Here is a 72,089-nt window from a genome sequence, read left to right as displayed (position 1 = left end):
TTTTAATTTTGGCTGCGCTGGGTGGGCTAGAGTGTGCATGCTCAGTAGTTGCAGCACACAGGCTTTCTAGTTGTGGCTTGCAGGCTCCAGAGTGCACAAACTCTCTAGTTATGGCTCACAGGCTTAGTCGCCCCAAGGCATGTGGGATCTTAGTTCCCCGACCAGGGATCGAACCCACAACCCCTGCATTGGAAGGCAGATTCTTAACCACTGGACCACGAGGGAAGTCCCTTCAGCTTTTTAATTATTGTTTTTTTCTTCATACTTTCCCAAGTCCTGCAGTCTGGCTTAGAAACCTTTCTAACTACTCCCAGTGCATTCTTCCTCTCTGTTGTCATAGTATTTAACATACTGCTTTGCAGTTTCCTGCTTAATAACATCACAGCATGTTCCATAGGACTTTTTATTATAGAAGGGTATCAGATAAATTCCTAGCACTGAAGAAGATCAGTACACCTGCGTTCTAAAAATGCCAGGTATCTGCTTCCAAGACTATCATGCTTTTCAGACTTTCCTGTAACCCTCACTATCAACCCTGCTAACCTTTAACCAACTTACATAAACAGGAGTCTAGACATCCAGAGGAATTGGTTGGAAAAAGAAAATCAATGAGAGATAATGTGACATAGACCCAGAGGAAGTACTTTGGGTTTTTTTTTCTTATTTGGGAGAGAGGTAGAAGGGCAGTCTTTCTCTTTTTAGGCCAATTAAGAAAGTGTGATGGTTGCATTTATGTGTCAACTTGGTTGGCCACAGTGCCCACATATGGTCAAACATTATTCTGAATATTTTGTGAGGGTTTTTTTGGGGATGAGATTAAGACTTAAATGGGTGGATTTGGAGTAAAGCAGACGGTCCTCTGTGATGTGGGTGGGTCTCATTAAATAAGCTGAAGGGCTGAATGGAAGGATAGACTGACCTTCCCCAAGCAAGAGGGAATTCTGCCATCAGACAGCCTTCAGTCATGAACTTCAGCATTGGCTCTTCTGGTCTCTAGCCTGTTGACCTTTGGACCAGAACTGCAGCATCAGCAATCCTGGGTCTTCAGTCTACCAGCCCACCCTGCAGGTTTTGGACTTGCCAGCCTCCTTAATCACATGAGGTAATTACTTAAAAAAGTTATATATATCTTAATCACCTATTGATTCTGTTTCTGTGGAGAACCCTGATTAATACTGAGGCTTACTGAGCGCTTCTGTAAGCATGGAAGACATATTTCATTCATTGTCTACATATTTGCTATGTTTCACTTGTAAGCTCACCCTGAAAGTAACAGAGTGGAGCGCAGTGAGAGAGTCGTTGCCTAACGATGTCCCAATGATTCATGGAGATTAGGGCCATCGATGAACACAAGACCAAAGCCAACTGCTTTCCTGGAACATTCTGAAGGCAGTTATTTGTTGAGTGGAGCAGCCTGCTATGGCAAGAAGAGCAGACAGGGCAGTAGTGTTGCAGTGTGAAGTCTCTCCATTTGGTGTGGCAAGTATTCTTGGGGCTCCTATGACCACGTAGACAGTGTGGAAAAGAACCAGCCTCAAGAGCTGCTTGAAGGCATGCTTCTCAGGGCATTATAGTGATAGAATAAGAAGATCCAAACAGTAAGAAGTGATGCAGTATACTGTCAGGGCACAGATCCTCTCGTGGTCACTGAGCCTATACTTGTGCAACTCAAAATGCCTGTCGTACAGGATCCCTGGGGTGGATTATAACAGTGTCACGTAAAACATTTGTTTTCTTTCCTTTTTTTATTCTTACAAACTGAATGAACCAGAAGTACCATGATGAGAAGGAGGAAGAAAACACCCTCAACCCTAGCCAAGGTCAGGCTTGTCCCAGTGGTATGATGGTAGAACAACTGCTTTGTATTGGATGCCATGAGGTTAGCCAACTGTGAAGTTATGGGGCATGGTACACACAAGACTTCTCACCTGTGGTACCAATTTTAAATTTAAGGGTTTATCCAAACCACTCTTAGTTTCAGTAATTTGGTAGGACTCAGAACTCACTGAAAGATGTTATAGTCACAGTTATAGTTTTTTCCAACTAAAGAATACTGATTAGAAACAGCCAAGAGAGCAAGTGCATAGGGAAAAGTACCAAAAGTGGAAATTCTGTTGTCCTCTCCCCATGGAGTCACGACAATATTACTTGCTTGGCATTGATGTGTGGCAGTATGTGCGGAGTACTGCCAACCAGGGAAGCTCACCCCTGCCTTGTTCAGAATTTTAATTGAGGCTCCATGGTTGACTATCCAATGGCTGACTGTAATCCCCATTCCCTCTGGAGGTGGAGTAGGTACTGTGTGGCCCAAAGCCCCCATCATAAATCATTAGTTAGACAGTCTGGTGACCAAGGCCTCCAGGTAAACAAAAGATATTCTTCTGAGAGATCACCTCGCAGATGAGATAAAAGCAAGACCTCTCTTTGGGTAAGGTTATATTCTTTGGTGCACAGATATTAATTTTGATTTAAGAATTTCTAATCACCTGAAAGGGACATGTAGATAGAACATGTCTAAATAAAGGCATTCCTTGAAAGCAATTTTTACATCTGTTGAGTTTAGAATTAAGACATACATGCATAACTGGATTATTCTCAACTAGAAGTGAGCTCTGTGAAATAGGGATGACATCTTCCTTGTTTTCACAGCCCAGCACAGATACTATTAGTATAGGCCCTAAAGAAATATTTGTCTAATGAATGAATAAAGACCTATCACAAAACACTAAGTAGATTATCACTGCAGAGCTGTTCTGGTATGATACAGGTACTCCTAGTGATCATGATAGAGTCATAAAAGGTCAGAACCTCAGTGATAAAGTCACCACCTTCAGTCTAAATAGAATAAAGAGAAAGAAGACTATGGAATTCCACTCATTACCTTATTAGCCTTATAGAGGTAGCAAAAATATCTAGGAGTTACTGTAGAGAGACTACAACTGCTTGTAAGTTTCAAATGCAGCCTTTGTCTCTTCCTTTTGTTTAAAATAATTTGTAACCAGAGCCAAGCAGTGAATAACATAGGATTTATGTCCTGGAAGCTACAAAAGACAGGTGATGCTGCTCTGGAAGGATTCTTTCAGGATGGCTTTAAGCCAGTATATGTGTGGTGTGGCATGACAAATACTTTCCAAAGGATATAGAGCTCACCATTAGTTTTAATACTGACAGATGGGAACAGATTGTAAAGTTTTAACAAAAATGATATTTTGTGACTAAGATTCATGACTAATGCCTTTTCTTTTAAGTAAACTTTTGATTTTAGAATGGTTTTACATTTATGGAAAAGTCGTGAAGATTGTACAAAGAATTCCCATATACTCTGTACCAAGCTTCCCTTGTTATTAAGATCTTAGATTAATATGGCACACTCGTCACAATTAATGAACCAACATTGATTGATATTACTATTAATCAACGTTTATACTTTATTCAGATTTTCTTAGTTTTTACCTAATGTTCTTTTTTAGTTTCAGGATCCCACATTACATTTAATCATCATGTCTCTTGAGGCTCCTCTTGGCTGTGACAGTTTCTCAGACTTTCTTTTCTTTTTTTTTTAAATAGCCTTGACAGTGTGGTCCAGCTATTTTGTAGAATGTCTCTCAGTTGGCATTTGCGTGATGTTTTCTCATGATTAAACTGGGAATATGCATTTTGGGGAGGAAGACCACAGAGCTAAAGTGCCACCTTCATCACATTATGAAAAGGATGCATGCTATCTGCATAATGTATCACTGCTGATCTTTGTGACCTTGAACGTTTATTTTCAATGAGGATGGAAAGAAACTCACTATGTGCAGTACACACTCAAGGAGTGGAGAGTTATGCTTTACCTGGGTTATCCACATAAATTACTTGGGATTCTTCTAGGTGAGATATTTATCTTCCTTCATGTATTTATTCAATTATTTATTAATATCAGTATAGACTCCTGGATAGTTATATTACATATTAAGTTGTAATCCAGTCTTGCTTTATTTTGTTGCTCTAATTGTTTTCTCTTTGGAAATTGGGACCTCATTCAGTTGCCTTCCACGTCCATTTGACATATCTCTCACATGGTGCTTTTTGTTGAGCACTTCCTTAATTTTTGGCACTACAAGAAGATCCAGGCTTGTCTTATATATTTCTTGCCCCAGCTTTGGAGCTTCAAAGAACCCTTGTTCCTTTTATTGGAGAGTAGTAGTAGAAACCAAGAACTTTGTGATAGGTGTGCTAGCTGTTGCTGGGATGTCATTTTTTTCTGATTTGTCAGTGCAAGGAAATATATGTATATATATACCAACCTCTTTGTATATACATATCTATAAACATTTCTATGTGTATCCATCTTCTATTCATATTAGGCTAAGCATGAGTTTGTAATATATCCAGCCCTAATCAATCCATTACATGTTTCATTCAAGCCTTCTCTCCTTGCTTATCATAATCTTCCTCTCCAACCTGAGAAGCATGACTTACCTTATGCCATCTGTTTACTTAATTATTCAATTCCAGTACAGTGGTTTCAGAACTGCTAACCCAAACCCCCATGGAAACAATTTTATTAATTAGATTACAGTGCTTGTATATACTCCTTCTGCCTTTTTTTTCTTATAATCTCTACACTTCTACAAAGTTACAAAGGTCAGCATGTTCCCCCACCCCCACCCCGCCCAACCTCTTTTGTGAGATTATTTCATACAGGTGTGATAGGATTAGATCCTTTTGTTATATTTCATCCTGGAATACCAGAAGCTCCTAAATGAGTATGCCTATGTTGTGTACATTACATTTTATTCTTTGTGCTGTAGATGTCTATGGATTTTTACAAATGCAGAGTATTGTATAACCAGTATTACAGTATCATACAGAATAGTTTTACTGCCCCCACCAATCCCATGTGCTTCACTTATTCAAGCCTCCTCTTCCCTTAACTCCTGTTCCATTTGCCATTCCTATGCTTTGTTTTTCCCATAATGTCATATAAGTGGGGTCATACAGTATATAGTCTTTTCAAACTGGCTTTTTCTACCTAGCAATGTATGTTTAAGAGTACTCCCTTTTTATATATTTTACGCCACACAAATAAAGTCTCTAGATTTTTTCCATCTGTATTTAGAAAGAAATTTTATCTTGGGGGACATGAAGTAGCTCAAAGAAATGTAAAACACTGTGAAATTCAGCCTATGCTGAATATCTTCTGTTTGCCCTTGCAAATCTACTTTTTACATTTCTCATCTGTTTTCTACTCCTGGAAGGCTGACTTGTGTGAAGTTCATCGATGGGCTCCTCTGTCCTCTGATCTTCAATAGATTAAGCCTATGGGTAGTCCTGTAGAAGACAAAAGGCAGGTGAAGAGCAAGGCTACGGTTTTCCTATCCTTGCTCCCTCTTTGCCTAGCATCCTGATTACCTGCCTTAGAGATCACTGTTCTATTCAAGATGGACCTCACCACAAAATCTCTCATTCTGATTTCTAGTAATCATCTCATACCCTTTTCTCCTTGGACCTAATGGTGGTAAGGGGATAATGGTATTGCATTATCTCTTCTGGTTTCACTAAACCATGCCCACCCCTTTATAAATAAATCCTTTATTAAATCCTTTTTGAATTGTGCTATTTTGAGTGTACCATATCTTTACTGTTGGGATCCTAACTGATACATAACCTGATCCAGGCTTTGCTTCATGAATACCGAGACTTGACTTCATGAAACATACCTCCTGAAAAAATATAGGAGGTTACCTTGTTTTACCCCATATATCTATGCATGCACTTCACTCCCTCCTTCCTGTACTCAGAGATCCAGGATCATAGCCAACTCCTCTTCAGGGTGTTAATTGAGAGGGCAGCTAGAATACTAGTCCCATCTCAGGCTTTGTCCTTGTAGCACCTTGGTTAAGGTTAGTCACTAGTTATTCTGTCATTGTTTTACTCTGGCTTTTAATGAGAGGAATTCCTTTGTGCATGAGGCATTCAATCCTCAGGACTGAATGTTGTGAATGGCTGAGGTTCTTGTCTAGTTAATAGCTTGAATTATAATTTTTTGTTTGTTTCTTATAGGTAAAAGGTAGGGTAGGGCATCTGGCTTCATATCCTCTACCTTGAGATTTGGAATGCCTGTCTCTGTGGGCAGGGAATGTAAACCCATACTCAAAGTTTGTACTGATCTTAATAAAGTCAAATCACTGTCTTCTCCAGAGTAGGTGTCCGATGAAATAGACCTGCCAAGAGGTGATTCACTAATCTTTCCCTCAAGTGGTGTCATATCAAGGACTCAGTTTAATTTTTTCCTGTTAGAATGTTGGGCAATAGCAATATTTAGACAAGGCTTTCTGAGGAGGAGCAATGCTGTTAGACCCATGCCCAGCTTCTGTCTTTGCCATCATGGTCCTGCTATTCATTGGTCATTATTCAAACACTACAGTGGCTGAAGAGTTTGCCAAATGAGAGAGCATCCTGTTGACTTTGGTAGAGAGAGCTTCCATTGTGGCAGATATTTTTCTTTATAACATTAACACAAGACACATGAACCTTCATTTTTTGTGCTCATTTCTATCATACGCCTTTCCCTAAAACTTTTCCCCATGATTTTCAGCCTTTTTTTTTTTTTAATCAAATTCCTGATTAACTGGCCAAACCATTCACCTCTGCCCAGATTAAGTGCACATTTATACCTCTGGCTCTCTTCCTCTCTGCATTTGAAATGACTATCTGAGTGTCTGACTTGGAGCTCTGTCCACAGAGAAGATTATTATTTACCCCATAGACTCACCACATAACAACCTTACATATTAAGAATACTTCTAGTATCACTGGGTTCCTGAATCAAGGCAGTTTGCTCAGGCTGCAGACTCCTTTGCTATTGTGGACAATTCTTTAATTTTTAGCCTTCAAATTCACCATATAAATGGGTAGAGCAATAGTTCCTCAAAATGCAAAGTAATGCTGCCTCCAAACCCCAACATGCTTACTTTTTGCTATATCTTTTTTTGAGTTGTAGAAAGTTTGAAGTATATTAACTTACCTTTTACTTTATTTATAATATCTTATGCTCCAGGCCATTGTAATTCTAAAAACTTAACTGATATGGTAGGCTCCTGAAGGTTTGGCACATTGATTTTTTACCCTTCTGTATGCGTGTCTTATTAGGACAGTACTGTTGGCATGATGTTGATATCATGGGCATAGTGTGTGAAATGAAAAGAAAACATTCCTGCAGGCTATATTATTATTATTATTTTTAATCTTTATTGGAGTATAATTGCTTCACAGTGTTGTGCTAGTTTCTGCTGTACAACAAAGTGAACCAGCCATATGTACACACACATCCCTGAGTTAACAAAGCTCTGGGGCATTTCTGTGAATGTGTATTGCTATCCTTGTCATGTCAATGTAAATTTATTCCAGTCCTCCTTGATGCTGTCCATCAGGAAAAAGAAACTGGCCATGTTAATATCAGTATATGTGTGTCAGATGTCCTGTGGATGTGCTCCATTAAAAATCCACAATGGTGCTGATGAACTCAGTGACAAGAACAAGGATGTAGATACAGAGAATGGACTGGAGAACTCGAGGTATGGGAGGGGGCGGGGGGTGAAGGGGAAACTGAGACGAAGCGAGAGAGTAGCACAGACATATATATACTACCAACTGTAAAATAGTCAGTGGGAAGTAGTTGTATAACAAAGGGAGCCCAACTCGAGGATGGAAGATGCCTTAGAGGACTGGGGCAGGGAGGGTGGGGGGGACTCGAGGGGGGGGAGTCAAGGAAGGGAGGGAATTCGGGAATATATGTATAAAAACAGATGATTGAACTTGGTGTACCCCCAAAAAAAAAAAAATTAAAAATTAAAAAAAAAAAATCCACATCTGGCAAAGCAGTTATTATTGAGGCCATCAATTAAGTAAGCATGTAATAAATAGTCCACCATTATTTACCATCCATTAGTTAAGCATATAATAAATAGTCCACCATTATTATTCATCCTTTATGTTTGTAGCAATCTAGGAGATTAACTGCCATCACCCTTTATCCTCAAGCTTTTGATGATGGCACTGAATTCTGTAATTATTTTCTACTTGAGATATCATTTCTAAGTTACTGCCTTGACTGTTGGGGGGTTGAGTTTCAGGGATTTCTATTTAATTCTTCCTAATATAATGAACCCTGCTCTACAAATATGAATACAAAGCCAATGTGGGTTCAGCCTGCTTCTAAGTATATCTATCTCAAATGCATATTCAGTGACTGGAAAATAATTTCAAGACGTGTTTATGTGTCCATCTTGTTCTGTGAGAGTTAGATTTGGACCAAAACTCTGTTTTTCACCTGGCCTCCATAAGCTCCCATTCTAAGCCAAAGACAATTTTGGCGGTTTGGATATTCTGGTGTTGGTGTCACCTCAGACCTTGGAAGGTATTTTAATGTATTCATAACTTTTGGATATACTCTCTTCTGCAGTTCATTGTTGTGAAATGGAAGAATTATATACTTGCAATCACATTGTATGGGTGTTCCTCAGAGGGAATGGACCTTCCTTTAATCAATGAATTCTGAATTTGTAAACTGACGTAGATCTAGAACTGGCTGATGGACTGAAATTTTCGATTGTGGTAGTTGTTGCAAGTCTTCTGATGACCAACTCTTGATTTTTATGCCCATATATATTAAGTAGCTCCATTAAGCTTTCAAGCTACTTTCCCCCGGAGCAACAAAATATATTAACTGTTTCTACAGATAACTTAGGTCAAGATATCCTGATTGCTACTCTAGCCTTAGTGCCAGTTTGATACTTATCTTCACATTGCCTCAAGTGGTTAAGTTCTGCCAGCACTGACACTTAGGAATCTTAACATTATCACTAATTTTAGGGAGCTCATTTTAATGTCAGTGTTTCCCACTTAACACCAGCCTGCATAGAACAGCTACTACCAGAAGATGCCAGTCCTTCCTTGTGAATTCCTTATTGCCTTAATAAAAGAAGTGTGTTTCTGGGTCTTTTTGGAGAATATAGTCTAGTGGTTGATTTCAGATCTTACATAATATATCCATTCTAACAATCGCACTTCCCTGTGCTTTCTGATCCTTTCTTCACATTTATGTTAAAGACAATTCCAGAATTCCCAACTTATTAAGTAAGATATTTTCAAGTGCAGGCATGAGGAAACCATCTCAGAGAACTGTTATGATTAACTCCAAGGGTCCAGACAAGGGAGGCACTTTTCCTCCAATAAGTGGAAATGAGCTACTTCTGTTGGCCAGGAGAGTGAGATTTAAGGGTCAAGATTTTCAGAATTCTCCACCCAAAGGTTCCCATCCCAGGTAATAGGCTCCCATTATTTTCCTTCAGAGCCCATAATTTGACATAGGAGATCCTTAAGAATATACTTTTAGTCTCCTTTGCAGCTCTGTCACTTTTATAATTAGATCCCAAGCCTGATTTCCTGCACATTGCACCCTGAAGCTATAGAAGATAAGGATTATTCTGAAGCTTCATAGAAACTTACTGGCTTTGTAATATTCGTTTAGCTGGCAATTAGCTATCCTGAACCTGTCATTTTCTTTTAGCAAGACCTCCAAGCCATAAAGAGCAGCTGCCCATACCACAGTTCTCTCAATTATTATTGCTCCCATATCAATCACATGCAACTTTATTAATTGATACCACTCATTTGAGTGGAATTACTTATCACCAGCAATGGGGTCTCTAAGATTCTCTTAAGACAGTGTGATTATCTATTCCAAAAATCCACCTTGAAGATGAGCTTTTTAAGGCCACTCTTGGTACCAATTGTCTTAGCCTGAATTTTCTAGTAAAATAGCCTGAGGCAAAGCACTCAGAGTTAAACATTAATTAATTAATTATCTAGTTAATTAGACTTTTTAATCCCAGAGCAGTAAGAGTGAGGGGAAAAAAGAAGTAAGAAAAAGAAAAAGAAAAATCAAATACAAGCTAGTGTGTGACAGCTTCTGTATTGTTTTACAGGAAAATACTACACAGCCAGTTGCTTGGTCACACATAATGTCTCTGGAAAGGTAGTATGATACTAGTGTAATTTGCATAAATTCCTTGTGGGGGAGGGAGGCTGAAGACTTTATTTGCTGGCTCCTCCCTGCCTTTGTCTCTCACCTTATAGGGCATTAATTCCTTATGCTTGCGAATCAAGTTTCCCATCCTCTTCGGGAAATCAGAGAGATTTCATTCCATGTGTATGGTTCTTCAACTGAGCATAGAAATGGTGCTAGTAAATAAATCCTCCTTGGATTTATTCAGATAAGACTTGGGCACTGCAGCTGCCCTGCTTCCTACCAAGGCAGGGGCATGACGCAGGCCAGGCTGTAACCCAGCTCTAGTTACTCCAGTTTCCATCTCCTTATGTGGTGGCAGCTAGGGCTCTTCATTGAGCAAGAATCGGGGGGTACTGATTGCAGGTGGGAATGAGGAAATCTGTGGAGACACATATATTGGATCTCATAAAATGCTGAAGTAGAAGACTTAAGAAAATTAATCAATGCGAAAACTACAGTAACAACAAATTCTTTTTCCTTTCCATTTCTTTCAATACTGTCTTTCCTAAATTTAGCTAATAAATTAGCTATTTATTGCATATTTATTGTGTACCAGGTATTCTGGTAAACCTTTAATATATATTATCTCATTTCATTTTTTTCAACAGTGTAAGAAAGTCCCTACTATTGCCCCCTTTCTAAATATAATGAAATTAAGATTTACAGGAATGAAGGAACATGCCCAAGTTTATATAGCTAGGAAGCAATGGAGCTGGAGGAAATTCCAACCTAGCTAGTGGGCCTCTGGGATAGCCTTTTTGGCAGAGATGTGAGCAGTGCATAGTGGTTCTTATAGATTTTGTTCACCTTTTGCAGTTTTCATCTTTATCCTGGTATAAAGCCTAGGGGGAAAAAAAACCTAGAAAGCCTTAAGATAATAAGGTATATAGTAGTATAGTAAGGTAAAATTAAGATAACAACATTACTGACATCATAGTTGTGATAAATAAAGTTGTGATGAACAAATTAATCCAAGAGAAAAGCCTAGTTTATTTCTGATAAATAGTAAGAGCTAACTACCGGTTAGCTATTACTACTCTTATCATTTCCATTATTATTACTGTAAAAGTTGGCTATTTCTCTTACAAAAATCTAAGCACGATATATTAGATGGAAGATAAATAAAGGTCATTCAGAAAGACTGATGCTTCTTACACTTAATGATTGGACAAGCAAATTACAGATATTGCAGTCCTAAGAGAGGACATCATCTTGAAGTGCCTGTTCTCATCCTGGTTACTCTTACCTTGTCTCATTTTTTTTCCCCTGAATCCTAAACTTTCTTGCCTCCATTTCACAGAGTCTTGTCCTCTGGCCTTGAGCTTTGTCTCTGTCCTCATCTCAAGACCTGCTTTCTGGGCTCTTACTGCTTGAGTGAAATTAGGGACTCAACCCTGACCTGTTTGGCCCATCATAACGTAGCGCTGGTTTGTACTAGCTCTCGGTGTGGCCTCCTTGCCTGAGGTTTTCCTCTGTGCATTCCATGCACTAGTGTGTTGTTTTTTTCCTCTGTGACCCTGGTATCAGCAGAGAGAGGCTCACTCAGTCATTCCTCAGACACTGACTATACACCTACACTTTGACCAGCAGCTCCTAGACTCTGAGCCTTGCGCTAAGCACTTCGGAGGGGCGCTCCCATTTTGCGAAGTGATTAAACAACTTTTAGAAAAAATTGTACTTACTGCATGGAATTGTCAGTTTAGAACTACACAGGCCCTTCTTGGTAAACGCCGCATGCCCAGAAAGTTATCTAGGAACACGGACCTCGGACCCTCAATAGGGTTGTCAAACTCAGCAAGTAAAAATACGGGACTCACAATTAAATGTGAGTTTCAGATAAATGAAAAATTTTCAAAGGATAAACTAGGTTCCAACCATTGCTTGAGACATACTTATACTAAGAAATTATTCTTTGATTATCTGAAATTCCAGTTTAAATAGAGTCCGTATTGTAATATCTGGCAACCTTATCACAGAATGGCACCTTCTGTCACATTATCACTAGAGAGAATCATTTAGGTCCCTGTTACCTGACAGCGATTGAGAAATAGTCATTCCTCCTATAACTTATTTTTATCTTGATCTTGACTTTCTATCTCCTTAGGGTGAAACTATCCTAGGGTGACCTTACATCTTGTTTTGTGTGGAAAGTCTCACTTTGTTTCTATTGTCTTGACAAAATTGCTAACCAACCTCTTTCCCTTTCAGAAGCGTCTTGGTTTGGATGATAAATTATATGGTCATGGACGCCTCATTCCAGTCTTGAATTCTTGCTGGCCCTATATTGGTAAGTAAATTTTCAGCTTCTTTCACTCAAAGCCACACTCTAACCTCCAGAAGGTGCCACCATTCTGATGAACGCTTACTTCACTTCCACAAAGCACCAGGTTACACCATGCTGCTTAAGCTAACACAGACAAGTAAATGACTCCTGAACAACCATGATTACAGTGTAACTTTCTGTACTCGTTACTCTGTATACAGAGAACAGCAGAATGGAGCAAATGTTTGATGAATTCAGTAAATATGAGTGATTAACACAGATGTCAGGTGAAAAATATGCAAATGCCATTTGTTTGAAGGTAGTTAGGCAGTTGCACTTCCGTTTGTAAATACGTGATGAAGGTGATGTCTGTGTATGGTACATAGCGACGGTTGATTAGCCTACATTTTAGAGTGATTGTGCAGAAGTAAAATAATTTTCTTTATATTGCCTTAGGTCACTATTTCCATTTCACAGTGTCGACTAAACACAGTTCTTGTATCAAACAGTAAAATATTCAGTCAAAGAATAAAGTTGCAATTTTATTCCTATGAAATGTCAAATAACTTGAATGATTGATTTCTCCCCTTGATTTATCCATTTATATTTTACATTCAGGTGTACATGTGTTTGAGAAAAGTCTTATAGACATAGACTTTTATGCATACCCATAACAATATGCTGCTGAGTCAGAATCATCCTTTTATAAGCATCACGTAAATAGAGTCAGGTCCCATCCGAAGCCAAAATAACTGTCTATCTTTTAACAAAATAATGAGGGAAAAATGCTGCTTTTAGTTAATGTGATTTCTTTACATGTATTGATTTCATGTAAGCCAAAATATAGTGTTCAGAACAGAAGGTAAAAGAGTATCTCTCAGTAAGAATTCATATTGTAAAAATATTTATTTCTAAATGTCTTTCACTTAAATATTAAAAAGTTATTTAGAATTACTAGAGGAAAACAAACGTCATTATATTTCCTTTATGTTAACTCATCCAATATAAATAAATGAAATGTATTATTATATCTTAGCAACCATGATTGGATTTTATTTTTAGATAGTAAAATAATAGTTGTCTTATTAAATCTAAATCAAAGACTCCTTAGAAAAGCTTAATTTGAAACACTGCTGCTAATTTCACCAGTATTTTAATGACCTCCAAGGAAAACTGTGAATATTTTATGAATATTTGGATGCAGATATTTCAAGAAGAAAAATGGAAATAAAAGGAAAAATGTGTAATGTCTTGTTACTTCATTAGTGTGGAGAAAGCATCAGTAAGAAAATTCCAGGTGAATTTAAAGTGATCTTCTGAGGAGTGAACATTAAGATGACCCCAACTGTAGTGTGGAGAATGGATAGGAGAGGTTCAAAGGCAGGAGCAGAGAGATCAAATTAAAAACAGTAAATATACCCAGTCTTTTTGTATAAAAGTTTTTTAAATATCAGTTATACTCAATAAAGCTTTTTTAAAAAACATAAAAAAAGAAGACTATTGCAGGAATTCTAGTGAAACATGGTTTTGTTTTGTAGCAGAATGATTGTGGAACTGAAGATAGAGAATGATTAGATTAGGGAAATATTTTAGAGGTAGAATTTGTAGGTGTGGTTGAATGATTGAGTAAAGAGGGGGAAGTGTAGGGGATGCTGAAGAACCAAGAATGACTTCTAGATTTCTGAAATGAGTAGCAGGATGGTGCTGGTACCAGGTGTAGAAGGGGACGCCTAGAGGAGGAACACATTCTGGGGGGAGGAATCAAGCATTCACTTTCAGACAAGGTAGATTTGCCTGTATCACTCATCTTGCCAGCAGAGGTGTTGGTTGACCTCAACATATAGGTGGTCTTTTATATCACGGGGGCTGATGAGGTCGCCTGGGGAAAGAACACTGAGAGTAGAGAAGACAGCCAAAGCCAGATGCTGAGGAGGGCAGTATTTAGATGTCGTTAGGAAAGAGGAATGGATGCAGGAGAGAGAAGTCAGGATGGTTTGGGGAAACCCTAGCGAGTGTGTTGAGAAGAGAGAAGTCAAGAGGTTGGAAGGCTTCAAAATCCAGAAATCCATCTGGGAAATCTTGTAAGATAAGAATGGGATATGTGATTCTTTGGATTCTGGAATTTGAAGATATTGGTGAACATACCAGTACCAGAGTTGGTGGACAGGTTTGACTAGAAACCAGATTGGAAAGGGTGGACTGTGGGTTTGAGGAGAGGAGGAGGAGGCTGTGCACTTATAAAGCATGGTAAGTTCTGTCGTAGCTCTGCAGCAGGAGCACGGAGAAGGTCTGACAGTTCACAGAAGACTGCACAACCAAGGAGATGACAGAAATGTTGTGTCGGTACAACGGTCTAGCTTACTGTTTTATATTCTGAAATATATTCACTTAAAACATGTTTATGTGGAGTTCTGAAGTGTGTTACACCTCCCCTGCCTTCTTCCACTGAGGATACAGAGCATAATATAACTTTTGGTCCCAGTGACTTTGTCTTTCTTTCCTTTGACATACTTCGGGTCTTCAGAGTTAATGAAGGACACCTAACTTGTATTCTAAATGGTTTCAGATGTCTATGCTTTAGCTTTCCTGGGTGTATACTCATGTATGTACGCATGTGTGTGTGTGTGTTTGTGTATGAAAGATAGAGAGAGGTAGGAAAATACAAACTAGGACTCAAATCCAGGTTGTCAGCCTCCCAAACCAATGCCCTTTTACTATTTCAGTCCATTTCTCTAACAGTAGTAAGACTTATTCATTCAATAAATATTTTTGATTACTTCCTAAAATAACAAAACAATCATGACAGCTAACCTATATAAAAGCTTACTTATGTGGGCAGGTAATGTTTTAAGTACTTTATACCTATTATCTCATTTAATCCTCACAACAGTCATGTAAGGTTCCATTTTACAGGTGGAGCAATTGAGACTTGGAATGATTATATAAATGTTTAGAGGTTCCACATCTAGGGAGTGGTGAAATCAAGTTTGCAACCAGGCTGTTTTGCTCCAGGGTTCTTTACTCTACTCTAATATACTACTAAAATAGAAATTTTGACAGGCAGAGGGAAAAGGAAACACAGAAAGAAAGTCGTTATTTCTTGAGTTTAGTAAGAGGTAAGCAAAGAAGCTGCAGAGGGAGGCAATTGGCATTTCATCATTGGCCTTTTTAGCCCCGTTCAAGAGTTTGGATTTTAATCCAAGCAATGGCAGCCTTGATAAATTCTGAGCAGTCAGTGATGAGATTTGCTTCTAATCTGTGGTTGGCATTGAGCATAAAAAGTGAGCAGGTTCTGCACGACTGTAACTCACATAAGCTTTGTAACAACTGTTGTAGACATGGTGGCTTTCTTGTCCTCGTCTTATTTCTTAGACTCTCTCACTGTGTGCTGTCATGGCTAAAACAATAATTATGATTCCAACAATACTAAATAAAGCTACAAACGCAACAGCAGTTAATAATGATAATCAGAAACTTAAAGGGAGAAAAGCAAAAGAAATTCCCACACAAAGTCTGCTGAAGTCATATTTTACAGAGTGTTTTTTTTTTTTTTTTAAACTCCTCTTAGGTTCTAAGTGTTTCATGAATGTGTTCAAATGCAACTTCTTTGGTGAGAATCTTAACTCCCCATTCAGCTTCAGTTGGTACATTATATGTTTTCTCATAATAATCTATTTGACTCCTATTTAAACAGTTATTATCCAGTACTATCATTTGTTTATGTGTATATCACAGTTTGTTTCAGTTTGGTTCAGCAAAGATTTGTGTAGCACTTTCAGTGAAGTAGTCACTATGCTAAGATCTCCACATCATATACTAAGTGACTTAGAGGCCTATAATCAACACTGAGTTATTGCAAATGGGATATGCAAATCTTTTAAATTTGTTATCTAGCAAACCCCAACTGTAATATATATGAGAAAATGGAATTCTTTATTATCCTCACTTGATGCACACTTTTTAGAAATATTTAATTCAGTATTTTAACTTTTTATTGGTCAAATCTTGAATAATTTCAGAGCCAAGATTCATAAAAACAATATACTTTACAAATAAATGAATATTTAAAAGGGCATATATGTCTTGACCTTTAAAAAAACAAATCCCTGAATTTTGAAAAAGAAGACAAGTTTTAACATTGTATTTTATCAGATAGATAGAGCCTGTCAGTAAACTGATTGTTAAATAAGCCCCTCTACCGGTGCAAAATTGGCAAGAAAGAAAAATGTGTCTGTAGTGTTGACTGTCTTCTACCGGAAAGTATAATTATATCTCTGAATAGGCTAAGTGGAATGTGTGACTGCCCGATTATAATACTCAGGAAGAAGGAGCTTGTCTACTTACAAAGTTAAATTGAAGCCTACTGAGTCTTCAGTTACAAGTGTTGACATTTCTTTTCAAATGCAGGCCTAGAAAATGTTTATGGTATAAGTAATCTGAGAATGAGAATATCTTAATAAAGGGTAAATCATTAAAGAATAAATTAGAGAAAAATGGATTATTGACCAGTCTTCCAGTGAGTCTCAAGAGTGATACATCTGAAGTGAAAAAGCTAATTCTGAAGACACAGAATCAACTCGAGATGTTGTAGAGCAGTTATGCCATTGTGACATTTATTCAGAAACAGTTCTGCAGAGACAAAAGAAACTGTGTTCAAAATTCTGATTTTAAAATTTCAGTTGTATTCAGTTGCTTCATAAAGGTATAATATGTGTGTAAAGTACATAAGAACCATCTTCTATAGAGTGGAACTTTGTCTCAGATTATAGATCAGGGAGTTTTTAAATTTTAGGCAGAATCCTTAAGATTGGAATTTTGGACTCTAATTCAATCTACATGTTTTAAAATTATAGATGATATAATGTAGATTATTTTACATAGTTATTACATTATAGAAATAATTTTTAAAATTACAGTAAACCCTTAGTGCCAGCTTTTCATATAAATGACTAAATTTTACTGGTAACTGGAGCTTAATGTTTAAATTCCTCAAGTTTATGCATTTTAAACAATATTGATGAAAAAAAATTTAAGTTTAAATAATTTGGTTTTTTCCTTTTTAAAATAAGGGCTTCTAAATACAACAGCTTTTAGAAATGATTCAGGAATGTTGTTAGGGGCATTCACTGTTAGGTTATGATACCCAGCAAAATTTATGATACGTATTGCAGCTTTTCAGTCTCCCCAGTTGCTAGCATAACACGGGTTGTCCATATTCCCTTCTGTTATTATGTTTCCCTCTGGGAGAATCTCATTTCCTTTTTATTGTAATCTGATAAGTCCACTTAAGTCTAGATATCAGAGAATCAACAGTTTGAGAATTTTGTCTTAAGAGGAAAACAACTGAGTGGGAGAAGGTCGGGATTCCACTGTTGGATACCAGTGAATAGAGGACTCTTTTATGGCCCTAGGACTGGTGACGTTGTCTTTAGTGCTTTTAGTTTCTTTTCCCCCTTGTATTCCAGAGGTTTGAGATCTAGAAGGCAGTTTTCTGGGTAACCAGGGCATTGCTAAATAGTTAATAATAATTAGTCAAAATTACTCTGAGAAATATCCTACACCTCTGCTAATTTAAAAGGTAAGTTATACATTCAGCTGTAAGAGACTTTAAAGGTTTACTTTAGCATTTCTAAGATATTGATTAGATGCTTGAAAAAGACTAGGAAAAATAGTACAGGTTTGGCAAATTGCTATGTGCTGTTTCACAAGCAATGAACAAAAAACATAGACATTTTCACCCATCTTTGGGCAGATGGTGAATGGCAACAGCAGAGATTTCAAATATAGATGTAGCACATATATATTGCAAACAGCTGTAATAGCTAAAATACATGCCAGAAGACTTAATCATTCTGGAATTTTTTCCAATACATGCTAGCATTCAAAAATAGACTTCTCTTCCCTACAATTGCTATAGAATTCTTTGAAATAGGCAAGTGCATCTATGATATAGGAACTTTGCTGTGTGCTGATTAGGCTGTATTTTCAAGGCTCCTTGACAACTAGTTGATTAGCAAAATTCTCATTACTTATGATTTGGTATGCATAACTCATGACCAATGTGACTTCTTGTTTTTGCTACTGAGTTGGCTGAATCAAGTCTTTTGTAATATGTAGACCTTGCCAGTACAAAATATCTGGATGAAAACTAAAAAGCTGAATAAACTGCAGATTTTATGTTTGTCTCTCTGTCATCATGTAGAAAGGACAGCTAATATAGTAAAATACACAAATATATATATTAACAGTTGGTGTTCTTACATTATAATTTGGAATTAAAAAAAATCTGAGTCGTGTCTCTTAGTTGAAAGAATTCTTATTTTGTTTGGAATGAAAGAAGTAATAGAGTTTCTCAGAAGAGATAAGGAAATGTAATCTATATATATCACTTAAAAATTCTGGAAAGAAATTATCAACAAAGTCATCACTAAAGTTCTTAGACTACAGATATTATTAGCATTCCTGGAGTCTTCGCTGTAACTTAATTATAAGAGAAGAGTGTTCCTAGATCAGCTGATACCCATTTGGCAGCAAAGTGTGGGAGAAGGTGTATGGGTTGGAGTCCCTGGATCTGGGTTAGTCCTGTCCGACATGTGTGACCCTGTATGAATTTCACCAAGTATCCTCATCGGTGAATTGGGGATGATGAAAATATTATCTTAGGAAGGATTAAAGGAATCGATGGGTGTTAAATGAACTTCGTAAACTCCAAAGTGATATTCAAATGCTAGCTTGTATGTTACTTAGAGCAGGGGTCCCCAACCCCCCGGGATCTAATGCCAGATGATGTGAGGTGGAGCTGATGTAATAATAATAATAGAAATAAAATACACAATACATGTAATGTGCTTGAATCATCCCGAAACCATCCCCACCTCCCCTGGTCCGTGGAAAAATTGTCTTCCACGAAGACCAGTCCCTGGTACCAAAAAGGTTGGGGACCTTTGATAGAGCATGTGAGTCAATATTATTCCTCATTTCTCAGAGTTTGCTGACACTTCAAGTAAACAAGAACTCTGGCTAGATATTGTTGATATCCCCTTTTCTTCCTGTTGCAGATAATTTCTTCGTGTTCTGTTCACTCCATGATTATTGCTTTTCTGTACACATTCTTCTTTCCTATTTTACATCCCCTGACCACACTCCAGGCATATCGTGATTACCATCTTTATCATCTCAACAACCTCAAGATTTTAGGAAAACATAAAGTCTGTAGCTCTTAATCACCAAGAAGTTAGGGACTCATTTCAGAATGGATATAAAGGGTCAAACATTAGTAAGAATAGATTATGGATGTTCTACACCCAGCATTTCGAGGCTATGGATACAAATTAAATTATGTGAGGTAATTATTATTTAAATAACACAGCTTTACCCTGTAGTATTGCTTTAGACCAGCAAATGAGTTAATGATTCAATAAGACAGACCTAAAGGGAATAGTGCTGAAAAAAGGAAATCGTTCAGTATGTTGGAATTTTAAATATAGAGCCATTTCTTCCATAATGTGGTACATGTATTCTTAAAAATAGATATATTATGGAATTTCATGAAATAAAGATAGAATTGGAGTAGAACTCAAATCCTATGCAATTTTATAAGGAAACAGACTTAATAAAAACATAAAATACTACAATATATTTCTTGAAGAATCTTACTTATATTCCAAATAAACAGAGAAACATTACAGTAGGTATAGATAAGCATTGCAATTTATTTTTAATTTTTTTTTCAAAGTTTGCTTGTTTATTTCAAACAACATCGACAGTTTGTTCAAGACTGAGTCTCAATTAAATTTTAATTCCTCTATATCAGTTTTCCCCAGACTTCGGTATTGTATGATCACCTGCAAAAGGGAAAATTCTGATAATGAATTTATCTTTGCCATCCGTCCGTTATTGATAAAATTCAACAGTGAATCCCAAAATGGAATAATGTAAAAAAATAAACATCACTGAGTTTCTGAAATATTTTTCTTATATTTGCTTCTGCATTTACCGCTATTGAACGTTTACAAGTTGCCTCATCATACAGAGACCAGAAAGATCCACACCTAACATTTGCTCCCAGACTGAATATAGTGAGTGTGGTGCTAACTGCTTCCTCTCAGGGCAATTTATTTTCAAAAAAAAAAAAAAAAGCATTAAGTTTGGTTGGTATGAATAAGTGTAGTGGAATGTGGCATTTGTGGTATCTTTAAGAAATGGAAGGAAGAACATCATTGTTATGAAGGCAAAAATTGTGTCTCTGGAGTTGACACAGATGGTTGTTGCTCCTGCAGTTGAGACTGGATGCTGGGTAGTACCTTTCTGTGGCAGCCTTGTGTGTGTACCCCCAGTCTTCCATAAGCACAGTGCAGTCCCCCTTAGAACAGATGATGACTATGGTGTATCCATCTCTTGTTTCAGTTATTCTCCCACTCTGTCTTTGATGGTGCACATCATGGATTTCCTTAGGTCTGTTCCTTTGGAGCTGACACATGCTCTCTCATTTCTTTCAAAAGGTTTTTATTACTTTAACTTCTCCTCAATAACTAAGGCTCTCTGATCTTTATCATATTTAGCTTGTGTTATTTAATACTTCTAACAGGAGAAGTACATAAACCCAGGAGTATAGGATGATATACACTTATAGGGCAGTACATATGGGTAAACAGATTAAAGAAGAATATAAGGTATGTGAATATTTTGTATATTCCTCTGCAGATCACGTGTTCAGCTGGGTAGTGTGTTTCTCTTTCTTTGGAATAGAAAGTATAGCCCCTTGTGAAAAATCAGTATGGGTTAACATCATTTTCTGTTTTACTGGTTTTATTCCCCTATTTATCCTCAGCATATTAACAAATTCAACCAATGCAGATAAGTATTAAAACAGAAAGAAAAGCAGTACCATTTTCTAAAGCATAAGATTCCCCAAGCTGAATGTGATTGATTGTAAAGGAAATCCATGCATCATTTAAGTTGGACTAAAATATTTCATTTGACAATTTATCAACAATTCCCCCACTGTCCCTGCAGAAGATGAGATAGAATCCTCTCTGGGTAAGATGGGGAGGCAAGAATTGTCTTACAATGTGCCAGTTTCCGCTGTACAACAAAGTGAATCAGCTGTATTTATACATATATCCCCATATCCCCTCCCACTTGAGCCTCTCTCCCACCCTCCCTATCCCACACCTCTAGGTCATCACCAAGCATCAAGTTGACCTCCCTGTGCTATGCAGCAGCTTCCCACTAGCCATCCATTTTATATTTGATAGTGTATATACATCAATGCTACTCTCTCACTTCATCCCAGTTTCCCCTCCTCCCCCATGTCCTCAGGTCTGTTCTCTGCATCTGCATCTTCATTCTTGCCCTGCCACTGGGTTCATCAGTACCATTTTTTTTTTTTAAGATTCTATATATATGTGTGTTAGCATACGGTATTTGTTTTTCTCTTTCTAACTTACTTCACTCTGTATGACAGACTCTAGGTCCATCCACATCTCTAGAAATAACTCAGTTTTGTTCCTTTTTATGGCTAACATTCCACTGTATATATGTGCCACCTCTTCTTTATCCATGTCATTTATTCATTGAAAAAACCAAACATTTATTGAGTACCTAGTATGTTCTAGGCACTGTGAGAAAGAAACTGGATCTACATAAGCCTTTAGATGTCATCCTAGAGAAAAAGAATTAACTTTCTGTCATGCAATGTACCATATATTACAGATATTTATTTTGTGTTGTCTGTGTCCCTTCCACTAGAATATGTGCTCCAAGAGAGGAGGAATTTTCTTAAATTTATTTATTTATTTATTGGCTGCGTTGTGTCTTCGTTGCTGCACACAGGCTTTCTCTAGTTGCTTTGAGCGGGGCTACTCTTTGTTGTGGTGCGCAGTCTTCTTATTGCGGTGGCTTCTCTTGCTGCGGAGCACGGGCTCTAGGCATGCGAGCTTCAGTAGTTGTGGCATGCGGTTCAATAGTTGTGGCTCGCAGGCTCTAGAACGCAGGCTCAGCAGTTGTGGCTCACGGGCTTAGCTGCTCCGCAGCATGTGGGATCTTCCTGGATTAAGGATCGAACCTGTGTCCCCTGCATTGGCAGGTGGATTCTTAACCACTGCGCCACCAGGGAAGTCCCAAGAGCAGGAATTTTTAAGCATTCCTATTGCTTATTACAAAATCTAGCACATAGCAGGTGACCAATAATTACTGATTTAAACAAACTAATGACTCAGGAATGATGAAACTATACAAACAGATATGAATTATAGACAAATAAAAACTTTTCTTGTATATCTGAGTTGATGGCCGGAAGATTACTATTTTCTATAGGGTCAAATAATATCATTAAGTCAGAAACCTGTCTTTATGTATCTAAAGTAAGTGGCCAGTGAATGAAGGCAGAAAACTTTTCTGTATGTGTGTCCACCTAGTGTTGGGGAACAATGTGCCTCATGTGAAGAGGTGATAATAATGATAAAGATAATATTACAACAACTATCTTAACTGTCTTTCCAGGGTCAACTAAATATCTTATATATTCATAAATCTGTGGAATGATATCTTTGCTTGGTGTTAGAGGTGGGAAGATACGGTGCATGTGTGTGTGTAGTTCAATGAGGAGGACTTAATTAGTGTGGGTGTTCTTGACTGTTATCTAGACCTCTGCCACCCATTGTAACCATTGCCAGCCTCATGTAGCTATGAAGTACTTTACAGGTATCTAATCCAGATAGAAATATGCTCCAAATGTAAAACATACACTGGATTTCAAAGACAGTACAAAAATATAACATCTAAATAATTTTAAAAATATTGATTACATGTTGAGATAATATTATGCATGTATCAATATTTGTTTAAATAAATATATTCCTAAATTAACTTCAACTGCTTCTACTCTTGACTACCAGAAATTTTAAAATTATGTATGTGGCTTGCTTTATGTTTCTACTGGGCACTGAACAGAATGGTGTAGACCATTTTGCTCAGACACATTCACTATTCTCACCCTCAAACCTTGGACAAGAATATATTCCTGTCACTTGGTCTGACACTGCTGCTCCAGTGACTACCTACCTCCAGTTTGACCTCCTTTTGCACTGGGGAATAAAGAGCGTACGTGGACATATCATCTAATTATTCCAGATAAGCTCTAATTACTTCAGGAGTTCACCATTTCTGAATCACAGTTGGAAAAAGAAATTAATTGAATGACTAAGTTTCCATTTGATATCTAGGAATTATATATGGTTCTTTATTCTTTAAATTACTTATTTTCACTGGTAGACGTGCATTTTCTGTCAGTTTAAACATAAAATTAGCAATGCACACACCAAAAGACAGGTGCTTGCTTTTTCCTTGGGCATTTTTTTTTCTCAAATGAAACTTTAATTTCAGAAAGAATCATACGTGGGTTGAGTATATTATTATTAACGTAGAGAGTATTCGCTTCCACATGGTTTCAATGGCAAAAGTAAGCAAATGGCAGGGGGTGTAAAGATAGGACTGTAGATACCACAGGAAGTATAATTCATTCAGGCATTTATAAAAGAAATATATTTCTAACCATTGCAGGCAGGGCAGAAGTTTAACCTCTTGAGTGGCTGAACTGCTTGCTCTGTGTCCCATGCTTTCTACCCAGAGTTAGTTGAAAGGATAATTTCAAGAATTACATGACTAACGCGCATTTAAAAATTCTACTTAGGAAAAGAGTTCTGTTCACGTAGGTCAGCTAGACAAGCAGACTATACTAATCAAATCACTTGGATAATTACTGTAATTTCCACATCTTTGAATTTGTATAGTAAAAGTTGCAAAACAAGTAAAGTGTATTTAGAGCGAGTTATCTGGTGTAATGTTCATTTTAGCAAAGGTGAAAACTTAAAAAAGGGAGGTTCAGTGCTGTACAATGACCAAATGGGACCTAGATTAAAACTAAGGTTTTCCGATCCTTAGGTTTTTCCTCAGTAGAATCTGAAGGCAGGAAAAAAGTTCCAAATGTCTTCTAATAAGCTCCACTGTTCCAAGGACCAAGTTATGTTAGAAAGATTAATTTCTTGTTAATTCTTATTTTTCTATTTGGTCACAAATATGATGGTTTCTAAAATTAGAAACATACCGAAAAATGAAAAAAAAATTTTTTTTCAGGCAGCAATGTCTCTATTCATTTTACATACTATTAGGTAATACCTCCATTGCAAAAATTATCAGAACCAAATTTGTGTCACATAGATGTTACGATGTCGGTTTTTTCAATGCCTGTGAATTTTAAATTTTATTAGCAATATTTACTTGGTTGACTCTGGTTTTTTTCTTCTTAATCAGTGAACACTTTCTCTGTAATAGAGATTATTTTTATATTGCTTCATTAATAATTTCTCATTTTCCTTTAATACATACTGTAACCTCACAATTTTCTCAAATGATTAAGATGACTGATAATGGCTCTTGTTATTCTATTTACCCATCTGTGAACTTTTTAAGTTTTAATTCTTATGATTCTAACTATTAATATTTTCTCATGGCACCTTCCTTCTGATTTAGTTTTCTATATGGCTTCATAGTTTTCCTTTCTCTTTCCTTCCCTGCTCCTAGGAGTCGATGTATTTGTTTTCATTGTCATTGGAATTAGAAGAGGAAAGGAATATAATTGCCTGAATTTGCCTTATTGTTTGCTCTGAGAATCAGATAGTTTATATTTATTTCATTTACCACATATACTAGCTGTGTAAGACGCTGTGTTTAATTATGAGATGGTATAAATGTGAATTATGCTATCAAAAGTTACAGATTTATGATGGAAAAACAGAATCTGTATTTTCTTTGCAGAGGCTGGAAAACCATAACTTGTGTTTTTATTTCTTTTTACAGATATTCAAACAATTCTCTTAGAATGCAAAGTGAATAGAATTTTTACTTTAGAGATATTTTTGTGCATTAATACATAACGTTTTCCCCAGTTTTACTGAGAAATAATTGACATACATCACTGTGTAAGTTTAAGGCATACGGCATAACGATTTGATTTACATTTGTGAAGTGATTATCACGACAGGTTCAGCTAACATCTATCATCTCATATAGATACAATATAAAGAAAAGAAAGATGAACATTTAAAAAAAATCTCTTTGTGATGAGAACTCAGGATTTACACTCTTAATTTTTCTGTATAGCATATAGCAATATTAACTATAGCCATCATGTTGTACATTACATCCCTAGTACTTATTTATACTTATTTATACTTACTTATCTTGTAATTGGAATCTTGTATGTCTTGACCATCTTCCTCCAATTTTCCTTGTCCCCATCCTTCTTGTTTGGTGACCACATATCAGATTTCTTTTTTCTTTAAGTTTGTTTTTGTTTTGTCACATGTAAGTGAGATCATATAGTGTTTGTCTTTCTGACTTATTTCACTTAGCATAATGCCTTCACAGTTCATCCATGTTGTTGCAAATGGTAGGATTTCCTCATTTGTTTATGGCTGAGTAATATCCCATTGTGTGTGTGTGTGTGTGTGTGTATGTGTGTGTATAATAACTTCTTTATCCATTCATCCATCAACAGACAGGTAGTTTCCATGTCTTGGCTACTATAAATAATGCTGCTTTGAAAGTGGGGGTGCAGATATCTTTTAGAGTTAGTGTTTCTGTTTTCTTTGAATAAATCAACTAAAGTGGAATTCCTGGGTTATGTGGTAGTTCTGTTTTTTAATTTTTTGAGGATCCTCCACACTGTTTTCCATAGTGGCTGCACTAACTTACATTCCAACATCAATATACAAGGGTTTCCTTTCTCCACATCCATGCCGGCATTTGTTATCTCTCCTTTTTGATGAGGGCCTTTCTAATAGGCATGAGGTGATATATCTCATTGTGGTTTAAATTTGCGTTTCCCTGATGACCATATTTTCGTGTACCTGTTGCCCTTTAATCTATCTTCTTGGAAAAACGTCTCTTCAGGTCCTTTCCCATTTTAGAATTCGGTTATTTGGGGTTTTTGCTCATGAATTGCATGCGTTCTTTATATATTTTGGATATCAACTCATCAGATATATGGTTTATAAATACTTTTTACCATTTTGTAGGACTGCTTTTCATTTTGTTGATGGTTTCTTTTGCTGTACAGAAGCTTTTAAGTTTCATGTAGTCCCACTTATTTATTTTGATTTTGTTGTTTGTGCACTGTGTTCAGTTATTGTGTTGTAAAATTTCTGTTTTTATTTTTTGTTGGTCTCTATTGCTTTGTCAGTCTTCTCATTTTGTTCATGTAATTTTTTTCCTTAATTTCATTTAGTTGTCTATCAATGTGTTCTTGTAGGCCATTAAACTTCTTTATGAGGATTATTCTCAATTCATTGTCTGACAGTTCATAGATTTTCATTTCTTTAAGATCAGTTATTAGAGCTTAATTAGTTTCCTTTGGTGGTGTCGTATTTACCAAGTTTTTCACAATCCTTGATTCCTTACATTGATATCTGCACAGTTGAGTAATGGGGTTCCTTTTCCAGACTTTACAGGTTTGCTTTGGCAGAAATGCATCTTCAACAGTCAGTTCAGTTTGGGTTTCTGGGAGCACCTGTTAGCATTGTCGTTGGGCAGGTGGGGCCTACTATTATGGTTTATATTTTGGTGAAGCAGTGGATCAAAGTCAGAGCTTGGGGGTTGGGAGTGTGTCACTGGCTGAGAAGAGTTGGATAGAACTGCTGGCTTGGTTCCCTACCAAGTGAGGCTGTAGTATGGGCTTTGCAGTTGCTTGGATTCTCTGGACAGTCTTACTAGATGGTTGAGACTAGGTACTATATTCAGTTGTAGAAGGAGCTATGAGTTAGATTCCCTGCCCTGGCAGGGCAGCAGGGTGAGACCCTTGCCTGTATAGCTCATTGCTTGAGGACCCAAATCAGGCAAGAGTGTACACTGAATTCTTTGGTCAGGTGAGGCCACTGGTTTTGCTCTGCAGATGGGGAAAGCCATGGACTATAGTCTGTTCAAGTGCCACTGTAAGCAGGGCTGTTGAATGGACTTTGCAGTTTCCCATGTGTTCTAGTTAGGTTCCCTGGTCAGGCATGCTGGAGGCCATATTCAGTAATGAGTGGGGCTACAAATTAGTTTCTCTGTGCAGGCACAATAGAAGAAGCAGCTTAAAGCCAGTAAAGCTCCTTGTTGCTTTGACTCAAGCTGACCTGTGCCCCAGGTTCCCTGGCTGAACAAATCCACTGGTTTTGTTCTGCTAACTATCAGCTCTGGCTGCTCTATTTTGGCGTGAGTGCTACTGGGCTGCACAGATTCCACATGTTCTTGCCAGCCCTTCTGGTCAAATTGGGCCAGGAGCCAAGAGGGTAGTTGGAGCTGTGTCTCAGCTTCCTTGCCTGGATGGGAAGGAGAGGGGCCGTCTAGGAAACTCTCAATTTCTCAAGTAAGTTCTCTGGATGAGAGGTTCCAGGAGCTACCCTCAGCCTTGGCTACAAATTAATCCCCCTGCCTGTGCACAGCATGAAAATTCTCCACACCCAGTATGAGCTTTGCCCTGGTGGCGATCAGCTTGGCCCGTCTGCCACCGTGCTTGAGCACCACTGTGCTGCATGCTTTCCAGTGTTCTCACCAGCCCCTCTGGCCAGACAGGGTGTGACTTAGTGCCTTGTCTGGACGTGGGCTCTAGGGATGGCAAAACTCCTTGTTTGAGGATCTGAGTCAAGCCGATCTGCACCCTGCTGAGTTCCCTGGTCAGAATGCACCACCAGTTTAGTTCTGCCGATGAGGCAAGTTGTAGACTGGGATTACTACTTGGACCTGCAGGTAGGAACTCAGTCTGTGAGCTCCCTGTGCTGGTTGTTGCAAGCCCCTCCCCGCTTCTCTGTCACAGTCAGATTCCCAGTGGTTGAGCCCCACAGATTCCCCTGCAGTTCCTATGGGATAAGATCAGAGTTGTGGCTCCCACAAAGCCAGGGGCGGGCTGATTTTTCCCCTGGAGTCTCTTTTCCCGCTGGAGGAGCCAGAGGCTCTGGGGAGACCTCTCTGTGCAGTGCTGCACTGAGCTGGGGGGAGGGGCAAGGCAGTTAACTTTTAGCTACTTCTCTTACCTTCTAATGCAGTCTGGTGTCCTGTTCTTGAATAGCTGTTAGTTGTTCCTCTTGTGAGGGGGAGTGAAGTCAGGAACAATTTATGTTACCATCTTGGTGACATCACTCAAAATTTCTTTAACACACACACACATGCATTCCCCCACTCCACTTTTCAGCTTTCAGTTTGTGAATAACACTGATCATTCCAATAACTTGCACTAAGAAAACCATTGCAGCTAAATGTTTGTCTTATACTTTATAAAACGAGCATGAATGAATTAAAGAAAGCATGGAAATTTAACGTAACACTTTTATGTTAAATAGTCACCACAAAGACCAAACATGCTATTCAGGAATTATTCAGTGCTTTCACCCCAGATGTAATTTGCTCTTTTTAAGTCTGATAAGACATTTTAATTTGCAGCCAGGTCTGAACATGTTTTGTTTTGTTTTTTAAATCATCACCATTCCCTGCAGCTAAGAGATACATGATCAAAGATGGGAATAATAATTTTTATGACTTCCTTTTTAATCGAAGATTGCATTGAGGCAGCTTAGTAAGCAGCTGTACTTAAATGTGGAGTGGAATTTTCCATATCCATCCTAAATTTCTCTTGGTAAATAAAACCATAGTGGTACAAAGTTGTTGATAACCAAAAACTAAGAGTTTCTAGTTTTGCTTCCCAAAGATAGATATATATGTATATATATGTATATATATGTGTGTGTGTATATTCAAATACACACATATATGTATATATATGGTACTTATCTAATATATGTTTTACTGAAATGTTAGCTTTTAGATGAAATACTACATACACGATATGTGAATTAAGTTTTGGCTATGGTTATACCTGTTCACATAGAATGAAATGGATAATTTAAGTGAACAATTATAAATAGCTAAATAGTAATAGCCACAGTATCTTTTTATAGATCATAGCTAATGCTGTTTTATTCTTTTATACAGCAAGTATAGCAGAGTCTATGGTTCATCTCTCTGGGGAATATGTTGTAGCTCAGACTTCAATTAGGCAGTTCTGTTCTGGACCCAGAATATAATATTTCCCTTCTTGACCTCCAGGGCAAAATAAGTAACAAGCATTTTATTCAGTAAAGTAGGCAGGAAATGCAAAGTGCCTAATCTAGGCTTGGAAAGCTGTAAGATCACTCACTGATAATAAGTAACCAGTGACAGTCATTTTTGAGAGCAGAAAGAAGGAAACCAGTCTCCGTATAAGTACAGTTGGTAAATACTCAGAACCTAAAGTGAAATATACACAATTATCTTTAGAAGAAATGATTTTTTCAAGTAATAAGGTTACTGATATACTAGTGAAATGACATACTAAGGCAGATAAAGGTGGGACAAATGCTATTGAGAAATAAAATGAAAATTAAAATGTGTAAATAGAACCAAAAATTTTTAGCTAAATTCTTTAGCTGAATTAAGGAGTTTCATTAGGTCTTTATGGATAGAGATAGGGTATTTATTTTATAACCCCATCTTCATTATATTGAGTTTTATGTGATTATGCTAAAGCCAAGTGGTTAAATGTATAGTAAACTGTACGTGGTTTTCATTTCATAAAAGGATTTCAATCATTCCTGTACCTCCATAAAATCCTGAATCAAACAGCACTCTAGAGATGGAGTGGGGCCAAATAAGTATAGCAATTTCCAACAGATGGCCAGTTAGGTCTGAGTTACTGAGATAACTTATAGCTTTTAGCACTGAATCCCATTTATTATTTCCTCTTAACCTTTATGGAGCCAATCAAATTAAATATTTGACACAGAAGACTTTAAAGCAAAAACCATTTATTGGATGGCAGTAATCAAAACAGGAAAGGGAAGATAGCCCTTCTGGGGTCCAGAGATATGGTACCTCTTAGAGCAGAGGTGTCTCTAGGTTTGATACAAGGAAACAGCAAATAAATTGGAACGAATTCATCTTTGACTAGTTGTGGTTGCCTGATCAGCCTGGGTTTCCATGGTGATTTTCCAGGAGAAAATATGTGAGAGTGGAAACGGGTCTCATTTTAGTATCAATGGAACCCCCACCTTTTTGGTTTTCTGTGATTAGCCGCAAACTGCTCAGTAACTCACCTGGGCCCTGTATATAGAATGGAGTAAAGTGTCAGATTGGCCACTTTATCTGTTTACCCTAATATGAAACCCTCTGACTGTATCCTTTTGGATTTTGCTTTTGCTTTATGTTTGTTGGATGAAATTACTTGACCTTTTTCATGGTGACTTAATGTGGACCCTTGCACACACACACAACTCCCTAACACACAATTTTACCCAAACAGGATTCCTTGACCTTTATTATATCCAGGGAAGACCTCTGCGTTGTCTTTGTCTTCTTCTAATCTGGGGCAGGCCAAAGCATGGAATGTTTGCCTGATATTTGACCAACAAAATTATTTAATTCATCTTTCCTGATTCAATAATTCATGCACAGTGTAGACATTTCAAAAGGCATAAAAAAGTGTACACTGAAAAGCACACCTTTCTCTCATTCCCATAACCCAATTTCCCACATTCCCCCTATAAGAGCAGGTTCTGTCATAGACTGATGTGTCATTGACATCAACTTCATCCGTAACTTTCTAGAGACTCTGTCAACTTCCCTCCCTCCCCTCCCCTCCCCTTCCTTCCTTCCTTTCTTCTTTTCTTCCATAGCATTTTCTACATGCTGCTCTGCAACTTGCTTTTTGTTTAACTTACCATTATGTCTTGGAAATTATTCCTTATCAGTTTGTAACATGGCCTAATTCTTTTCACGGACACAGTATCTTCTTGTATAGATATGCTTTAAAGTATTTCTCCAGTTTCTTACTGATGCTCATTTGTGTTGCTGCCAGTATTTTGTATTACAAATAATGCAACACTGAATATTTCTGTACATGTGTCTTGTAGCTTTTGTACCTCTAGAGGTAAGATGAAGTCAGTATACTTATATTAATACTACCTTCTACCTTCTTTTCTCTTCTCCCAGCTTTTAAAATTTCTAACACTTCCCATTACTGGATTTATAGTATTTACATTTGCTTCTGTAATAATAACCTGTCCATTTGTTCTAGTCGTAGTCTTACACTTTAATGGACTTGGTGCTCACCACCAGTTCTTTTGACACTGTTTCTTCACTCCTTATTTGGCTGAAGTTGGTCCTTTAATAGTTTCATCGAGAAGGCATCTTGAGAACTATATTCCCTGAGGTCTTGTGCATTTAGTGTTGTTTATTCCTTTTATATTGGAATAACAGTGTGAATGCTAATTAAATTCTTGGCTCACACTCTGCCTATCTCCTCAAAGACTTAATTGCTCTACTAGAGTTTAGCATTAGATTTTTCCATGCAGAAGGAAATCTGATACCAGTTTTACTTATTTCTGATTTAAATGACTTGATCTTTTATTCTGGATGTCTAAGGAATTCTTTATTTATCTTTGATGTCTAAGAAATCTATAAGTCTTTGTAGTATTCTTTATTATCTATGTATTTGTTTGTTATTGGTAGGATATGGTGCACTCTTCAAACCTGTAAATTTAAGTCTCCTTTTCTTTTAGGAAGTTTTGTTGAATTTCACTTTTTGTATATTTATTCTGTTTATCATTTAACATTTTTTTCTTTGGGGACTCCAACTAGTCAAATGTGCACTGGAAAACATACCTTTCTCTCATCCCCATGACCCAATTTCCCACATTCCCCCTACAAGAGCAGGTTCTGTCATAGACTGATATATTTTTTCACTTTTTGTTTTTTCTCCATGTGTATCATTTTTTTATTACCCCTTTTATCATTTTCTTAATCCTTTGGCTTTCATGGCTTTTACTGTGTATTCACAATTGTCTGATATCCTTCTTGCTGCTCCCAACATGGCCTTCATTTCCATGATAAGCTTAGTTTTTATTACACCCCTTTCCTAAATTGTGCCAGCTTATTTCTTTTCTCTTAAGTTGTCTTGACATTCATGTTTTCAATCAGATATGTGCCAGGCACTATTCTAGGGGCTAGTGACAGAGCAGTGTAAAAAGGAGACAAAAATTTATCCTCTCACAGAGCTTACACTGTAGTTGGTTACTGTATCTCTGCTATGACTCTGCTTTATGTATGTGATTACCTTATTGAATTCCTGTAAATTCAATCCAATATTTTTATCCAATCCATGAAAAATGATTCTTTTGAGTACAGTTTTTCTACCATCTATTTTTCCTTTTTCTTTTTAACTTTTTGGCAGCTTGGTCCTATACGGATGTCTGTTATGGGTCCTTTTATTGCTCATCTTTGACTGACATCATTAATTCCTTCTAAATCAGTTATTTACATAATTTTTTGAGGGGTGAGAGAGGTATCAGATCCATGTTTTAGTCCAGGGTTCAGCAAGTTACAGCTTTGTAGTTTTAACATGGCCCGTATCTTTGTTTTGCACAGCCTGTGAACTATGAATGGGTTTTATATTTTTAATGGATTGGAAGGAAGAGAAGAGGAGGAGGCGGAGGTTGAGACTGTTTGTGGACCACAGAGCTTAAAATAGTCATTGTTTCATCCCTTATAGAAAAAGTTTGCCAATTCCTATTTCATGCTAACAGCAGTTCTCATTATGAAACAAAATGTTTGTTGGCCTCCATTTATTCCAGGAAATTGAGATTAGCTGTGCAAAGAAGCTCTCACAAATCTCTGTCCTCTAGGTTGCCTCAGAAACAGCCTGCTTCCTTCAAGTATGGCTCTGTGTGTGTGTGTGTGTGTGTTTGTGTGTGTGTGTGTGACTTATCAGCTCTCTATTCTGTTCCTTGTTGTTAGAGACAGTGCCAAACTTGGTCAAGAAAATATTTTGCTACCAGCACATATATCATATACAAATTTCATTTATGCAAATGAAAGGTTATTGATATTGCTTACAAGTATATGTCACTTGCTTTGGAAAATAGTTCTGATGCTTTTCTCTGAGACCTGCAGCCATGGATATATTCTCAGGAATTGTTTCTACACTTCTTTTGTATTTTTTCTACATTTTGCAGCTTTCACTTATGTATTATGATTTGACTTACAATGTTAAATCAAAGGTAGGCAATGGGTTTCTCTTTCGTATTCTCTTAGTTGTATTTTTATGATTATTCAAAGGAAAAGAGGAAAACATCTACCTTAGTCCCACATTTTAAAATAAAATGTCTATATTTTTATAAACCTAAAATATCTTTACTTTGGAATATGTTGTCAGAAAACTTTTAGGAATAAAAATAATAAAGAAAAATGGAAAAGATGATAGAAATGCAAGTATAAGTTGATATTACTGTGAATGAACAATGAATTCTTATCAGACTGCCTCATAAATATCTAACAAGCACACAGTGCTCTTGTGATTGCACACCATGGAAAATCCTTCAGAGCCCTAGGTGGTTGGTTAATTAAATTCCACATAATGATTTAAGTGACGAGAAGGATAATTTAAAAAATAGGTGAATGACTTGGCTACTCTAAAGATCAGAGTTAGAGAGACTTGTCCTGTAAATCAGTAAGTCATCAGTGCCTACACTGTTTAAGACACTGTGCTAGGGACCAGTTTATTCTATACTTGGCATCAAGCAGATCATTACACTCCACCAAAGGCAAGAGGAAATGGTTTCAAGTAGAGGTGCAATTGATATGAATCACTTAAAGTGAGAAGTTAAAAAAAAAAAAAGAATGTATACAGGGGAAACTGCAATAGTCATCCTCTTTAGTCTGTAATTGTATTTTCTGTGGTTTCAGTTCGCCACAATCATCTGTGGTCTGAAAATATTAAAAGGAAAATTCCAGAAATAAAAAATTCATAAATTTTAGATTGTGTGGCATTCTGAGTAATGTGATCAAGTCTTGTGCTGTCCTGCCTGGGATGTGCATCATCCCTTTGTCCAGCATATCCTACCCATTAGTCAATAGGTATCTCAGTTACCAGATTGACTGTGGTATTGCAGTGCATGTGTTCAGGTAACTCTTACTTCACTTAATAGCCCCAAAGTGAAACAGTGGTGATGCTGACTACCTGTTGATAATTACTTGAAATATGAATGGATTAAATTCTCCAATCAAAGTGCTTCCTTTAAGTGAAAAGGTAAAAGTTCTCAACTTAATAAGGAAAGAAAAAAAAATACCACATGCTGAGATTGCTAAGATCTATGGTAAGAATGAATCTTCTATCCATCAAATTGTAAAGAAGGGAAAAAAATCCATGCTAGTTTTGCTGTTGTACCACAAACTACAAAAGTTAAGGCCACAGTAAATACGTGCTTAGTTAAGATGGAAAGGGCATTATATTTATACAATAAGATATTTTGAGAGAGAGAGAGACCATATTCACATTACTTTTATTACAGTATGTTCCTATACTTGTTCTATTTTATTAGTAGTTATTGTTTTTAATCTCTTACTGTGCCTAATTTATAAATTAAACTTTATTATAGTTATATATGTATAGGAGAAACCATAGCATATATAAGATGCGGTACTCTCCATGGTTTCAGGCATCTACTAGGGGTCTTGGAACATATCCTCTGCAGATAAGGCAGAGGGGAGGGGACTACTGTATTTGGAGTAATAAGGACCCTGGGAGTAAATAAGATAGTGAAACTATCATGACCGTTAACTTTTCTTCTAAGGCTCTTGACACATAGGGAGAAAAATTAAGGTAGCTAGATGAGGCCATTTGAAAGTGTAAATAAAAAAAAAAGAATGAGATTAAGTTCATATTGGAAGTTTGTTTTACTTGTTCTTTATACATGTTAACCTACACAGTGAAGTTAAAATCCTTTAAATTTCAGATTGTGGATCTTATTTGAAATCAACTGGACTTAGGTTAATTTTCAACACTTTGCACTTGCAACGTGTCTCCAATAGAATTAAAAAGTAAGTTTCTTCTGTGTTCTCTCTCCCACCCTCATTTTCATGGAGACATGAATTCTTAAAAAATTTGCGTAGTAACATTTAATTCTTTTCTGCTCCATGAAGGAATATAATTAAAACGGTGAAAAGCATTGAGCTGATGGTTCACAATGCACTAATTCATGATAGTGTATTAGCATTCTGATTAAAATAAAATACCTAATGAAACTAGAGAAAGATTTCATTCTCACCCTTTCTCATTATATGTATGGTGAGTTCTGCGATTCAGGCGATGTTGCAGCAGAGAGGCTATCGTAAGTGAATGCTGCTTAGGAAGCTATTCAACGGGAGTTTTTAAACAGCTGTTCTCAAGCTTCATTAAGACTCATTATGAGTTGTCATGTAATGGAGAACTTATATTTTTTGATGATCTCTGCATACCAGTAAAGATGAAAGTGTGTCTTAAGGCAGAACTAAAAAGAACAGAAGTTGGTACATATTAAAAATAGATTACTAAAATGCCCTAGTTAGCTGGCACAGACCTTAAAAGCTCTGTACAATCATTCAGATTTAAAGGGAAAGATAAAAAGTGACTAAACTTACTGAGCTTTTAATACATCAACTGTTATATTTTGGGGAAAAACTCTATTCTTTTATATGAAAGGTACCTGGGGGCCCCAAAGATTGATCTGCACCTCTCATGATGGGAATTCAGAGAGCTGACATGGTCACAGCTGAGAAAGGCATCCTGATGGCTTTTCTAATTGTTACCTTGGATTCAAGTGCAGTTAAGAGTCACATCTTCCCTCCATACGTCACACCCCAGATACCTTTCTCACGCCACACAAAGTGAAAGGTGATCTCAATTCTTGGTCAAGGCATGAAGATCATTGATACATCTAGTTCTGTATCCATAGGGATTTCCAGAATGAATACATACATAGAATGAACTTGGCAAGATGTGTTTGCAGGGGCAGAAGAATGGGGGTATTGGTTTGAAATTTCAGAGCTGTTTTTACAGAGTAAAAGAACATTATTATTATTTTTTTTTACTAACATTGTCAATAAAAGTAGCAAAGATTTTAAAGGGGTGTCTTTATAGTTTGTGAAAGGTAAGAAAACATCAAATATCTGTGTCAAATGTTAAAATTGCTATTAATTTGAGTAAGATGGTAGGAATAATGAAAATTAATGATGGTCGTTTTAGCAGCCCAAACCATTGCCTAGAACTGCCATTCTCCCTTCAAATGTAGCACTTTCTTACAGCAAGCACAGTCACCAGGAGCAGTCCTTTCAGTGCTACCTGTGTATCCAGGTCTTCGTGGCTCAGTGTCACCTGCAGCCCTCATTCTCATACCCAGTCACACTTATCCAGAACTCAGTATCCCTTAGAAAAATCAAGAAAATGCCAAGCTAATATTTTCTTTTGTGAAGAGGAGACAATGTTTAGCAAGCACATTGCACGCTTGCAGGTAGCAAACAGGAGAGCAGGTTGTCATGAAGTTCAAGGCAACTTTCTCTGAGCTGCTCAGAGAAAACATTTCTTCAAGACAGAGAGCTAGACATGAATATGGTTTGAGGAAGAGTGCTTTGGGAGCTAACGAATGCAAGTTTATGTAGCCACAAATGCTGCAGAAAGCTGAGGATGAGGGTACTGTCTAAGAAAGCTTGCAGAAGCAGAGTAAGAAAAAACTATAACTGTGTGCACAGCAATGTAGGAAAAGTGTAATGTCTCTTTTACTCAAGATTAGTATAAAAGGGAGAGAGTTGGTGTTAGGTGGAGAAGAGGCTGGTTCCCCACTAAAAGGCAGGTGAATAAAGGGAGAGTGGATAAGGAGAAAAGAATATTTCTCTCTGTTCTTGAAATATGCTCATATTGTAACCATTTTGTTTCTGAAAATCTTTCCAGGGTAACTAGTTATGTTTTTCAATTGTTGCAAACCAGATTACTGAACAGCTTCATATTTGATAGTTTTTAAACCAACATCTTGATATCACCAGTAGGTGCGTTAAGACTTTGGGGACACAGGAGAATTTAAGGAGCATTTATTAGCATTTGCCTATTTAATGTACTGAGGAGTTATCCAGGAAGTATAGGAGCTTCTTGTTGCAAAGTTTTAATGGCTGTTGAGACAGCTCACAGATTAATTTGAAGTGGCAAATGGTGATATTATTGTTTATACCTAATCCCAGTACAGCAAATCTAATGTTCCTCACAACAGGCTTTCTCTTCTTTCTCTTCTCTTATCACCACAAAACTTTGAATAGTATCTGCAGTTTCAAACCATGCTTTCATACCTATTATTTCACAACCTGGTGAAGGAGGTAGGATAGATGAGGATACAGTTCATGGAGGCTACAGGAACTGGGCAGGTCATACAGCTAGCTAGCAGCAGACCTGGAACTTCAGCACAGGTGTCCTGAATCTAATCTTGAAAGCATCTCCTTTCCAGGAGAACACACTGCCACTCACCCAATTATAGAAGAAGAGATTCGTGAGCAAGAGACGATCTGTTTTTGGTCGGTCTGTTTGTTAGGATTCTTGGGAAGATTTTTGAGATCAAGCCTAAAATGATAATAATTCTTGCCAACCGAGCAGATGTTTTGAAAGTTCCCGAAACTATTGTTGTAGTTGTATTTTATTTTTTTCAATTATTCCTATTATAAAGAAATTGTTAAATATACAGTACTTTTAATAGTAATGTCATGTCTGTATGACTAGCTCAATATGTGAAAAGATGACAGGCAATTTAACTTGGCTGTGTAGACCCTGGTTCTGTCTTGTAATGGATAGTACCATCTTAGTTTTATCCTGCATTTCTCAACGTTGCTAAGGATTTAACAAACTGTGCGGGGCTATGTGAACAACCTGTTCTCCCCATGAAAGACGGCAAGCATGCTGTGATGACAACACCACGCAATCAGTTTGCAGGATGGATCCTCTCTATTCTGGATGCAGCTACTAAAATAAGAATGGAACAAAACAGAAAGGGCTTTGTTAAAGTAAAATGGGACTCAGGTGCTAAGAGGTTATAGTCTTTCATTGTATATTCTTATAAGCTTATCCCTGAAGGTTAACATACAGGAGTTTTGTTGCTTTAAATAAGTAGCAATTGAAATGTCTTTCTTACATACCATGCCTATATTTTCACTAATGAAAGTGAACAATTATTTTGCCATGCTTTTCCAAGCAACCTTCATTTCTCCACATGACAAACTCTTTCTTGTATTTCCCATGTAACTCAGACTTCCATTTTGATAATCCTTGAGTTGAGAAGGAGATGGGATTCAGATAAATACCATTTAAATATAGTGAGTCACGGGCTATTCCCTGGAATAGATTTTACATCCTCTCTGTATTATTTGACTCACCATCAAAGGTACAGTTTGTTCTCTGTGTTTTCAATTTAGTGTATCCTGACATGGTGTGTTAATTTGAAATATGAGTACCACAGGATATGGCAGGAACCACAAAATTTAATGTGAATGAATTGGAGTCTTAGGCCCATGAGTCAGACCAGCCTTTGCCAAGATGTATTCAGCAGAACATAAATCCTGTAGTGTGAAGAGGGTGGGTGGGGATGAGAGGGAGGAAGGATACTTGAGAACTGCTATATGCCTCTCTTTGGAATTAGTAAGGCCATTAGCATATTAATGGCCTTGAGAATTCCTACAGTGGATAGTTTTGTTTAGCTTTAATTCAATATTTCTCAAATTTATTTCATTTAATCATAAATATTTGATCGAGTTTTTATTATAGGCCAAGCTTTCTTTGGGAAAAAAACATGTAAAAGTGCTTGCACCTATTGAGCCCACATTCCAGTGGGGGACACAGACAGTAACAAATAAATGTGTAAAATAAAAAGTAAGTCAGATAGTTCAAATGCTATGGAGATTTTTATAAAAAAGGGGGGAGGGCTGAGGGAGTAAGGGTAGAGATGAAAAAGTTGGATATTTATTTGACCAGAGAACCTGTACTGCAAATGAGTAATAATACTTATCAAGGCCTGCAGAGCTAGAATCTGAGAACCAGCATTGGATCCTCCGTCAGGAGCCTTGGGCAGCTCACTTTCTAGATGCGTGTTTCACGTTTCTTTATAGAACATTATTCCTTTAAAAAGTATCCTACATCCCAAATGTATTTTTATGAATTTGGCTAACAATACCTGTGGTATGTGAGCTAGTGGTGGTACGATACGTAAACATTTTAAAACCAGCTTTGTCCTTTGAGGGAATGAAATAGATAACCAAAAGTCAGATCAATAACCACTAGATGTCGGTATTATCACTGGGTAACAGACATGATCTTAAATCTCCTTAGCAGGCAAGGTTGACCTAGATAATTTACTGCATAAGTAGATATTAAAAAAATAGCTTCCAAGTTTATTAAAATATAACTGCATAACTTCCACAAGCAGTTCCTAGACAATAAAGACAAATATAATTTGGAACAAAATTTAAAGAAAACATAAGAATGTAAGCATATACCTATTAATCAAGCTAAACAGTTAATTGAAACACATTTTGTTCACATTTCCTCAGTGTCAGTTAACATATTCAGGAAATCTCTACTGAGCAACCATTATATGTCAGTTTTTTGAGTAGGCACCAAGAAGGGTGAAATTAATAAGCTAATGTCCCTCAAAACAAGGGTAGTTAATGATATAATATCAACTCTATTGGTCAATATACAAGGTCAATACATTTTTAGAGATACACATAAAGCAGAGGGAGAAGGATGGAGGTAGAGGAGGGACATAACCAGCTATACAGACAATTCAGTGGCAATAAGGAGGACTGATTTACAGGACAAGTCTGGAGGCATGAAGGCCTTAGGGGACTTAGGTTGGCAAATATTTATACTGACTTACTTCACAGACAAATTAGAAGCCATCAGGTAGTAACTCCTTCAGTATCCACCATTCAGTCTGCAAAACTACCTGCATGTTGATTCTTCTTCTTTCCTCTCCTTTTACTGTGGCATAGGTACCTCTTTTTCTAGGTAAGGCTAATGTGTCTGCCTGTCTTCTAGCCTACATACCCTTCATTGGGGCTCCTTGTGGCACAGAGCATTCTTAACCTTAAATATCTTCCTCCTTCTCAAGTTCCTTCCCTTCAGGATTTACATATGCTCTGCTATCACCAACCCTGAAAAACAAAACAGAACAAAGCAATCAACCCACCAGTCTGTGAACTTCCTCTGTCCCCACAAAACTCTTACGATTGTCACCTAAAGGAATCGATTACACTTACTCCTCAGCCAGCAGCAATCCACTTCTGTCCACACAGACTGCTCCCGCCAGTGGTTACCAAAGACTTCCACGTCTCCAAGTTCAGTAAAGCACTTCCATCCTTTACCTCGTTTGATGGTTTCAGAGCAGCTGCCACTGTTGAGCATTTCTTACTATTTGAAGCGTCATTTTTTCACAGCACTACATTTTCCTGGTTTACCTCTCTAATTGTTAGCACTGTATATCAGACATTTCACTGCCTTCTCTTCCTCTCAGATACTGATTTAGTTTAGGCTCCCGCCACCCCCCAGCCCCCATTCTCACTCTTTGCACTTTATCCACAGGTCATGCTTATCTGTTTTCATGGCTAGCTATTTTTACTTATACACCAAAGACTCTGAGGTCTTTGCTTCCAGCTCAGTTCTCTATCATTTCTCTGCTAGTGTCTTCAGATCCAATATATTAAAAATTAAGATTATTTTCTCTTAAAATGTCTTCACTAATACATTCTAACTTTTCAGTTGTTCAGATTAGAATGTTTCACATCATCTTTGATTTTTCCTTCTGTGACTACATCCAATAAATGCACATACACATAAACTTATTTATTGAGTGCCTACTATGTGCCAAGTGCTCTGGGTATGGTGGCAAACAAGACATGCAGGTCTCTGACTTCATAGAGCTTACAGCTGAGTGCACAAAACTGAGACCAAATATGACAATGTCATAGATAACACATTGTGATAGATACTTTGAGAAATATGCTGTAAATAAAAGTATTGAGAATCTAACATTAAACAAGGTGTTCAAGGAAGTGATATTTAAACTGAGACCTCAAGGATAGTAATACATCGATTATGAAAACTGGGGAAATAGTGTTTCGGGCAGAGGGGAAAAACATCTAAAAGCATTGAGGTGGGCAAGCGTTTTCCAGAAGGCCTATCTAAAAATTTAAAACTGTTTGTCTCTCCACCTCCTTAAGCCTCTAAATGCTTAATATGGTTAGTAAAGCCCTTTAGGGTTGTACCCCTGACTTGTCCTAACCCCACGTCTTGCTCTGGCACTTCACGCTCTTTGTTCACATTACATGGGGCTTTGTTTGGTTCCCCCAACATGCTAAGCTCTCTCTGACTTTGAACCCTCCCACAGGCTGTTCCCTTTGCTGCTGGGAATGATCTCATTGGACTGTCTCCTTTATTTGGCTAGTTGAGACTCATTCTTCAGGTCTTCTCACGGGCTGGCCTTGCATGACTGGCAGCTCCATGCCCATCTCCTGGCAAGAGACTGCCTCACAGACGCCCCTATGCTTCTCTTTCATAACCAGCTTTGCCCTTGTTTAGTGTTAATCTTCTATGCCACACTGTAGACTTGAGGAGGATAGGGACCCTATTTGTATTTTTTCACGTCTTTATCTTCAGTGTCTAGTACTATACCTGCCGTATTATAAGCACTCGGTAAAAATTTGTTGCATGAATGAATGAGTAAAATGAATGAATGAAAGGATATTTAAAGAGAGGCAGATGTCAGGGGTCAGATGATCACCCACAGGTGCTACCCATATTGATGGACAAGTTTATATGGGAAAGATATTTGAATCAGTTTGAGAAATTTTGGATTTAAATTTAGGAGTCACCATCTTCATGAGTAATATTCTCATTTAAAAAAAAACAAATTCACTTGACTGCTGCATCCCTCCTCAGCCTGCATTTCATTTCTACTGTTCTTCTTGGGGGAAAACTCCTCAAAATAGCTGTCTATAAATTTTCTCTACTTCTGATGTTCTATTAACCCATTTCAGTGAGGCTGTTGTCTCCACCACTCAGGAGGACCCGCCTTCATCACTGTCTCTAATAGCCTGCTTGTATCAAACCTAGTGGCCCATTCATCTTCCTTAGGAGCACTGATACTGTTCATCCTTCCTTCTTCTGGAAGCACTCTCTTCTTTGGCCTCTCTATTCTCTTCATACCACACTGTTCTTCAGTCTTTTGCTAGATTTACCCTCACTTCCCAAACATCAAATACTGAGGGACACAAGGGCTCCATCCTCAACTCCTCTACCTAAGTGTTTTATCCAGTACTCCAAATGCTTTGCAAAGCATCTATTCCCTGGTAAGTTTCAATTTGATGCGTGTAGCCCTGATCTCAGTCATGAACCCTGGACTCACCTATTCAGTTTTCAACTTGACATCTGCACTTAGATGCTCATTAGACACTGCAAATGTAACACAGCAAATGGAATTTTTGAATTTCCTCTGAAATCTGCTCCTCCAGAAGTCTTTCTCATTTCAGTACATACAACTCCTTCTGCCAGTTGCTTAATCCAAACATTGTAAAGTCAATTCTTGACTCCTCTCTTGCTCTCACATCCCACATTCCATCTATTCCAATCCTAAATGCTCTGATTGTGAAATATGTCTCCTCACCACCTCCCCCATGGCAAAGTAGGCTAACCAGTCCCCTGACTCTATGCATGTCCCACAAAGCCTGTTTCTGCACAGCAACCAGAGTAATTTTTTACAGGCATTTACCAGATCACAATACCTCTGTTTACAAAATCCTCCAATGGCTTCTCATCTCACTGTGCCCTTACCATGGCCTTCAAGGCCTTTTATAATCTGTCCCCAGTCTACCTTTCTGACTTATCTCGTTCTGTTTTCCTTCTTGGCAAAATGTACTCTAATCACATTGACTTCTTTGCTTTCCTTCAATGCTCCAGGACAGCTCCCACTGCAGACCCTTTTGCTTGGGACACTCTCCAGATGTTTTAACATGGCTCACTCCTTCCTTTAAGTCTCTGTTCAAATGTTACTTTATCTGAGAGTCTTTCTATTAATACCTCATCAAAAATAGAATCTTTCTTCACTTTCTGTCCTGCCCACCTTAAGGTCATAGCACTTAACCATATTTGACATGTGCTTTATTTCTTTATTTTAGGTAGTATGCACATAATGGGCACATAAATGAATTTAAGCAGAATTCTAACCAGAATTTAGACTTACGTTCAGATTCAGACAACCTGCTCTGTTTCCTGCTACATGATTCAAACAAGGCACAACACTGAAAGCTGTTTCATGATGTGTCCTATTCTTCAGATGGCATGTAGACTCCTAAGGATAATTGATTACATGATAGGATTATGTGGTTCCTCATTTTGCTAAAAATTTATACTCTTTTTTCCATGTCTGTTCTTGTGCTTTTTCCCTAGGTTACCCTATTATTCATACTTATTTAACCTGATGGGCTCATTCTTCTTATTCTTTCATCTTTGGGCTCCCTTAAAGTTTATTTGCATAAAGAAAGAGCAGCACTGTCGGTAACTTAGTTTTCTAAGCCAGTCTGATTCTTTTAGGAAAATTCTAAAAGGATTTACCTCGCTTTTTTAACCTTATAACATTTTCAAAACAACATAACGTAGCAAAAATAATTTGTAAAGAGTTATGCAGTAATTTCCCAGCACCTCTCAACACCATGTGCCAGCTGGTGCTCTCAGGGTGAATGGCTGGGTAATGGCTCAGTTCCCAGGGAGAAGGAAATGAATATCTAAGCAAGTTTTTTGTTTTGTTTTTCAGTACAATTAAATTCCCTTAAGGCAGACACTGTATTGTTCCAGGCTTTTTTTCCCTGGGCCTAGGATTGTGCCTTGCATTTTGTGGATATGTTAAAAATAAATCTAGATAAATGAGTGAATAAATGTTAAAGTTAACAAAGGGAGTTCACATAAATAGAGAAGCAAGGTCGTTTTCTGGAAGGGGTCTTGAATATGATGTGTGAGATATGGGTTTTAAACCTTAGTCACGATAAGTATGCCACAGCTTTTGTTCACTGATTTGTAAAATGGGATAATGATACCTCAGAGGACTTGTTGTGAGGATTAAGTGAAATAGCATGAAATATGTGGCACATACGAGACACTAGATAACCATTAAGTTTTTTCTTCAGCCCCCACCAACCCCCCCTTCTTATTCTTTGGGTCATTACGTAACAATACTAAGGAGTGGAATCTTTATTTTATTGTGAAGAATAATGGGATTAAAGATGGAATTGAACAGGAATAATTATTTTCTTGGGCTATTTATTCTTTGGTTACTTTATAGTTTCTCAGCCTTAACACTACTGACGTTTTGGGCTGGATACCTTTTTGTTGGGGTTGCCGGTTGTCTTTTGCGTTGTAGGATCTTTAGCTGCATCCCCAGGCTCTACCCATTAGATGCTCGTAGTACCCTCCCAGTTGTGGCAACCAAAAATATCTTTAGATATTGCCAAATATTCCCTGGTGAGATTCGGGTAGTGGTGGTGGGAAATAGCTCCCGACTGAGAACACTGATTTACCGCAACAATGGGATGGATTAAAGAGAGTTTCCCAATAAAAGGGTTTCCTTCCAGCCTTAGAAGAAAACATGATTTAGGATGGACCCTAGGGTAACATAAGTAAGGAGGGGGCTATCTGATATTAAGTCATTTTCTCTCACTTCCTCCTGCTTAGGTGCAATAAAGGCAGTGTGTGCTTATGGTTGGGTGACTTTGGTTCCAGTTTCCTGAAACTGGCAGTTTACAGTTGATATTCTGGTATACGTATTAATAATGTTCCTTTTGATTCTCAAAAGTGTGCCTGTTTGGACATTAAGTTATATGGTCACTTCGGCTTATGTAGTGACCACTATTCTAGATGCTGGGAATTCAGTGGTAAAAACATACCCATTTGGAGCTCATATTACAAGTGGGAAGGAAGAAAATAAATGTATTATGCAATATTGGTTAGTTAGAAATGTCATAAAAAATGTAAAACATGGAGTGAGGGAGTGACAGGAGTGGGCTAGGATAATCCTTTAAATAATGTATTTGGGAAGACTTCTTCCAGTAGTGCCATGGGAGTAGAGACCTAATGATGTGTGGATGTAGATCAGAGTTCTCATGGCTGTCTCTACTCTGGACTGAAGTTAAAGGAGCAAGATCTTCACTTTAGTTGTATTTTCACATCATACATATGAATCTCCTAGGCAAATTCAGGTTTTGTATGGCTTTAAGATTATACAATGCAGGTGGGGCACTGTTAAAATATAAAATTATGAATGGCAATTAGATGAGAGGCCCTAAAGCTTAAGCTTTATTAGCTTGATGATTCATCCACTTCTGGCGTCAGAGTTAGTCAAGGGACTGGGGGCAGAGCCCTGTCTGGAAAAGAAGAATGAAAACGTCCCTGAGGTTGACATCTCCTCCAGCAACCAGGGAGAGTGATGGGCCTGGTGAGAGGGGAGGATCCTGAGGCATCACTAACACCTCAAGTATCACACTTTTGCATAACATAAACTATTTCTGGTGGTCTCTCCCTCACCAATTACCCACAACATTTGGTTGTGGGTCTGCAACTGTATGTCATTTTGTGAGATAGTCCACAAAGGAAGCTTTGAGGAATAAGTGATTTTTAAAGTGCCATTAATGTTTCTAATGATAGCTGACAAGTAATTAGCCTGAAAAATATTCTAACCAAGTGGCTTGAGCAATGAAACCTGTCTGGTAAAAGTGAAGAATATCTCATTTGATAAGAAAAGTGTAGGTTCCATGCAGTTTATTCCATTAAATGAGCTACTCCATTGTAGGCAGATTCAGAAGTTCTTTGTTCTTTCTCTTAAACCCCATAGCTTCAAACTATGGTCCTATTTGAAATCTGTCAGCTGAGGTTTTAACCATAACACCAGTCTTATCTTTTCAAAAGGATTGGATCAAAGTAGCTTAGTTTTCATCTGAGTTTAACAGGGAAAATGGCCTGTGGCTGTCACTCTGTAATGAGAACTTTCCCAAGTGGCCAGCACTAAAGAATACAGTGATGTATTGACTTCACATTTATCATCAGAAATTCCAATCTCTAAATATGTAAAAAAAAAAAAATCACAGCTCTTTAGGGAAGTGATATGAGTTAGTAATATAGTTCACTATTTCACCTGTGAAAAGAGCTTAATGAGAACTAAATATTTCTTCAGATTAGGTCAAAATCAAGGGTAGTGGCTCATGTCATCTATCTTTAAACATCAAACCCTGCTCCAAAGAAGCAGTGTATCATGGAATGAACGGTTTATGTTCATGATGGGCTGTATCACTAGATATTATATTGGGAATAAGACAAATCAAATTTAGGCATTTGCACAAAGTTTCAATAATGGAATTTTCCTGTAAGCTCTGAATTAATATTTCAGCTAATAAACCAGAACTACAGTCTTTGTTTTCATATTTTTTCTTATATTATCAGCAAGGGTAAAAAATAGTTTTTGATTTGATTTTTCCCTGATGGAAGTATGTCCTTTAATATGCAAAGAAGATGTTGTTTGTCTTCTTTCTGTCCAAAACGTTGGAGAACCTGAGTTTTTATTTTTACTTGGTAGATTATTTTACTCTGATGTTTCAGTTGGCATTTCTCCCCTCTGTTTTCAAATATGTTAGCATGAAGACTTTGGGAAATATCTTGTACTAGTGCAAGTATTGGTTTCATTTTGTTACTGTGCATATTTATCTGAGTGAGAAATGGATCTGAAAATTGAATGTGATTAGAATAATCACTTACAGTGGTGTCAATCAGTCTGCTTAGATGGGAGTAAAAAACAGTTTGGAATTTCTATAAATTTTTTTTAAACAAATTGTGAGGAAAGCTAATATTATATATACACACACACATATATAAAAATTATAGACAGAAACATACTTCTGTATTTACTAATTGTTTCACAATTTTTCAAACAATTAAAATAGCATATAATGGTGCCAGGTATATAGTTTACATTTGATTCTATATTTTGACATACATTTTTCCCTAAAATAAAAAAAAAATGAACCAACTCTCTATGATTTAATATCTATACTGAATTTTGAGGATTTCAGTATAATTAGGATTACCAGGTGGTATTGATATGAAAACACATTTAAAAATTGAATATTTCATAAAAATATGTTTTCATTATAAAAGCAAAAATTTAGAAGAAAGCAACATATTTAAAAAACAAGGCTTTTGTTAAATAAGTTACTCCTTACACATAAAACTCTTTGAGGCACAGACTGTTATCTCCTTCTCTTTATTCCTACCTTCTCACTTTGTAACAGTATCCCACATACTAAGTGAATACAAACACATAGCTTATAAGTCAACAGTTCTCAGAGTACCTTAAGCTGATGTGATTAGGTTCTTGCCAATGAGGTGTAAACAGTATTCTATGGTGCTTCTGGAAACTTTTCTTAAAAAGGAGGGGCTTGTGCCTCTCTTCTGCCCTTTGACCAACTCATTCTCTGGCATATAAATGTGATGGTTGGAGTTCTAGGAGCCATCCTAGTTGACAAGGTTGAAAGGAACATCTCAGAAATGGCAAAAAAGTGAGCTTGAACGAGTTCAGGGTGTTTATGGACTTTACAGAACTTTTCTATTAACCTTGAACTATCAACCTCTGGAATTCTTTTGTGTGAGGAAAATAAACATATTTTTTTGAACCACTGTTATTTTTTGCACGTGGCCCAACAGCTTCCCAAATGGTATGTAATATAATCATTTAAATCCTGTTTTTAAGGAATATTTAATGGCATGGAGAAATTCAGGTGATATGTTAAGTAAATAAATTAATTTATTTACTTGTCTGTTAAATAACAGACAAACCAAGCTGCTGACAGCTTTTATCATTTTTACTTTCTTTATACTTTTCTGTATTATTAAAATTTTCTAAAATGAGTATGAATAGGTAAAATTGTGAAGAACATCTTTGTACATAAAATTTATGTACAGTGTTGCTTGCTTCTTTATGAAAAAGTAGTCCACTTAGAAGTGCAGGGTTAAAATGATTTTTTATACATATTGGAAAATCAATATCTACAGTGATTTAATCTAATTTGCCCTGAAGCCAGTAACATAAAGAAAATGCTATTTTCTTGCTTTATAACAAAAGAGTATTATTCTGAATTTGACTATATGTTAGGCACATGTTTTTTTCACTTTTGTATTAAAATTTGGATTTTTCCCCTATAAAAATTATTGGTGAACCATTAATAACCTGAACTAGATGTGTGAAAGAAATAGAGGAGTCAAGGATGGTTCCAAGGTTTTGGTCTTGAGCAACTGGAAATATAAAATCTGCTCTGATGGGGAAGAGGAAGAGTAGAAAGGATCCTCCAGACTAGATTTGGGAGGCATATCTAAAATTTAGTCCTTTTTGAAAATGGAAGTATAATTGACCTACAACCGTACGTGACTTCCAGGTGGACAACATAGAGATTTGATATTTCTATACATTTCAAAATGATCACCATGATAAGTCTAGTTACCATCTGTCACCACACACAGATGTTACAATATTGACAGTATTCTCCATGACTCTAGAATTTAGTCTTGAGTATGTTAAATGTGAGATGTCTTTTAGAAATCCAAGTGAAGATGTAGCATGGGAAGATAGATATGAGTGTGGTATTCAGGAGAGAGGCTTGAGCCAAAGATATAAATCAGGGATTCATCTGCTAATAGATAGATGACGTTTAAAATCATGAAGTAGATGAGATCATGTCAAGGAGCATGTAAAAAGAAGAGATGAGAAAAAATGAAGTAAGAGAAAAATTAAGAGGCTGTGGTCTCCTGGAAGTCATGTGAAGGATTTGTATTAGGAAGAAAGGCATGATAAATTCTGTTAAATGTTGATGATAGAACAGATAAAACAAGGGCAGAATTGTATTCAGCATGTGACAGTCATTGGAACCTTAATGAGAGTGGTTTGGTGAGGGATGGGGACTAAAGCCTGGTAAAAGAGGGTTTAAGAGAAAGTCGTAGAAGAGGAAACTTGGAGAGAGTGAATATAGACTACTCTTGCATGGAGTTTTGCAGTCAAGGAGAGGAGAGAAGTGGGGCAGAAGTTGGCAGAGAGCGTGAGGTCTAGAGAAAATTTTTTTTGTTTTGTATTAATATAGGAAAAATAACATGTTTTTATATCAGTAGCAGTGATCCAGGAAAGGCAGAAAGATGAACAAAGCAGGAGATAGAGAGAAGAAGGGCTGGGAGTATATCCTTGGAGAGAATGTGATCAAGTATGCACGTGGAGCCACTGGCTTTAGAAAAGAACAGAGTTCACTGATAGGAACAGGCAGAAGGGCAGGTTAAATGGGTACAGATACCAGTAGGTGGTAGATATAGGGGTGCTTATTAGCAGATGCTCCTCACTGATTGCTTCAATTATTTTCAGTGAATTGGAAAGGAAGGTCATCAACCAGGGAGTGAGGGTAAGCAAAGAAATGTTTGAAGTTTGAGGAAAAAGGCTCAGTGTGAAATATTAGTTAGTGATAGCGGAGAGTGAGTGGATCAAGGAAACACACTATGAATGACAAGCAGCATTCAGGGTCCACCCGAGGTTTGTGGTCATAAATTTAAAGTGGAGCCAGTCAGCATGGTTATGTATTTTTCTCTACCCACTTTCCACTGCTTCGGTGCAGGCATGAAGTAGGCTGCAAATGGGATTTCACCTGGATTGCAGTTTAGCCAAAGGAGTATGAGGAAGGGATAAATGACCAAAACAATTTTGTGAGAATTCAAGGCAATGAATGTAGTGCCTGCTCATGGAATTAAATGGAGTAAGGAGAGAAGGAGGCCTGTTCAGTGAGTGAGAGGAAATGAATCAGTGGATTGAAAATCCCATTTGGATAGAAGGATTGTAGGAGTCAGGATGCTAAAGGGCAGAGATTGGAAAGATAGGGGTTGGCTACCTCAGGTATAACCGCAGAAGTGAGTGGCTAAGGTGGGGTGGAAGACAGGACGACTAGAGGAGTTCGGGGAACTAAATTAAAAAAAAAAAACTTGAAGCTTGATTGTTTTATAATTTCATGAACTTTTAATTTTAAAAAGATAAAATTGGCAACTTCTTTAATATCATCATGTACGAATTAAAGAAATAAGCCTATATATTTCTGTTAGCATCTTTTAGGGAAAGAAATAGGATATCTGGATTTTTTTCCCTAGAAATGAAGAGCTGGAAAGTAAGACTACTTCAATTTTGATATTAGTTTTATGTTTCATAAGGCTGAACCACACAAAATCGCCGATATTCAACTATCCTTAATTTATAAAATGGCAGTTTCCTATGTTTAACATATTACATGTACATGTATGCATACAGTTACGTACTTGTACATGCATCAGTAAAGTAAAATTGCTCAAACAAAAGTGAAAGAAAAACACGTCTGAGATTCCGTTTGTATAAACAGGCTTCCTGAAAGAGAAACATGAATTTCTCTTTAAAGAAGAAGAAAAATTAAGGCAGAGCAGGCAGCCAAGAAATGATTTTCGTTTTGTATCTTTACAGTCTTCCTCTCTGGGCCCATTCTCAGCAGATGCGTTATCAGAAGCTAGATGTCACTGATATTTTTAACATTTTGGTTATAAAAATAATGTATGAACATATCTTCATTTTCAAAAGATGCAGACAGTATGAAAATTTATATAGTAGAATATGAAAGTTATTCTCTCCTTTCCCTTCCCAAACTTCAACTGCTTTTCCCAGAGGTAACATCTGCAAAATGATTTTAGTCTCTTTTCTGTGTATTGGTCTGAATCTAGCTGTATATGTAAACACATTCCTCCTCCTCCTCCTTTTCCTTCTTCTGCTCCTCTACCTCCCCTTCTCTTATTTAACCACCTTTCTATTTATGGATTTTACATTACTATAAGTAAATAATGATAATAATAATCCTACTTTGGACAAATATTGTGAGAATTGAAAAAGTTAATGTATGTAAAACACTTATGAGAGTACCTGACATGTAGTAAGCACTAACTAACACTTGACAAGGAGAATTTGTTGGCTTAAGAACACTCTGCTTCACCAGGACACTTGAAGCCCATCTTATATGGTCCTAGTGTGGCCCCTTGAAGCTTAGACATGATGATGGTCTTCAGTAAGTGAGTTGGAGATGCATTAACTATCTTGTCAACATATTGAAGAAGGGGTCAGAGGAGAGGGAGGGGAGAATATTAGAATGTATTTTTTAATGGGAGACTAAAAAACCCACTGCTTTACCAAAAGATCCAGAGGACCCTTCCTTCAATGAAGTAATGAAGACTGGACTTGTGAGGGGAACACTAATATGGTTTGAGAAGCTCAGTGGTTGTTATCTTCTGAAGGCTAGTACTGACAGTGGAGTAGGCTGCCATGGAACTGGACTCACAGTGATAGAGTCCTGGGAAATCGGAGGCCAAGAGGCGTTGCGTAGGCATTGGAGGTGAGTGGGATATAATTACTATAATAGTCAGCAGGGTTAGACTGGTAATTTGGTTGCCTTAATCTACAACGATCTCTGGCAATGACTGGTAGACCCTGGTGTTCCTAGGGTGAGAGAGGTGGGCAATCAATTAGGTTATTTCTTGACTTGTATAACCAAAAATATAGTAATAAAAGATAGCAGAATGGAAGAAATCCATTCGTCATTGGCACAGTGAAAAATCCAGTGCCTCACCCTGGTTCAAAAAGTGAGCCTGTTCTCCTAGATGTAATCAGTTGAAGGAAAGACCAGGTCTCCTTGAGGAGGATTTTGCAGCATCATTACAAGAGTATACAAAAAATACTCCTTTATTTTCCAGTAAGACCTGTGGCAATTAACCAGGCTAACTGCATATGGGAGGAAGGAGAAGTTCCTAGGCTTTTGAGAGACGTGGGATGCAGAGTTTCAGTCGACATTGATGTTGAGAGATCCAGAATGCTATCCCGCTTCCCTGGTGGGAGGTAATAAATGGACTCACTGGTTAGTAAATACAAATGAGTTTATAAGCCATCCTATCCCTGGTCCCCAAATGGAATTTCAGAGGTTGTCACTTCCCTTAAACTTAAAAGATACAAGGGAGGTGGTTTTAACATAGTCCTGTTTAGTTCACCTATATGATTTGTACAAAAACAGGTAAATTGTAGCATATGTGGGTATATCACTGTAAGCTTTACCAAATTGTATCAGCAATTGTGCTGCTGCACCAGATGTGGTATTTTTGTTGGAGCAGAAACATAACCTCTGGTACTTGATGTGTGACTATTGATCTGGCAAATATGCTCTTCTCAGTATGCATCATTAATGAGGATAAAAATGGGAAGGACCACAGTACATATTCACTTTCTTTCTCCAGGACTATATTATATATGTGGTTCTCTGTCACAATGTAGTCTGAGGAATCTTTGATAATTTCGACATCTACAAAATTATCATGGTCACTATATTGATTATCTCATGCTAATCAGACTTGATGGAAAGGAAGTGGCCAGTACCCTGGGTGCTCTACTAAAACACATGTGTAAGAGAGGATGGCAGATGAATCCTATAAGATTTAGGAACTTTGTCAAATAGGTGATTTGGGGGAATGGTTTGGCGTCACGTGTGAAATATACCATCAAGTTAAAGAAGAGTGCACCTTGCACTCTTCAACTCTGAGAAAAGTGGACAGTGTTTGGCTTGGTACACTTGGACCTTTTTGAATTTTGGAGGCAACACCACATTTGGGAATAATCCCTCTGATGGCTATTTGATTACTTGGAAGTGTGCTAGTTTTGTGTGAGGTCCAGCTCTAGGCCATTATTAACTGTCCTGCCCTTCAAGGTGTATGACCCAGCAGATCCAATGATACTAGAAGTAAAAAGCCCTGTAAGAGAGCTGTTGCAATTCCCCTAGACACCTAGAAGAAGGTGATGCCTTCAGCAGCAGAAAACTTTAAAAAGCAGATTTTGGGAGGCTGTTGAGCCCTGCAGAGACTGAGTCTCTTTTCTTGATGCATCAAACAACCATGAGACTGGAGTAACCTAGCAGAAGGGTTTGCCAGATCCACCAAGTAATAAGGTCTGGCAGATATATAGCAATTTATTGTATGATGGAAATCGTATAGTAGGTATAGGACCCAAACAAGATCAAAGGACTAATAAACCAATGCCTCTTTCTCAGCTTATACTTCAAGGAACATTCCTTTTAGCTAGCTGATGGAGAAATTTGGTCCTGTAGACTGGCCTAATAGTTTAGTGTGAACCAAATGGAATACTGACACACTACAGGCCCACTCAAGGGTAGTTCTAAAAGACATTGATGCGAGGAAATTATTTCATCAGGCAGAACTGTGAGGATTATGCTTAATTTTCCACTTTTTCTGGAGGGAAAACTGGTCAGAAGTAAGACTATGATTTCCCATGCAGCAGTGCATGGCTTTGCTTACTGGCCCCAGGCAGGGGTTGGCATGTCCTGAAAGCATGTCTGCTCCAATGTCTGTTTTTATATAGCCTATGCATTAAAGATTGGTTTTATATTTTTAAATGGTTGGAAAAAATTCAAAAAGAGTAATATTTCATGATGTGTGAAAATCATAGGAAACTCAGATTTCAGTGTCCATAAATAACATTTAATTGAAACAGAGCCATATATTCATTTACGTAATATTTATGACTATTTTTGTGCTACGAAGGCAGATTTGAATAGCTGCAAAAGAGATTGTGTAACACACCAAATCTAAAATATTTACTATATGGACCTTTTATAGGAAAAGCTTATGGACGCCCTGGTCAATGGCTTGGGAGAAGAGTGACTAGAATATTATAGGTGAGGATATTTTTAAAAGAACTATGTGGATGGACTCATGGGGATGGATGCAGGCCTTGTGTGTCTCGTGCCAACGCCCAGCATAAAGAATGCACTGTGCGGGAGACATTGAACAACCAGGGGACAGGGTGTTTCATCTGATAGATATATGCCAGCCTTTGTCCTCAGGCACCTTATTGCTTACCACAAGGGTCCACGAATTAAATAGCCATGGTAGTATTGATGAAGGCTACACATGGGGCCAACAGCATGGGCCTTTACCCAGGATGATGTAGCTGCTGTCACTGCTAAATGCCTGATCTGTCAGCAGCAGGGATCAGTGCTGCGTTCTTGACCTGGTACATCAGTGAGCAGACCAGCTCTCCCTTTAGTGTCAGGTTGTCATAGAAGATCCTTTCCAGCCTGGTGGGGGCACTGATTCATTATCACTAAAATTGACACTCAATCCCTGTGTGAATTTGCCTGTTCTGTTGCAGTGTAGTGTACTTGTAGTGTAGAACACCACTACCTGAGAGATTGGAGGAAGTCAGACTTACTGATGTGGGATACATCAAAACAAATCTTCAGACATGACCATGGGATCTCTTCATTAAGCAGCCAATTTGATGAGTAGATCCTACTCATTGAAATCATCTATTTAAATCTCAGCAATGGCTTCTTGGAAACGATGTGCTGTGAAATTAAACTGCTGTCCTTCAGGATGTATTACATGACTTGACCAAATATTTGAGGCCATCTCTTCAACAGCGAGAATACATGGATTCAAGGACAAAGGGGAGGAAATATGACTGATCCTTCTCAATGTGATTTCAATGACCCACTCTAGAAATTTGTGCTTTTTTCCCCACACAAATCTAAGGTCTATGGATTAGAACTTTTGGTTCCTAAGCTTCTTCCAAGGATACAATCAGGATTCTACCTTAATTAAAGTCCTGACTATCGATGGGCAATTTATCAGTCCCCTTGTTAGGGCCTGACAAGAGCCCTAGGATTTAAGCTTGGGAATTCTAGAATTGGTGGTAGAGAAAGGAGAATATTATGACTTGCACTTGGCTATCGCTAAGGTACCGTAACTTATTCCACTAAACCTTCTGTATCAAGCCTTTTTTAAAGACTGTGGCTAACCACCAGTTTGAAAACTTAGTGACAGAGTGATTTCAATGTGGGACACTGATGACTAAGAATGGTACAAAGAGTAGACTGGAGCCAGTGCTTCAGTGTGGTGTCACATCTCATTGATCCATATCTGATTTCAGCCATAACATATCTCAAAGTACTGTGCACCCTCAGACTCACATGGACATATACTGCCGTAAGTGCAAGCTGTGCTTTTCTCTCTTCTTTTTGAGGTCATTGGAACTCAGTCAGTGTGTAAGTCAGCCCAGAAATATGGGTAATGGTGCTCTGAGGGTGACCCTCAACCACAGTGGGGCAGGATATGGTATATGAATATTCTTCACTTTCCTATCTTTTTCATGAGTAATTAGAGGAGGCATTATGGGAAACTGAGACTCTGTTGCCTACCACATAAGCCTCCAAAAATTCCATTCACTTTTCTTCATTTTCTGTGTCCCTTTTCCTTATTCCTGTTCTCTGTGATCACTTTCAAAGTAAATTACCTACATTGAAATTTCTTTCTCAGGCTCTCCTTTGCAGTAATTCAGACTAATACAGTATCATCTGAAATATTAAAGTTTAAACAGTTTTTATGTGGCCAAAAGTACTATTCTTTTCCTTTATGGCTTCTGTGTGTTGTGCTTTGCTTATGAAGCCCTAATTACTTTAAGATTATAAAAGTATTTGTCAATATTTCCTTTTAATACTTTTAAAGCATATTGTTTAACCACTGATCATGTACTTTTGTCTATTTTATGAGATATGAATTTAGTGTTATTCTTTAATAAATATAGTCAACTATCCTCTCACCATTTTTTTGAATACTACATTCCCTTTACAAGTTGATTTGAATGTCACTTGTGTAATATACATGATTCCTACATAAATTTTATTATGGTTTATTTGTTTAAATTTATATCACTGTGCTCATATCACAATACTTTAATTATGTGTAGTATATTTTGATATCTGATTGGGCAAATTCTAATTTTAGTGTTTTATTTATCTATTTTTTCCACAGTTGGTTTGACCATTTCTGTACACATTCTGTTCAATATAAACCTTTCCATCAGCTTTACAAATTCTATTTAAAAATCCCATTGAGGTTTTCGATTGAGATTATTGATATCACATTGAATTTATATATTGATTTGTGGATATATGACATCTTTATTGAATTTTCCCATTCAGGAGTTAATCTATGTAGGGTTTCTCTTTGACCTTTAGTATAGTTTTGTTCACTAACTTATTTTCTCACTCTTTGTACTTACATTTCTTGTAAGTTTTATGCATATTTCATAGGTTTTATTTCCTTTTACATAGTTTGTTAATGGGATCTTCTTTTCTTTTTCAGTTTCTAATTGTTGGGGAGTGTGTAGGAGATGTGGTGTACAAAAGTATTGCTTTTGTAAGTCAATATTGTATCAGGCCATCTTGTGGAACTCTCTTATTTGATTATATTTTTTGTTCATGTAGATGGATTTTCAGGGAATATGAATTATATCATCTGCAAGTAATGAGAATTATTTTCTTATTTTCTATTATTTTTACACATGGGAGAGTAGACACATGTACTAAATTGACCATTTTCCTCACTGACTTTAAAAAATATTTCCAGATACGGACCAAGCAAATTTTGGGTCCATATGAAAATAAATCCTATGTTCAGGAAAACTAAAAGCCGAAGCTAATATATTAGAATAGGAATCCAAAGTCAGAAAGCTGAGTTGAGGAAGAACCAGGATTCAGAGAGTAACCAGAATCAGTTCTCAAGACACTTAGTAAAAATTAGCAAGGGTCAAAATGAAGGAGCAGAAATTCAAGCCAAGATTCAGGAATGCTGAAAAATTATTCCTTATCTGTGACGGAGTGTTTAGCTTGAAAGGCAGATATTAAGTGATCAGAGGTTGGAATGTATTAGCTGGGAATTGAGGTATTGCTAGAATCATAGCAATGGAAATCTGTAACGGGTAGAGAAGCTAAAGGTCCAACTGAAGCGTTCAGAACACTCTCTACTTTTGCGGGATTTTGTGGGATGTCCTTTTTCCCTAGTCATCCTAGGGCTATAAGCAAACTGTGTATGCAAGTTTTGTTTTTTTCGCTTTCTGTGAAGAGTTTGCACAGATTGCCTACCCAGGATTGCTGTTGAATGCTAAGGCTTGGATTTAATAATTGACTGCTAGTAATAAGTAAAGTAGAAACTCTGTAATTTCTCGTCACTGTTAATTATCATTTTGAATAAAAAGGCGAAATAAGTCTTAACCTCCCTTCCAAAAAAAGATACGATTTTTTTTGAGATGTGGGGTAATATAACTACCAATCAGCTTCCTTATTTCCATGATATCAGGTGATGTCTGTCAACTCCCAGCTCGAAGTGTAACTCAAGAGCCTGTGACTATAAGTACTAGCTTAAGAAAATATTTATAATAGTCCTATTACTATGTATTAATATAATTTGTAAAATATTATTTCATATATACTCTCCCCACATTCACATCTATTTATTGCAAGTATAGAGATAGGGTAGACTATATTAATTGGTCAGAAGAAGAAAAAATTCTTACACATGGATAAAATGAAAGGAATGAAGTAGTACCAGCCACACTAATTAAACTAATACAAATGAGTACAAATAAAATTATGAAATAATAAGGGTGTATTTTCTGACATGACAGTATAGTCAAAGAGACTCTGGGGAAAGTGCTGTCAGCCCCATTAAATATAAAGCCAGAAAATAGTTTCAGTCACCCTTGACAGGATAAGAAATGTATTGGGTAAAGCCAGCTGTGTAGAAAATTTAAAAGGAGGAATTGATGAATGGAGAGGACAATCAGTGAAAACCTGTTGTATTGAGCAGGTGGTTCACTAGTTTGCAATAAGTAGAGTGAAAATAATAAAAATGTTTGTATTCAGTATTAACAAGAATATGGCTATAATGGAAAATATTCTGAAATAGAAAACAGTAGAAAAATGAGGAGCATACACAGGTAAACCTTCATGTTTTATTATATTGAAAAGATGAGTTTTAAATGATATATTATGAAAAATAAAAGGCAGATGACTGAAAAGTATTAATATTATAGATTTGTAAAATTACCAGTATATATATATTTTTAAAATGTTTATTTTATTGGCTGCATTGGGTCTTTGTTGCTGTGCACAGGCTTTCTCTAGATGTGGTGAATGGGGGCTACTCTTTGTTGCGGTGCGTGGGCTTCTCATTGTGGTGGCTTCTCTTGTTGCGGAGCATGGGGCTCTAGGCATGTGGACTTCAGTGGTTGCGGCACGTGGGCTCAACAGTTGTGGCTTACGGGCTCCAGAGCTCAGGCTCAGTAGTTGTGGCGCACAGGCTTAGTTGCTCCTTAGCATGTAGGATCGTCCTGGATCAGGGATTGAACCTGTGTCCCCTGCATTGGCAGGTGGATTCTTAACCACTGTGCCACCAGGGAAGTCCCCAAAATATATTTTAATGAGAATGAAATTCTAGAAAAAAGTTTATGACATTAGCACATTTCACACTGATTCATTATTAACTCTGGTGTGATAAACACCACCATGAAAAATTATGATTCATCCATTATTTTAAAGCTTTTGGGAAAAGGTCTTATTTGTACATCAAGTGTGTAATATGGATCAGTATGTAATTGTTGCCAGAACAAGAAAATTTAGGGTCAATTGTAACAAATAAATTAAGGTTAACATTGACTTTTAATGTATTGTTTTCTTTAGCTTATTCAAGCAAATCTGTAGACCGTACACTTGAGTATACACAGGAATTTATTCTTTTATCAGGAAGCATTAAAATATTTAGTGCTTTAAGGTTAGAGGCAGGGCCAAAATTAATGAACATTTTGCAAGTTTACAGTTATAGCAAAGATTCAAATTTCTTTTCAGAAGATAGAATTGAAATGATCAACACCTATGAATAATTAGCTTTTATGCAACATAATAATTGCCAAAACTCTCATGTATTTGGGAAATAACTGTTTCCAGTTTTGACAAAGTGACATATACGTAATTGGTCATGCATTGCAATTCACTTCTCCAAGAATTTATCTACAGAGAAGATTGTAAAGGCCTCTCTCTTCCCTGTCAAATGCATTATAAAGTTATACTAGCTTGATCATAATTGGTCCAGAAATGACTTTTAATTTAATTTTATTTTTAGTTTTTACTTTCCTGAAAGTTTCATCAGCTCTGGGAGGGATTTTTTTTTTTTTTTTTTTGTACAAATAGAGATGAAATCTGTGGGGCAGAAGCTCCCAGGACTTTATCAAACAGAAGAACCTCAAGTTTTCTGCTGATCACTTAGTTGCTACCAGTGAAAGAATGAAAGGGTACTTCCTCCTCTAGAATTGGGCCATAGTCCTGCAGTGTAGAAATTTTAGAATGTCAGCTACATTCCAAAGTGTCCAGCATCTCTCAGTTAATTTCACCACAGTGAATATATATCTTGTCTGACAGATTTTCAACTATCACAAGCATGTTTATGTTCAGTACTCAGAGATATGTAAGAAATATGACAACAACATGAGGTAAAAGAATGGTAAGCACATAATTGAAAAAAGCAAATCATAAAATGATGTCACCAAAATCCTCTGAAAGTTTTAGCAGTATTTTATCAACGCTATCTATGAGAAGGTGAAAACCAAATGCTTTCCTCTCAGGTAGCATAGGAATAGTTAGTAAGTGACAGCACTGAAAATCGATGGCAGAAGCAGCATTAGAAATAAGCCACTCGTTCGTGTGCTTTGGCTATGTGCAGAACAAAGATAATGAAAAAGTCTATTCTTCCATAACTCTATAGTACATTCCTAAGAAACCACGCTTTATCAAAGTTGTGTTATAAAAATTTTAATAAAAAATGATTATGAGATAAAGAGTTTCAGATTCGAAGTACAACTGTTTAGCTTTTAAAAATTAACTAAGTATAATTTGTGGTTCTATTTTGTTATCGTAATTTACAATTAACATTCTGGTTGATCAATATGGACAAGAAAGAAACTTAAACACCATTAAGAAAATCCTGAAAATAACTCTAATGTGGTCTTTGATCAAAAGTAATGGGCATTTCATAACAATGAGGATGGGTACAATTACAAAACAAATAAAAACATACAAAAACAAAACAAAACAAAAAGTCGCAGAAACAAGTGTTGGTGAGGATGTGGAGAGGTTGAAACGCTTGTGCACTGTTGGTGGGAATGAAAACTGATACAGCCACTATAGAAAACAGTATGGCAATTCCTTACAAATAAATAAATAAAATAGAATTACCATGATCCAGCATTTTCACTTCTGTGTATATCCCAAAAGAACTGAAAGCAGGGACCTGAAGAGATTCTTATACAACCATGTTAATAGCACTATTCACAGTAGCCAAAAAGCAGAAGCAACCAGTGTCTATTGTCATATGAATGAAAAGACCAAATGTGGCATATGCATACAATTAAATATGATTCAGACTTAAAAAGGAAGGCAATTCTGACACATACTACAACATGGATGACCCTCGAGGGAGGGATGGGGAGTTTTCTAATGGGTATAAAGTTTCAGTTTTTCATACTTGTATTGTTATTACATACAGCACAGTCCACACTCACCAAAGGTAGACAAAAACTACGAATTTACAATTTGATCACTCAGGCTCTGAAAGTGGTTGTGTGCAACTAAGCCAGACTCTTCTGTTTGGTTCACCGATGTTCTCAATTATCAGGTAAAGACTAATAGCAGTCTCTGTAAAACAAATTTCAGTTCAGAATTAATCTATTTTGTTAGGGGCAATTTGTATCATAAAGACTTACACTGTAGGGGAAATATTTTTGGTGAGGTAATTTTGGTTTTGGGCTTTCATTTCAATGCTAATTAAAATGTTTATATAAGAATATTTTTATATGAGAATGGCTACTTTGTAACTAAATACTCCACTCTGATTCCAGTCCCAGCATTTGCTTTCATGTTTAGAATTACACTGGGACCCAGTGGTTACCTGAAGGGACAGCATTTTTACTTTTATATATTAGAGGACATTACTGGCTGCCACTATATTGATATATCCTAAAATTAAAAAGCTAATACATATTCCACATCTACTATTGTATTCATATGGAATTATTTTGACCAGTTATTTAGAAAACCTTATTTTTTTGGCAGTAATTTAAAATAGGCAGTCATCTTCATAGACTATGGCTTGATTTTTAAGTTATTCAATCAGTTCAGACTTTGAATTAATACCACAAAAATAGCGTAGTATAGCAGAGTAATTGTAACAGGCTAATGAGAAAAGAAGAGAGGCAAATTTGATCTAAGAAATGATGCATTTGAGCCAATAAAGTCCAAAGAGCTCCACAAAGACTTTTATAAAAGGACATTTCACATTCGTTCGAATAGTGAAAAGCAGTGAAAGAATAACTAGAGAAGTATTCCTTATGCTGAGCTCAGAAGACTTGTGCCTTAGCATTTAGTTCCATATGTGCATTGCATGAATTCTTCTTTGTGCGTACTCACCTGTATAACTGTTCTATTAGCAGTAAGTGTAATAGTACCTTCCCAGTGAAGAATTTTTGAGATGATATTTTAAACATTTTTTTCAGAATGTCCATGTGTATATTTTGGTGTACATTCTCAGATTGGTTCATCATCATGATATTGAATTAGCATATAAAAGAAGCTCATTATTTAGTTTCAGCAAAACAATACTGTCCAAAGTATTAAACCGGTACTATTAATTTAAATTTTATTAGATGCATTATTGTGTTTGTGTTTGGCTTTCTTATTTTTATCTGTGAGCTATAAACACTAGAAAATTATTGCTGGCTTTATGTTTATATTCATTTAAGAAATATTATAATAAAAATAGCAAGTTAATACTGGGAACCAGCCAAAATTTTTACCTTTGAAGGGTGTATGCATTTGTACATGAACTAGGATACAATGGAATATTCTAATGCTTAATGTTAGAGCATATTATCCCTGTGTCTTTTGTGTTTTTCTTATGTTAAGTTACTTTGTCTTTGGGAATCACAGTGAACTTATTCATCCAGAGTTATGTTTCATGATTCTTAGAAGAAAGACTAAGGAAGTTATAACAATATCAAAATAGATATGCAGTTATATTGATACATAGAAAAGACTACTAGGATTTCAGCCAATCGATATAGGATTAAAAGATTGATCTATGATGAAAGGCATAAGGTATTTGATAAAGTACTTCTTTGCATTTAGAAGTGACAATCTAAGAGGATCAATAGTACACGCATTTTTTTTTTTATTTTGCATTTAAATGATTTGGACAAAAGATTTCTCTCAACCTATTAGCCATTTTAAAAGCCTTGGGATGAGCTTAAATATTTTGAACAGATCTAGATTGTGAAATAGGTCTTCAGATTTTGCAGCCAAAAAAAAAAGATTGAGGCCAAAGGGTAAAGGACAATATGGTTTAGACTTTAAATGGAAAGAGAACAGAGACAAAGGGAAAATGATCCGGCATTTATGTGCTCACATCAATGGCAGTAATTAAGCTTTGCAGTATCATTAGATATGATAACAATAATTTATAGCCTTTCATGATATTTCACATGCTAGGCATACAGAAGCATATGATAGCAGGACCCTTAATATTTCCCATTGTTATTTTTTTTCTAAGGAAATAATGACATTTAGTTGTCATGAATGTCACAAATTTCGATTCTTATCTCCAAAGGAGAAGATGGAATGTCTTATGCCTTTTAACCATCTGCAAAATGTATGGCGGTAGTAAAATGCTAGGAAGATATTGAGGTGAATATTTTCAAGAGTATAGTATTTAAATTTATAAAAGTTAATTTGGCATTATATTAAAGACCGAGTTAATGTTCCCATCAGCATAATAACTGAACTATAACATATACCATAGTGTTAAATTGAACCAAGATATTCCAGGTTTTGATTGTGAGAAATCAGTCATTAATCAGTTCAAATTTTCTAATGCTGTGGTTAGTGTAGAGGAAAACCCCTGCATGGATACTTTGGGAATTTAGTCCCAATGACAGGAAATAGTTAAATATTGAATTTAAATGAATCTGATGGTCAGCCTTAATGGATAACTGTGTTTATCTTCTCTCTTGAACATTAAATTAAATTGAAGATCCAATTTTTACTTGGTTTTCCATATTTACAAAGAACATTATAAAAAATTAGATTTTTTTCCTTGATTTTGAGCTGTCTTCACTTCAAATGACCAAGTTGATTATAGTAGAAAGGCAATTGCAATTTCAAATTTGATTTTTGAATTCGAATGTTGTCAGTATAGACAGATTCTCAAGCATAGTGCTATGTGATTTTGAAAATCTATCAGATACCAGTTTTTTGAGGAATTGCTTTACAGAGAGTTGACTCACTAATCTCAAAGGACATGACACAAGAGTGCAAGGTCTTCTACATCTCACAGTATTTAAATATGTTGTAAAAGTTAGAAAAGCTAATGTAGCTAATTTTATCTTTCTTAACAGATAGCTAGACTGTAACCAGCCCTTGGGTTATGCTCAGGTGACATTTTTGTTCATTCCAGCCAATAGTTTTTGTTTTCTGGCTGTACTTGTAATTCAGGTACTCGTCTCTTGAAGTTTAAGCCAGAAAAAGCTAGTGCAGAAGCAGAAGAGCTGCTCTCTGTCATCTAGTTGTTATAATAATAACATAAATACTATCTCTAGCCACATTTCAAGGTCCCTTTCTGCTTATATTGATAACTCGTTAAAAATTACATTGATGACTTCTTTAAAAACTGGTATATAAATGCCATAAAGCCCCCTTTCCTCAGCTGCTGAGCTGAAAATTAGATTTTTTTCAAAATAAAGCTTTAACTTCACAGAAGTTAGTCATAAACAGGTCTAGTATGTCCAATAGAGGCTTTTAAATGAGGGGTGTAATCACAAGAGCATCAAGTGCACCTGCTAAATAAGGAGATAGAATGAAAACGTAAAATAATACACTTACTCATATTTATCTGATTGGGACTTCCAGACTTAGCAAAATAAACTCCTTACTCCCCAGATGGCTTTTACTTTGCTCAACAGACATATTTAATTCTCACTTCTAATGCTATGCAATCTGATGATGCATTCAGCTAATTCTTAATACCTCAAGTACTAAGCATATAAGATGAATATTACCCGTGAATTCTCTTATCTTGTTCCCAGTGGAATCTTTGAATATTTGCTCATTAAAGTACATTTTTGAGGGGTAACAAATGGAGTACTGGGAGTGTTGATATTAATCTGAAGTCCAACTATAGCTGTCATGATGGATAGACTAATTGGAGATATTTGGGAGGAAATTCAGGAGGATTTGGAGACTGATTGGATATGGGAGATGAGGTAGACTCCAGCTGTTCAGCAGTAGGAAGAATAATGTCATTTAGTGAAATGGAGGACATAGAGGGAGAATAACAGAGAAGAACAGAGGAATAGGGATAGTGGGAGTTCAGATTAGCCTGTCGGGTTTGAGGAAACTCTGCTATATTCAAGTGGTGATTTCTTAGCAGTATTATATACAGACTTGGATTTTAAGAAACAGTCTTGGTTAGAAGAATAGATTTTGGATTTGTGAGTAGAGAAAGGAACTGAAGTTTATTGTATGTCAATTATATCTCAATAAAAGTTGTTTTTTTTTTTTTTAAAGGAACTGAGTTTCCAAATGCAGGAGAGATTAACCAAGTACCATGTGTAGTTGGCAAAAAAAAAAAAAAAAAAAAGTCGAAAGGAATATCCCCTTTAAAATAATGGGTAGAGGATAAAGAGTATCACAAAAGAACTAAGGAGAAACGGCCTGAGAGTTCCTGGCTACAAGGGAAATATTTTCCATACTCAAAGCTCAAAGTCAGCCACAAAGTCAGCCACACCTTAGCTTTCTGGATTTATTTCTGGAAACTTTCCTATTCACTATTCATTCCAGTAGGATAAACTCTTTGCCGTGTCCCTCACATGCTATGTACTTTCTCTTTTTTTATTGTGGTAAAAAAAAGTAAAATCAACATATAACATGAGATCTAGTTTCTTAAATACCATAAAATTGTATATAAAATTGTTGTATAAAATACCATATTGTTAACTATACGAGCATTGTTGTGTAGCAGGTCTCTGGAACTTTTTTTAATCTTGCATGACTAACACTCTATACCCATGGAACCATGACTCCCCAGTCCCCACATCCACTCTGCTGGTACCCACCAGTAGTCTACTTTATGCTTTTATGAGCTTGTCTACTTCTGATATTTGTATAAGTGGAATCATGCAGTGTTTGCCCTTTTGTGGCTGTCTTATTTCACTTAGCATAATGCCCTCAAGTTTCATCCATGTTGTAACATAGGACATGATTTCCTTCTTTATTACAGCTGAATAATATTCTAATGTATAAATTTACCACATTTTCTTTACCTATCCATCCATCAATGTACATTAAGGTTGTTTCTACCTCTTGGCTATTGTGAATAGTGCTGCATGAACATAGGAGTGCAAATACCTCTTTGAGATCCTGTTTTCAGTTCTTTTAGATGAATACACAGAAGTGACATTGCTAGATCGTATGGTAACTCTTTCTAATTTTGGAGGAAACTCCATACTCTTTTCCATAGCAACTGCACCATTTTACATTGCCAATTGCTTTTGAAAGTGCCAATTTTCAAGGGTTACAATTTCTCTACATCCTTGCCAACAATTATTATTTTCTTTCCTTTTGAAAATATGTATCATGGTCATTCTAACAGGTGTGAGGTGATATCTTGTTGTGGTTTTGATTTACATTTCCCTGAGGATTAGTGATATTAAGCATCTTTTCAAATACCTGCTGGCCATTTATATGTCTTCATGGGAGGAATGTGTATTCAAGTCCTTTTCCCATTGCTTAATTAAGTTATTTGTTTTCTTGCTGTTGAGTTATAGGGGTTTCTTATACATTTTGTGTATTAACCCCTTATCAGATACGGTTTGCAAATACTTTCTTCTGTTCTATAGCTTCCTTTTGCACTCTGCTGATTGTTTCTTTGCCCACACAGAGGTTTTTCTTTGATGTAGTCCAGCTTATCTATTTTTTGCTTCTGTTGTCTGTGCTTTTAGTGTCATATCCAAGAAATAATTGCAAGATCAATGTTATGAAGCTTTTCCCTCTGTTTTCCTCTAGAATTTTTCCAGTTATAGGTTTTACAGTCAATCCATTTTGAGTTGATTTTTGTATATGGTATAATATTAGGGCCCAATTTCATTCTTTTGCATGTGGATATACAGTTTTCCCACACCATTTTGTTGGATAGACTATCCTTTCCCCATTGAGTATTCTTGGCACCCAGTCAAAGATCATTTGGTACTATATATGTCGGTTTATTTCTGGGTTCTCTATTCTATTCCATTGGTCTATAGTTTGTCTTTATGCCATTACCATACTGTTTCAATTGCTGTAGCTTTGTAATATCTTTTAAAGTCAGGAATTATGTGATCTCTAGCCTTATTCTTTTTTTTCAAGATTGTTTTGTCTATTTGAGGTTCTTTGTGGTTCTATATAGATTTTAAAATTATCTCTTTCTGCCAAAAAAAATGCCACTGGAATTTTTATAGAATTCCATTGAATCTGCCAAATGTTTTGGGTAGTATGGACAGTTTAATGGTATTAAGTCTTCTAATCCATGAACATGGGATAGCTTTCATTTGTTTGTGTCTTTGAATTCTTTCAGCAATGTTTTGTAGTTTTCAGTGTACAAACCTTTTGCTTCCTTGGTTATGGGTATTCATAATTATCTTATCCTTTTTGATGCTATTTAAATGAGATTGCTTGCTTAATTTCTTTTTCAGTTTGCTTATTAAGGCCTCACCAAGTACTATTTTTACCTTACTAAAAGAAGAGTTTAATGACTCAATAAAAGTCCTTCCTTTCAAGATATTAAACCATAGATGAAACATGATGGATTTAGGTACTTTTCATAGAGATGAAAGCAATACAGATTGCTTTAACATAATTGTTAAATTAGCTTTATTTACCTTTAAAAACATCATGAGATCTCACAGTTTGGCTGAATTGCATAGAGCTCTCAGAGACCACAAATTTTCTCAAGAAGGAGGCTCATGTCCCAGCAAAAAGGCTCAGTATGTTTATGACTGAATATTCATAATGGGGTAAATTTGGTTTACATCAATGATAGTGAGGAGATCATGAGAGAAAAAAATAGAGAGACAGAGAGAGACAGACAGACAGGGAGACAGAGAGAGAAGGAAAGGACATATATGATAGTAAATATTTTCTCAGTTAAGATTTTATGATTTGAGGGGATTATAAGAGACTACTATGATCAATATATGCCAACAAATTGGGTAGTTTAGAAGAAATAGATAAATTCCTAGAAGCATACAACCTATCAAGCTCAAATCATGGAAATAGAAAATCTGAACAGACCTATAATTAGGTAAGGAGATTGAATCAGTAATCAAAACCCTCCCAACAAAGAGAAGCCCAGGAATAGACGTCTTTACTGGAGAATTCTACCAAACATTTAAAGAAGAATTAATGCCCATCCTTTTCAAACCCTTCTGAAAAAATTGAAGAGCAGAAAACAGTTTCAAACTCATTTTGTGAGGCAAGAATTATGCTAATACCAAAGCCAGAAAAAGACACTACAGAAAATAAAGTTATAGGCCAATACCCCTGATGAATATAGATGCAAAAATTCTCAACAAAATACCACCAGACTGAATTCAACAACACATTTAAAGACTCATATACCATGACCAAGTGGAATTTATCCCTGGGATGGAAGACTGGTTCAACATAGGAATATCGGTCAATGGAATACAATACATTAATAGACAAAAGGATAAAAACCACATGATCTGTCTTAATAGATACTAAAAAAGCATTTGAAAAAATTCAGCATACTGAATCTTTTAAGATTCAATTTTAAATATTTTAAATGTTTAAAAACAAATTTTTCAGAATATCTGAGTATGATCAATCTATAACACTTACCTCACTGTCAATTCTTGATAGCCTGAGAGCTCTCTGAGGGCCAAGACATTTGCAATATCCTCAACTGTAAATTAGAAATAATATCTATATCATGATGTTGTTATGACTATCAAAAGAGACAGTATGTGTAAGGACTTACCATGACATATATCAGAGGCTCAAAATGTGGTAGATAATAATAGTGATGATTATTTACTCCCCTTTGTAATCTTAGGACTTCAAAGATTCTCAGTAGATTTATGAGTTTGAGTGTCAGAAAGTTCAAATATAATTGATATGTAATCAGTCATAGTAATCCATTCACTATCAGTGGAGTTTTCATATAACCTGTTTACAGGAGCTATTAATATTCTTTAAGGCTTTTAGTTACCTACCCAAAGATTTATAACTTTTTTCCACTGATTTTCCCAAGGTGGTGAGGTTTTTCTTTTGTCAGGCAACTACCTCTTCAATAAACTGCAAGCATAGGATTAAAGTTAGTGCTACTGAAAAAATAGATACTGGTGAAGACAGCTAGCTGCATACTCAGAAAGTCAGTATTGCTATCTGAAGTTATCTTCCAAGGGAGTAAAAAGGAAACCATTTAGATATTTCTGTAACATTGTTTTCCTTCCATCCTGGCTTATATTATTTTTGGATCTTTCTACAAAGTGAAAGTGAGAAAAAAATGAAAGAAAAAGAAAACATTTAGGAAGCACTGGAGTATTTTAAGTATTTGTTTTCTATTCCATGTGTTCTAGAGTGTGTAATGTTTCTTAATTGTGTGTTTTCTCCATTGTTATTAGTGAGGATTCTCAGCATTACTCAGGCTATATGAATTAGCACACAGTCATGGTGGGTTGATTCTTCCTTAGGTTATTTATTATAAGGTGGTGTACTTGCAGTGCTGACTATTTAAGTTGAAAAATTATATTCCCAAAACATGCAAGATAATTTAACAAAAAAGAAGAACTTAAAAACGTTTACCATCAATCTAAACTCCAAGTATGTCTTGAAACAATGTCTGTTAGACCAAATTTTTATTGGACATGAGAGCTGATGAACTTGTTTCTGTAGCTGGTGTGTTAAAATTAGAAAAAAAATTGAAGCCAATTTTCTTTGATGGCTTTGAATGGATAAATCTGATAAAAAGCCTTTTAGCAGAGAAGAATATTCTTTGACAAAGAACATTTGGCTTGTATGGTTTTATAATTACTGGTGGAAATTAGGAGAAAAGCAAGAGAGTAGTATACTGCTCAGACTTTATTCTGGTGCTGTGGTCCCCAGACACTCCTGGATGAGATTGCTTATGAAAACTTATATTTGCCCTGGTGAATCCACTGTTGTAGCAACTGAACACAAGCCTCAGGCACTCTGTTGTTAACTAAACTGAAGAAATGCCACTGTGATTCCAACTGTAATCACTGGAATATGAAGCAAAATGAACTGCAGCTGATTCAAGATGAGCCATAAGAAAAAGCAATTTATGCAAAGCAAGAGGCCTGCTGTGGTTTTGTGTGTGATGCATGTTCATACAGATGGTGGAAGAGGCTATCTCTAGTCCCATCTAAAGAAAATGGAATGAGGTTCTGAAATCAGGGTCTGTCAGCCGTGTCCCTGTACAATACAAACCAACAAGTCAGCCTCAGAAACCAGCTTCCTAGATAATTTTATGCTTTGCTTTGTTCTTTTTTTTTATCCCCAAAGAATATTCATTAATTCAAAAAAGAAGATAGGGAGAGGGGTTTTAACCTATTACGCTGATACCCTTTTTATACCTGAGAACGAGTTTTGCCTAGCAAACCACTTAAACATTTAGTAAATGTATGACATTTGGAAAGCACCTCATTCTATTTACTGAAAATTTTATGTCACTCTCTCTCCTCATTGGACACACACACACTCTCTCTCTCTCTCTCTCTCTCACACACACACACACACACACACACACACAGAGTCATAATAAACTTTAAGCTTAAATGTATATGTTGGGAATGGTAGAGAAAGGGTATTCTCCGAGGATCGTACGTATTGCTAGCCTAGAAGTTCGTGAAATTCTTGACATTGTTTACAAGAAGCATAATTAAGAGAATCTGTCTACAGCAGGGAAGAGTGCTAGTTGTGAGCAGCAAATTTATTATCTATTATCTACTATCAAATCGTTAGAAAAGCTGTGGCAGGTTTGATATCCTCTCTGTGACCTTTACGTAGTCTATAGGGTTCACTTGGATTCCTCTTAGGACTCAGTTGAGATTTAGAAACTTGGTCCAAGTACCTCTACCATCTGATGAATGAAGCATGCAGTGGTGACAATACAGAAAATACTTAAAAAAAACTCTATGTAGTGGAAAGTTTCTTCCATGATATGATGTCTTAAAAAATCAAACAGGACTACTGTCTTCCTGTTTAAAATGCTTCATTGGCTTCACAGTTCTCTTTAAATAAACTCCAAACTCTTTACTATATCCTACAAAACCAGATACTTGCTCTGCTCATTAACTTCATCTACTGTGGATTTACTCCTCACATGTTATCTTTCAGATGCAAAGCCTTTGTATTTGTTGTCTCGGACCGTCCTAACAAAAATACCATAGTCTTGGTAATTTAAACAACAGGCATTTATGTTCTCACAGTTCTGAAGAGTGGAGTTATGAGATCAGGATGATCAACGTAGTCAGGTTTTGGTGAGAGCTCTCTTCCTGGCTTGCTGATGGCCACCTTGAGAAACAGAGAGATCTTTTTCTTCCTCTTCTTATAAGGCCACAGTCTTATAAAATTAGGGCCCCACACTTATGAACTCACTTAACCTGAATTACTTCCTAAAGAACCTATATATCCAGATATTGGAGGTTAGGGCTTCAACATATGATTTTTAGGGAGACACAATTCAGTTCATGGCATTTCACTCTTGGTCTCCCAAATTCATGTCCTTATCACATGCAAAATGTATCCATTCCATTCCAACAGTCCCAAAAGTCTTAGCTCAGTCCAGCATCAGCTCTAAAGTCTAAAGTCCAAAGTCTATCTAAATAGCAACCAAGTCACATATGGGTGAGATTCAAGGTATGATTCATCTTGAGGCAAAATTCTTCATCAGCTGCAAACCTATGAAACCAGACTATTTATATGCTTACAATATACAATGGTGGGTCAGGCATAGAATAGACATTCCCATTCCACAAAGGAAAAATTAGAAAGAAGAAAGGAGTGACAGAACCCCAAAGTTCAAAACCTAGCGAGACCAAATTCCACTAGATCTTAAACCTTGAGAATATCCTCTTTGGTTTGAAGTTTAGCCCTCCAGGCCCCCTGGGGTGACAGCATCACTTCCCTGACTTTGCAGGGTGGCCCTCCTTACTGCCTCAGATCTCTACAAGGACCTCTGCCTCATTGCTCTCTGAGAAACCCCCACCCTTTAGCTCTCTTCCAAGATTCTGCCCACACAGCTCTCTGCAAGGGCAGCCCAATTCCTGAGGCACTGGAGAAGGTCATCCAAGATCACTTTAAACCTCCATGTCTAGCATGCATCTCAAAACTCTTCTAGCCTCTACCCATTACCCAGTTTCAAAGCTACTTCCACATGTTTAGGTATTTATCACAGCAGAATACCACTTCTTCTTGTCAAAATCTATCTTAATCAGCTAGGGCTGCCATAGGAAAGCACAACACACTAGGTAGCATAAATGCCAGAAACATATTTTCTTATAGTTCTGGAGGCTGGAAGTCTGAGATTAGGGTGCTTGCATGATCAGAATCTGGTGAGAGCCCTCTCCCTGGCTTGCATATAGTCTCCTTCTTGTTAGGTGCTCATGTGGCAGAGAGAGAGATTCCTTTCAATTTCTCTTCTTATGAAACCATCAGTCCGATTAGAGCCCACCCATATGCCCTTATTTAATTTAAGACTGTAATTCCAGATACAGTCACTTTGAAAGTGAGGGCTTAAACATACATTTTGGAGGACGT

This window comes from Hippopotamus amphibius, chromosome 13 (assembly GCF_030028045.1).
Source record: "Hippopotamus amphibius kiboko isolate mHipAmp2 chromosome 13, mHipAmp2.hap2, whole genome shotgun sequence".
Lineage (NCBI taxonomy): Eukaryota > Metazoa > Chordata > Mammalia > Artiodactyla > Hippopotamidae > Hippopotamus > Hippopotamus amphibius.
This window is presented reverse-complemented; position numbering follows the sequence as displayed.